The 70,579-nt window shown below is 46.5% G+C and overlaps 4 protein-coding genes across 6 annotated transcripts; all 4 read left to right on the top strand.

Annotated features, from left to right (window-relative positions):
- The first annotated feature begins 29,520 nt into the window (after positions 1 to 29,520).
- Positions 29,521 to 31,468, top strand: LOC125728987 (ribonuclease P protein subunit p25-like). Its single transcript, XM_049005539.1, has 2 exons — positions 29,521 to 29,740; positions 30,112 to 31,468. The coding sequence occupies exon 2, from the start codon at positions 30,403 to 30,405 to the stop codon at positions 31,102 to 31,104; it is 702 nt and encodes a 233-aa protein (XP_048861496.1). The 5' UTR covers positions 29,521 to 29,740; positions 30,112 to 30,402; the 3' UTR covers positions 31,105 to 31,468.
- Positions 31,469 to 39,406: 7,938 nt separating this feature from the next.
- On the top strand, positions 39,407 to 42,276 carry LOC125728990 (cytochrome c oxidase subunit 5A, mitochondrial-like). Its single transcript, XM_049005547.1, has 5 exons — positions 39,407 to 39,616; positions 40,771 to 40,887; positions 41,137 to 41,258; positions 41,789 to 41,916; positions 42,129 to 42,276. The coding sequence occupies exons 1-4, from the start codon at positions 39,544 to 39,546 to the stop codon at positions 41,900 to 41,902; spliced, it is 426 nt and encodes a 141-aa protein (XP_048861504.1). The 5' UTR covers positions 39,407 to 39,543; the 3' UTR covers positions 41,903 to 41,916; positions 42,129 to 42,276.
- Positions 42,277 to 42,947: 671 nt separating this feature from the next.
- Positions 42,948 to 49,713, top strand: fam219b (family with sequence similarity 219 member B). Its single transcript, XM_049005538.1, has 6 exons — positions 42,948 to 43,205; positions 44,992 to 45,106; positions 45,539 to 45,632; positions 47,383 to 47,460; positions 47,561 to 47,609; positions 48,102 to 49,713. The coding sequence occupies exons 1-6, from the start codon at positions 43,149 to 43,151 to the stop codon at positions 48,249 to 48,251; spliced, it is 543 nt and encodes a 180-aa protein (XP_048861495.1). The 5' UTR covers positions 42,948 to 43,148; the 3' UTR covers positions 48,252 to 49,713.
- Positions 49,714 to 51,518: 1,805 nt separating this feature from the next.
- On the top strand, positions 51,519 to 68,161 carry LOC125728984 (AT-rich interactive domain-containing protein 3B-like). Of its 3 annotated transcripts, none has more exons than XM_049005537.1 (4): positions 51,519 to 51,626; positions 53,621 to 54,226; positions 67,170 to 67,244; positions 67,638 to 68,161. In XM_049005537.1, exons 1-4 carry the CDS (start codon positions 51,591 to 51,593, stop codon positions 67,719 to 67,721), a joined length of 801 nt encoding a protein of 266 aa, XP_048861494.1. In that variant the 5' UTR covers positions 51,519 to 51,590; the 3' UTR covers positions 67,722 to 68,161. The 3 variants fall into 3 exon arrangements, with proteins under 3 accessions (XP_048861494.1, XP_048861492.1, XP_048861493.1); XM_049005535.1 differs by lacking the exon at positions 51,519 to 51,626 and adding an exon at positions 51,633 to 52,490; XM_049005536.1 differs by lacking the exon at positions 51,519 to 51,626 and adding an exon at positions 51,633 to 52,494.
- Positions 68,162 to 70,579: the final 2,418 nt, after the last annotated feature.

Below are 70,579 nucleotides of genomic sequence, written 5' to 3'. Positions count from 1 at the left end.
TAGACTTGAGAAATATTTTGCTATGCAATCGTTTTATTTCTATCCCAATCAGCAATTCAATGTTTCATTGCCAAAAACAATCATTAATTAAAATGAAGCCTACATCAGTCACTCTTAAAAAGTGTAAATTTATTCGTAATGTATACAGTACATTAAATTAACTACAATTACTAAAGATATTTTCCGTCCATATATCTCGGGATCCACTGGAAAGCTAAGTAAATATAGTAGAATTATAGGTCAGAATATCGACATACACACATATCCACGCCACCTCCACCAGTGCTTGAACACTACAGAGGCACTCGGGCCCGCGCTGAACTTTTTTTACTGTTATCGTAGATTATAATATGAGTATAAATGACTGCCAGTACAACAATGTTATACCAAATAATTCTGATTCCTTTAGATAAATGGACGTTTTTAGAAAGATGTTTCCAGAAAGAGTTCAGGAAGGTCGCGTTTAAAAATGTACTGAAAATCAACATGGCATTTAGGTTTTGGAAATAAAAATACATAAAAAAATAGAAAGAAAATAAAGTTCACCATTAATGACCTAGGTAATACTGCAAGTCATGTTCTGAGAGTGGTCCTGCCCTATTATTAACAGGTAAAACAAGGGGAAGGGATGGCATTCAGTTACCCTTCCCGCTGATTGTTAGTACTTTGTGTTTGTATGTGTGCGTGTGTGTTTTTCAGGTGTGAATGATGTAAAATGAAAAGGAATCTCGCAATACTTGCTCCTGTGGAGAGACAGAGCCCAAATGGGGCTGAGCGTGGCAGTGATCTGACACGCTGAATTCTCTTATCTTTTTCCCCCGAAAACACTCGCAGCCGTAAAGGTTGTCTCCCTCCTACGGCTTGCACCGATGCCCGCGCCTGACTTACGGTGTCAGCGCTCCGGTCCCCTTAAATGGCAACTTGCGCCTCTCCGGCGTCGTAAACAATCATTGTTAACGCTGCGAAGTGCGTAGCGAGAGCGCTGCGCTCGGAGCCTCTCAGCCGCGCCGCCTTTGTCGCCGCTCCGCGATGTTTAAACGTCGCCCTGCTTTACAGTCAGCGACACAAGTATTATCCTTCATGAGAAACATTCATAAACATTTCTTCAGACCTATTTTCATGTATGTGTTCATTCCTTGAATTATTGGATTATGTCGGGGAACTGGCAGGTTTGCTTAACAGACGCTATAGCTCTTGATCTTGACCGCAGCGAAAAGATTTTTTTTATTATAATTATTACTGAAGTGCGTGTCGCTTTTTAAGGAAACGTTATTCTTGGTAACACTTGAGTCTGCAGAGAAAGGCATGCATCTATGATAATCATAATTGCCCGGCATTACTTTTACCGGCACATCTTGTACAGTAGAAAGTGGCAATTAGGAAACGTATTTAAAAAAAAATCATTGGCTCTTTTTCAGGATGTTAGTCTTCTCAGTGGGGATACGTGCGACGCTACCCTTTCCTCAGGTGCCTGCTTACAGCTCGCGGGAATTAATGTTGACAAGACCTTAATCTGAGGATTCGTTACCTTTGAAAGTTTGAAATGCACTTTGGCTTCGATTGAATTGTCCCTAAGATATTGCTTTGAAATGTAAATCCCTTTGTGGCCAGGCACTTTGCTCTAATTGATTTCGCTCCAAACTAATGCTCGACGGTTATAAGCGGCCCCCCCTTAAGTTAAAATACAATGGTGCTCCATCGATTTTGCATATAGCTGGCGATTTATGTGGAAGGAATAAAGTTTGAGAAAGAAGCAATATCCTTTTAAGTCAAAAACATTATACTGAAATAGGGGGCCATTGCATTTTATAGCTCAGCACCTGGTTGGCTGACCTTGCCCTGGAGGTAGGCCACCATGGCCCTTGTAAAGTACAGTCACAGGGCGACTGAGTCACCATATGATAAAAATGTGAGCTACACTGAGCTTTTACAAGCACTGGGTAATGTCTGTGTAAAATACAATCTGATTTACTGTACTGTGTGGAAACGGTTAACCCGCCGCTAGTCAGACCAAGCCAAGCAGATGGGACAGTCCAGACAGGTAGTTAAATTGCATGTTTCAACCCCCCGGTTGGCAAAATCTACTATGGGGAACTTATCAGTACAGATGCCGGACACCCCATGAAATTTATGTCTGGCTACATGCCTGAAACAGTCCTGTGAGAAATGCCGTTTTTCGGGGGTGGGGGGGGAGCTTCACAGCAATGATGCATGGCAGGAGCGATCCACTGCCCCCTCAGGGACACCAAGGGCTGTCCGTGAGAAGGGGGAGGGCTTACGATCCAAAGCAGAACAGGACACCCCAACCGCAGTGATCAGGACGACTGACCTCTGCTCTGTACCCACCATCATGCTGTAACATCAAGACGACAACTAACAGCCATTTTTGAACAACAGTGTTGATGATTATAATCCCCCCCCCCACCAAGTATATTTATTAAATATTTTATACTTAAAAATACATGAATCCAGCCCTTAGTGCCCATTCCCTGTAATCCAGGGCTCTAATACGACAGTGTTGTGATTTTATTTTTACCCCATATACTTCTCATTAAAACTATTAAGTTATCTTTTTTCAGTTTATGTTTGTGAAATATTATTTGTGGCTTTTTTTTCTTAAGGAGGACTATTCATTTATTAAAGGTGAAGGATTAATATTTTGGTTTAAAAATAGTTTTAAATTAGCTAAGGATCAAAGACAGTGAAGGATAGGTGGACAGTGGATTGGGAGGAGTGTTAGCGTTAGCGTTAGCATAGCACTGCCCTCCAGGAGACCAGGGGGCCCAGACGACGAAAGGCCTGCATTTCTGAGTCACTGGGCGTCCGCAGGCTGTGCTCCCTGCACACGTCTGCCGGCTCACCCGCCACGAGGCTGCGTGGAAGTCCGGCATGTCCAGGATGATGCTGGTGGGGACCGAACAGCGGCAGGAACCTCACAACTGCTTGGAGAGCAATACCCGGGAAACGAGAGACCAGGCTTGTGTGACACCCTACTGCCCCCTAGAGTCAAAAATGTAAAAAGAAAAAAAAAAACACGAGAGATGGAGGTCGAACATGTTAAGAGTGTAGAGTGTACTCTTCAGCCATGCTGATGTTGTACTGGATGGACACTTTGGTGGTACACTGGTGTGTTTCTGAACAGCACTGGATCCAGCTGTCAAGACGGCAGTGCATGACCATGGTCCACTGGGGCGGAGATCCCCCAGATCTCAGAGAATCTGCTTATAATTAGCTCCTGACTGACAGCTGACATGCCACTTTATAAAGCACTTCTTAATTACCTTCAGTGAAGTAATTAAGAGCTAAAGGCTTGCAGACTGGAGCCTGCTCTCCCAACCCCCCAGGACCGATAGTCTAAAGGGTTGAAGGGTGACTGGCTGGGATGGTCCAGTGTCCTGTGGCGGGTGGGTCGTCACCACTGGCGACCTGGTGGTGGGCAAGGCGGGGTCAGCCTCCATCCTGACAGCGACAGAAACTTTTCCCGATGGGCCACCCCACTGAGTGTTAGCAGCTTGGGGGGGAGGAGGGCTGGCTGGCGGGGGGAGGCATTGCATGGCCTTTATTTAGATTCCGCCAGGCTGTGCCCCGCAGTCACCGTGACTCACAGAGCAGAGCGGTGACACTTTTCACTCTGACAAGCCTGCACGATTAACGCACTGCCGCTGCGCGCTCTGCAGAGCCAAAGGTGCATTCGCTCTCCCTGCATCCTTGGTTGCCCCCCGCTCCGCTCCCCCCCCCCCTTCATTCTCCTTTTCACATTATGATTACATTCCTTTTTTTAAGCCAGTTAGCTCCCTGGCGTCATCAAGGACCCTGTGGCCTCCTACGTCCCCGCACTGGAGAGGGGGGTCTGTATCTCGGCAACGCGCCTAGCAACCGCTCCTCGTAACCATGGATTATAACCTGTTGCCAAGGGAGACACAGAGATGCGGGATTGATTTTCAGAAATAAAATGTTTTCAAAACTAAATGAATAAACATAATGTGCCTTGAGCCAGAATGCGGGTCGGTATATGAATGATATATTCATTTATTCCTTCTGCATTCCTCCGTGTTGCCTGCCCACTGCGGTTTTGTTTGACATTCGCTCGCTCATGTAGACTGTTATCTGCCGTAGATTAAAAAGCGAGGGCCCGTCACCCTCCCCCCCCCCCCCCGCGGCGATCCAGCCTGTATGCTTTCACAGGGGCCGACCTCTGCTTGAGGCCCCAGTGTGATGACGCAGGAGACCCAGAGGCTCCGGGGGGTCCATCTCCATCCCCTGGGGGGGTGCCTTAATAAACGAAGGCGGCGCCAAGACGATGGGTGCTGACGTCTCTGTTCCACCTCGTTGCGTCCCTCGATAAGGCGTGACGCCCAATCACCGCCACGGCAACCAGATCCAGCAGAGCCCAGTCAAAGTCTACAGCCATGCACTTCAATAAGCATTTAGTAAATATACATTCAGTACTGCACCCTTGCTTAGCTGATGCCTTTATTACAGGCCGTGGTTTACAGGTCCTCTTGATTTACGAGCTGTAAAATAACTAATTGTAATTCTGCCATGTGTTGCACACATTACCACACATGAATCAATGGAACCTAAATTAGCTAACGGAGCTTATAGTTATTATTGTTGCTGGTTTTTATTTGTGTGCCTATTTGTGTGTGGCTCAGTGGGTTGGAACACAGTTCCTGTGACTTAGTTCAAATCCCAGCGTTTAGATGAGTGATTTCAACCAACGGCGTAAGAGAGAGTTTGACCCGAGAGGGACACATCCTACTAATTACAAAGGTCTGTTTATTAGGGGACAATAAATGAATCCAAATTAAATCAGGCCCTTGACCTCCAGTTGCTCCAGGATCTAGAATAGAATAAACCTTTATTATCCCACGAATGAGAATTTTAAGTGTTACAGTGCTCTTATACAAAAGGAATATGGAAGAAGAAGAACAGGTAGGTCTATATGCAGACACACCAAAGTTTTTAAGTACAAATGAAAAGAAAATAATCTGTCTGATCTTGCTTTCTCAAGAGTGTATGTTGCCTCGGATAGAAGTTTCAGCTAAATATACAAAAATGTTAATACCTGCTGCAGCCATCTTGTATAATTCTTGCTATCATTTCATTTCTAAATAATTCTCTGTTTGCTTTCTGGCAATATTTAAAATGATAAAAGAAATTTTAAAAATTAACGGCAGGAATGTGCCGTTTCTCTGTTGTTCAAGCTGAGACTCAAGTCCAGAAAATAAAAATGAAAAGCAAAATATAACACCGCTTCGCTTTGTTGGAAATTACCCCCAACCAAAATCCACACCCCCCCCCCCCCAACCATTTTGAGCAATACCACCTCACTCTTCAAACAACTGAGGACACGTCTAGGTGAGGGGGTGGGGGGCATTAGCTGTCTTGCATACGGGCATCTTAGCAGCTAACAGGCAGAGGCGGACATTTCAGGTCCAGAAAGTAAAAATCCAAACCAGGATTTTGTTTCAACCAGCCAGTTGAGCACTATGTGACTATGACTCATTATGCTCAACTGGTTGGTTGAAACAAAATCCTGGTTTGGATTTTTACTTTCCGGACCTGAAATGTCCACCTCCACTAACAAGCCAAGGAACATGGTGGCAGATTAATGCCAGGGGCTTCTGGGAAAAAAACCAAGCCATTAAGTGGAGCCGCTGGAGGGGAATTTTGGGGGAAATACAGCCCCCATACTGCGTGTTTTTCCTTAAGCGACTCACACTAGCATTGCAGTTCTTTCTCTTACGCTACTTTACAGAGACAGATATTTTATTACAGGCATATATTTCCACAGGTTAACTGCTTCTCTCAAGGGTACAACAACAGTAACCCTTTTGGGAGTGGAAGCCACAATCTTGCGGTCACACATCAATTCTCTTAACCACCATGTTAGCCACCGTGATAGTAGGAGACGGGCTTTGGCAGTGCCGGTGTGATGCCCCCAGGACAGGGGTGCCTACTGCCCTTCTCCCCTGGTTCCCGTGGTGCCACGTTTGCTGCCTTGTCACCTTGCTGGTGCTCACTCGGCTGCTTGCGCTTCTTTTTCTTTTACAGCTTCCTAGAGACGCCAAGCTCAGGTAAAAATGCACCCCCTGACCTTTTGTGCTGCTCCGTGTCTCGGAAGGAGAACGGGTCTTCCTTCCCTCAGTGCGCTGGGAGGAATAATCAAGGCAGTAAATAACATTCCCTTCTCTTTCAAGCTCCTAGCTTCCCCCACCTCGTACACACCTCCCTCTCTGGGCTCTGCTATAAAAGAATCTTGCCCCCCTGTGCCACACATCTGGTCTGACAAACAAACACAAACACCCTCCCTGAAAAATACATGCTGAAAAACGAGTTGCCTTACCACTAACGCAGATTCACATGTACGCCCTTAAGTCTCAAATATTACCCCAGAGCCACAAACCGTCTCACACACAAATATTGACCATCTCTCACATACAAACTCCCAGATTAAACACACTATCTTAAAGTCTTACACATTCAAAGATATTCTCACTTGCACTCTCACTGATACACTCGCACACTCACTCTCCCTCACAAATACTTACTCTAACACTCAGTAACGGTCCTAACCGATGAGGCGCCTTAGGCGATGCTCTCCGTCCCATGCACAGGGAAATTGGCTGTATTTATGTTTGTGTTTGGTTATTTTTAGGAAAATGCCTGTGTTTTTACTGATTCATTTTATGGTTTATGTGCTTTATTTTACCTAGTTCTCAGGGCATGCTCGACCGGATGGATCCGCGATGGCCTCATAGAAAAGTTACGTATCATTATTATTATTACTACTACTACTTAGTAGGCTTTGCTAAGCAGGTATAAATCCATGCAGGCTTGTTCTTTTCATATTAAGACACATTAATACCCACTAGTTTTAAGTATAGTGGAATGTTACACTTTTTTCTCCCTGCGTTTGTGGCTCCCCCTGGATGGATGGCGCCCTTAGCATTTGCCTATATTGCCTATGCCTCGGGCCGGCCCTGATAGCACTTATTCCCTCTCTCTCTGATACTCTTACTTTTAAACTCACTTTCTCTCAGATACACTCTCACACTTACTCTTTCTTAGATACACACTCTCAAACTCACTCTCTCTCAGATACACTCTCACACTCACTCTTTCTTAGATACACACTCTCAAACTCACTCTCTCTCAGATACACTCTCATACTCCCCATGTCTCACAGATAAATACTCTCCCACTAATCCCCTTCACAGATTCATACTCTCACTCTCTCTCTTACAGATACACACTCTCACACTCACTCTATCTGACAGATACATACTCGCACACTCATCCCCTTCATGGATACACACTCACACTTACTCCCTCTCTCTCTCACAGATACACACTCTGATATAAAACTCTCTCACTAACAAATGCATGGGCTCTGTCTCATTCTGTCCTTGCGTGTCTGTGTCCTTGACAAGAGTGGTTACACACTGATGATTATACGAGCTCCCAAACTTTCCATAGAGGCGCATAAATGACAGCACGCTGCCCGGCGTCCTGCACACGGCCTGCGGGACACAGAGAGCTGACACCGGTCCTGCTGAGCAGCCCTGGGCTCCAATGAAATGGCAATAATAACCCGCCCTTGGTGGCCCTCTCTCATCACCATGTTAATTACAGCCTCATAAACATGTTGGGATGGCAGGACACCAGGGGGCATAGTGGTTAATGCTTTGGAGACTTTAAACGGGAAAACATCTTTTAAAAAAACACATTAAGACTGTGAAAAACTGTATGAGTAAGATTGTAGGGTAAATCTGTGAACAAAAATGTGTTAAGCTCTCCTTTGAATACTACTTCTTTCCCTGTGGTTCTGCGCATTTTTCTGAAACGCCATTCATTGACGCGCAAAACAGTTGGCAGGCTCCTCACAGCTCGTTTTCATTTTGCAGAACTACACACTGCACCCGTGAAATGCCCTGGACACTCAAACCACGCTTCACAACCAAATAAACACATGAAACGGAGCCACTGTGTCACAGAAGGGGGGAGGGGGGGGGTCACTGTTTAAATAACGGCGCTAAGTTGCAGTGCTGATGTGAGTCACCCTGAGTGCCTGCTCTTGGTGGCCCTGATGGCGGTTCCTGATTAGAATACTGAATCTCTAATGTCCTTCCTGTCCTTCTGTGCAGGTGGCTGTGCAGCGCTCTAGGGTGGGCCGACCAGCAAAGGTGTAACAAGGTACACAGTGAAGGAGCCATTACGTGGAATCCCTGGATGTCGGGGACACAGAAGCTCATCAGATCTGGTTGTTCTCACTTAATCCAGCAATGTAACAGCAATGGAGGGTGGTGTGTGGTTCAGGTTAATCATCTGTGCCTGTGATTGAAAGTTGTCGGTTCGAGCCACAACTTTGGCAGCATAGTAACATGCCCGTCGAGCCCTTAAGCTCCTGAAATGCTCCAAGGGGACTGAAGGAATAGCCTGACCCTGCACTTGGGCCCCAAGTTACACTCTCAACAGCAGGGGGCAGCATGTGGCTCGGTGGGCTGTGCCTGTCATCATAAGGTCGAGCCCAGCCTTGGCACATCTGCGGGACCTTGAGCAAGACCCTTAACCCCCCAGCTCCCTGAATGCTGCTATGGGTGGCTGTCCTTCATGCCCAGCTTGCTCTTACCTACAGAGAGTAAGTTGGGGGAGGCGTTAAGAAAATTTCCCCACGTGGATTAATAAATATATATATATGTCTCAAAACAAAATGGAACATGCAAAAAGAAGCATTACAATGTCCTGGTACTTGTCCGAATGGCAAATGTCATTTTAATTTTCATCATTTAACAAAGACAAACCCTGCTCACATGATGCATTGATCCTATCTTCTGTCCTGATGTCCAGCCGCTACAATTTTCTGGTCCGTTGGCATGGCGTCTCTGTACCCAGCATGCATTGCATCCAGTAGCATTTGATCATACAGCTGGTGGTCATATATATCTTCCACCACCGAGTGAGGTTTAGCAGGACAGAGTGTGAGGAGTTCCATACCCACGTGCAGCAGGAGAGGAGAACCGTTCCCTGTCTCGAGCGGAGCGCTGACACTGTCCCGAAAGCAGCTCGCTATCTTCAGCAGGTACAGGACGGCTATAAAGAGCCTCCAAAATTCTAGAATATGACCGGAATTGTAAGGCCCAGTGACAGGGATGTAGACAATGACACCATCTCATGCAGATGTTACAGCCTGCTTGCCTGGCCTTGTCCACTGCAGATCTGTGTCCAATCAGGGTCCTGACTCGTTTGAGGTTTTACTGACATGTACAAAGATACAGTGATGAGTCACCGATCCGCAGCACTCGTGTTATCTTAAAGTAAAACTTAGTTAAAGTAATAAAGCAGCTCGTCCTCTACTACCACCGTCGCACTGAAAATGCTCAATGCTCCCCAAAAGAAGCTCCTAGCTTTGCAGGCATCGCTGAGTTCCCATGAAGGCTCACCCTTACATAAAGATCCCTAATTTTCCTCACTCTGTCCTTCATCCTACCCAAAGGGACTCTGTGCAGCCGTTTCTAACTCATGTCTTTAACACTCCATCACTTGCAGACGAGTAAACAGGGCTGAGATACGCGTGCATCTTGAACTACAAGCTGGAATGTCCCTGAGCCTATAACCATGTCAACAGTCAGCGCCTCCTGTTCGAAAAAAGTCCGAAAAACTCTTCCTGCGGTACCCGCTTAATTTACTATATAAATGCTGCAACCACTGACAGACAGCCCTAGTATCCCAGTAGCAAAATAGCATCTTTTGACTGGAATTGCACTGTATTTTTCAAAGGCACATTAACAAAATATGTTGACAGGTCATATATCTGTTTTCATTTCGAGTCCTCATAATTGATCATTGAGATGGACTGGGATGGCACTGCGCCCTTTTCAGACCCCCGTCTTTGTAAGGCAGTGATTTATCACAAGCCTCATGCCTGTGGCCTGTATTTCACTGAAAATACATATTCACCATCACCCTCCATCCCTCCAATTTTCCCCCCATTCAACCACATAAATGGTTCCTCTTCTAATTTCATTACTCTGATTTTCTCCCACGTTTACAATAGCGACCTAACCCACATGCACCATTATTTTATATATATGTGTAATATTGCACTATTAACCATTTCATTTCGCAGTTAACATGACTGAATGTATGAAGTAAGCTGGGATTGGTTGCGGTCTTTTGAAAAATTAATTCACATCGGTTAGCAGAACTTGAGTGACTCTTTTTTGTGCAGGTCGGAGTGTCTTGGCTTGGGGACTGTCGGTCATGCGAAGACATAAATAAACGCTGTGGTGTTTTAGAAATATCCCACTGCTGTGCGCTTTGCACTGACAGCTTTGCGCGTACGATGTTTCCAGAATTGCGTCTATGCAACCAAGAGAAACTGTAAAGCACATTACACCCATGGCTATCACCGAATTACGAACAAAAAAAAAGCACCGAAATCACCGGTAAAAATAAATGAATGAAAAACGCATAGAGTCACATGTGTAGCGTTGTCGGTCTACACCTGACGTGGTTCTTGACTATGTGCTAGTTTGCAGTTATGGGCGTTTTTTAAAAAACCGTGTTTTGCTGACAGCGGTGAAGGGACAGGCGGCTGGGCGTGGCTGCGCACCGTGATCCCCTTTCTGTGCACCGCCGGGCTCTGGCCACGTCAGTAACCCCTGCGGCCAGTGCACACATGCTTCTGAACGCTTTTTGACGGCTGAATGGGGAATTATTTATAGCTACCAAATTAGCGAAACCATTTCTTCCTGATCCATGTGAGATAAGAACGGCTTAGTTACATATAACTGATTTTTTGCATACCTCTCTGGAACCAGTCCGCCAGCTCGCCCTGAAACCCCCTTTAAACGGAGAAGGAGACCAATGACACATTAGCCATTTAAAGCCCCGTTTTGATAATGTGTTGCTGTACATAACCTTAATTAAAACCAACCGTGCAGACTCGGCGTACGTGGCTCTACTAACTGCTAGATTCTTTTGGTCAACTGCATAATTGTACAAAAATAACTCTGTTGACCTTTTCAGAGGTTGAACGAAGTAGAAACTTGAATGTCAGTCTCAGACTTAGAGATGGTAGACAATTTTAACGCAGGGGCGCCATCATGTGGTGATACGTTTACATTTAGTTTAATCGCTGATTTATACAAATTTTTGCTAATCCCACTCCCCAGTTTCAGAAAATCAATATTTAAACGCAACACTTGTATTAATTTACACTGTAAAATGTAATCGAAACAGTAGTTTTAAAAATATATCTCCCATACATTGTCGGCGTGACCTTGGAAACTATTGCAGGGTTCACAGGGAGACAACCCTGATTGTGATGCCCTAAGGCTAAAAAATATTTTCCATTTATTAAACGCAATCGTTTATTTAAATATGATCTGGTCATGCTAAAATCTGTTGAATTGATTTTCAAGTCGGTGTGAACATGAGTGAAAGGTGTGTGTGTGTCCTGCGATTGGTTGGCGCCCATCTTGGGTTATTCCATGCTAGGCTTCTTCCCCCAGCGACCCTGCATAAGGCATGGGTATGGAAAATGGATGGATGGATGGATTTTCTAGTCGAAATAATTTCTTTCGTTGTTATGGTTCTTTTACTATTTACCACAAGATGGCAGCAAACACTGCCGTCAAGGCCTCCCCTGTTTTTTGCTACTTATTTGTATGTAAGCGGTTACCAAATTTCTCGAAGGGGAGTTTCCTACAGTCTAAAAACATGCAGAAAGATGGACTGGTGAGTGTATGTTGCCTATAACTTTTGTCTGCCCTACAATGGAATAACATTTTTTCTCCTGTCCTGTTCTTCTTTGGATAGGATCCATGTTCACCATTCCCACAGGAAAAGCAGTGGGAAGATGGATGGATGGATGGATGGATGGATGGATGGATGTTAAAAAGACATCCATTCATAAGCTCACTAATTTAGATAATTAATAGCAAAGAGCTTTGTATATATATAGGAAAAATCTATTATATATATTGTATGTGTATATATATATTGTATATATTGTGCATATTACAGTGGGAAACTGATCTGATCTGACTCAAAGGCCCGAACAGCAATTTTGTTCACAAGATCAGGGCTTTGACCAGCACACTGCAGGACCATATAGTGGAATGTCACCACGATCTGACTGGTTAAACACCACCCCCCACAATCATCTCCATCTGTCGAAATCACTTGCTCCTCATCGTGTCTCTCGCCCTGGAGACTTTTCCAGAAGGAAGAGCGCAGAGTAGGGAGAGACAAATGAACTGTAACAGCCAGTCACCGCATCAGGGGGCGGCTGGGGAAGGCAGGTCCGCAAGGAATGGTGGGATAGTAAACATCACGGAGGACGCAAGGATGAGTACAATTAGGAGGGAGTCTGCAGCTGCTTGATACAGAGCGTGTGGCGGTGGGGGTCTTTATGGACCATTTCATTAATCAGTTACGTGAACAGAGACAGTCCTGCAGACTCAGAGAGACAGACTGGCAATATTACTAATAATCCCACTGTGCATGTGTGTGATGGTCCTGAAATGGCTTTCAGGACAAGGGAAGAAGGTGTCACACATGCAGGGAAATGTGGAGCTCTCTCTCTCTGTGTGTGTGTGTGTGTGTGTGTGTGTGTGTGTGATAAATGTGATAAAAACCAGTCATTGTGACATTGTGGGGACCATTTTTCAGGTCCCCATAAAGATCTGTGAATGCAGTCAAAAACCTAAAAATGCCAAAAGTCTCGTATTTTGTTTGGTTACTTATTGTTAATATTAGGGCTGGTTGAGGGTTAAGGTCGTCATGTTGGGATTAGAGTTTTCCCCATAGAAATGAATGGAGAGTCCCCACAAAGATATAATTACAAATCTGTGTGAGGGTGTGACCAGAAAATGTGTACTAAATTCTTTCTTAATAAACGAGGTGCATGCATAGAATGGTAGCATTAGCATCATGCAGTACTGAACACAAATGTGAGTACAGTATTGAACAGTATTGAAAAGCAGATTCCCAGAACCTGGAAGAAGTTATGCATATTGCTGTACTGTAGTATATTAGAGTATCGATTTACTATTTGTATGGTTGCATGGCCGCAGTACTGAATGAATCGTGTGTGTAGTGCTGCAATGTATCACATTTCCACACTAAATGGGTATGAGTGTAGAAGCAGGCTGTCAGTTGAGTAGATGTGCCTTCCATGAGGGGATGTGTCTTCCATGAGGAGATGTGTCCTCCTCATTTCCTCTCCCTTTTGTTCTCTTTGGTTTTAATAATTCATGGTTACAACCTTATTTCCCTGATCGGGAGTGTCTGCCTGTGTCACCCAGAGAGAGAGAAGAACATGAGATACGACGGTTACTGTGTGTGTGTGTGCGTGTGCGTGTGTGTGTGTGTGTGTGTGTGTGTGTGTGTGGGCTTTCCCAAGTATTCCATACCATATGATCAGCAAGGTAACTACTTCCTGTCCCCTGGTCAGTGACGCACAAGTGACCCCAAGACCCGCTTTCCACTCAGATGTGTGATCTTACACCACACTGCTGTCCTCCCCCACTCCCATACTGGAATATTCTGGATGACTGCCCCCCCCCCCCCCCCCACCCATGAATACCCCACTTGGACCAAATTGGACGTAGTCCTGCCAAAAACAAGAAAGGAGGTTTTGTGTTTGCTAATGGCTGCATGTGTTTGATGCTGGGAGCCCGCTGGCCGGAACACTGTTGTTTAACACTGAACACTGAAACACTGTTAGTTAAGCGGTGAGTGGCCCTCGTCGTGTCTCCTTAGCTTAGCGACCGAGAGGGTGGAGGGCAGCCTCATTTTATCGCGTTCACCTGTAGAAGGGCATCAGACAGTCAGGCCGGCATCCTGCGGGTCGTTGGCAGCGGTGAGATGATGCACGAGCAGGGGCCAGGCCGGTGGGGGCCCATGGGAGGGCCTAATGGTGCGCGTCCGCACCCCGTCGCCGTACATCATTCCACCAGGTCCCCGTCTGCTCGTAATGAATACATCAAAGTGCTCGTTAATTGTGTGACTTCTTTATCGTCCCTCTAAATTGATATTTATTGCATTTATTAGAAGGCCGAAGCCAGTGATCGGTAAATGTCAAAAGGAGACTGCAGGTCTTTAAAGCAGCCTGTACCTTTAATGGCCCACAGATGTGGCAGCTAATCGCTGGTACTCCGGCATCTACCTGCCGCATGGCTAAACACCTTGGGAATGGGAGTGGGATGGCATCCGTGTTCCACTACTGGTATTTTCACTTTTTTACACTTAGTTTAAGGCATTAAACATGCAAAAGAAAACTCAGAGACGTCTGACAGTGGTTACAGGTGCTGATTTTTCCCATTTGACTTTCCCACAGCTTCCTGGATTAAGACATTAGACACGTTTGGCCGCTGTTTAGTCTTCATGGGTCTTCGTGCCATTAGGGGGTGTGTGTATTTAGAGGGGGTAGCCAAGAGGTTGGGGGATGATGCAAGGAAAAAAGCCTCAGCCTATATTTTTCCTATATTACAGGACCAGAGTAAATCCATACTGAACGCAGGTTAAAATCATCAATACTGGGAACCAGCTGGCTTCATGCAAAGACCGTGCAGCTAGAACGATGTAGTAAAAAGCCCACAACAGACAATCTATGGGAAACAGCAATAATATCTGCTGTAGTATCCCGCGCAGGTCTGCCAGACTCAGGGCATGGTGGACCTTAATCTCCCATCTCCGCTGCCATTAAAGTGCTTCTCAATCATTGCGAGGAGCTGCTTCATTTTCATCCGGAGTCTCTTTTTTTTCTTCCCGAAGCCTTCGCGAGCACAATTACTGCGAGCGGGGGATTGATTTAACGGCCGTAAAATTAAAAGACAAATGTTATTCGGGGCCTGAGAACAGAGGGAGAAAAAACGAGGCGATTTAACATCGGAACATGGGGTTTCGTACCCAGAGCCTGACAAGATGTTGGTGCTCTGCCTCTGGTTCACAGCGCTACCTAAGGCTCGGTGAGAGCAAAAGCACACCCTCCCAGCCACATCTGTCTAATTAGGGGTGAGATACGTCATACGGCTCAGGAGTCACTGAAGCAAACGTTAACAATGTAAAGATGATTTCGCTAATTAAACAGATTTGTAAGAAGGTTGGGGTAAAACTAGCACAGGTCTTGGCCAGGACCTGACCCCACTGGCGGCAGTGGCTACTTCTGTTTCTTGTTTTGTTCTCTCCTCGTCTCTCTGCCTCTCGCTTTCTGCCTTCCTGTCTCTCCTTCCCTGCTAATGGCCCTCTCAAAATGGCCCAGCACCGTGTCCATCAAGCTGATATAATCAATATTTTTCTTTGTTTAACAGTGCCGGCCATTTGAGCGGACACGCTGCGGGCCGTAATAGCAGGAGCCGTGGCCGAGAACCGGCCGATGGCCCCCACGCTGGGGAGCGGCGGGCCGGAACGGAAGGAGGGCTGTTTAATAAAGCTGAAGAGTACAGAGTGGTGTATGGTGGGCAATGGGGATGAAGCTCGTTTGGGCTGTGCTTTAGCGCGACACGCTCTCTGACTCTGAATTGGTGCGAGGCAGGTCGTGGTGGGGGGGGGGGGGGTGTCTTTCTGCGGATGGCAAATCTGCTGTTAATGGAGTTTTGTGGTGCCCATTATTCCTGAGAGTATCTCACCTTGGATGATGTTCAGACCCGGCCCACCGACATGCTCCTTTATCCTGACTCTGGTCCCGGAGTAAAGCCACACCAATATTCCCAGAACCAGCCCAGCCATTCACTCCCCTCCAATCAGATGGTACCTCAGGCATTCTCTGGCACTGAGCAGGGCCACTGCAGTCTTCTCATGTCACATATGAGGAGGTAGAGGATCTCGGGTACTGTTGATTGGTTGGCTTACCGCTGTATTTTCCTTTTAGCACATTGTAGAGCCAGTCAGCTTCTTACCAGCTCTTCCAGGTTTTCTCAGTTGATTGAAGTTACTGATTGGGCAGAAAATAATGGACTGGACTGTGTGAATTCAGCTTGGTCATGCTGTTCGCAGTGATTTTATTTAATCGTTTTACTTACTGGGACACAAACTCTCAGGGCTTGTGGGTCTTGCAGAGTCCGAATAACTGGGGGGCCCGGTGGCTGTGTGTGTGCTGCACAGAAAGGGAAAGGGGGGGGGGGGGGTTGAAAAGGACACTGCCACGGTTCATCTCATGGTGTCGCTGTAACCCACGGAATCGTGCCTGGGCATGAGGTGTTCACAAGTGTGATTTGGTAACAAATCGGCCGTGCAGAGCCGAAGGTAACGAAACGCGCACATAGTGCACAAGCGCGACCAATCACATGCGAAGGTGACAGGTAAGAAGTGCATGAGGGTGACTTTGCTTCTCCTGATCTTCATTAACACTGTATCAACGACAGCAAGCCCTGCAGAATTAGCCAGATAAAAACGGTATTACCGGCCAATCAGGAGAAACCTCTGTGACACAGCTAAATGAATGGTAATGGGCTGCTGAGCACAGATTGGGGCGTGGGGGGGTGGGTGAAGAATCAAGGTTGATTTTGTTTTGGTGGCCATGCTCATTGTCACTTTGTGCTCCCTCGCTCTGCAGTCTTGGCACGTTCTCTGTCGGCCTTTTGTTGCAGCTTGTGTTTAAAGATCGCTGTCGGAGGCGTCGCGTTGACAAATGCTTTTCCAATACTGCCACCCGCCCCCCCCCCCCCCCCCAGCCCCATCATCTCCCTCCCCATGAAGAAGAGGTTTGATTCTGTCAGCACAATGGCTAGGGAGGGGAAGTGAGGATGACTTCATAAACCAGAGCCATGCAGAAAAGCGTGACTATTCCCAGAGCCAGTGTTTAAAGCAGAAGCCGAAAGCTCTGTCACGCCCCGGAGATGAGCGTCCCTCCACTCCCCGGAGATGCGCGTCCCTCCACTCCCCAGAGATGCGCGGCCCTCCACGTCCCGGAGATGCGCGGCCCTCCACATCCCGGAGATGCGCGTCCCTCCACTCCCCGGAGATGCGCGTCCCTCCACTCCCCGGAGATGCGCGTCCCTCCACTCCCCGGAGATGCACGGCCCTCCACGTCCCGGAGATGCGCGTCCCTCCACTCCCCGGAGATGCGCGTCCCTCCACGTCCCGGAGATGCGCGTCCCTCCACGCCCCGGAGATGCGCGTCCCTCCACTCCCCGGAGATGCGCGTCCCTCCACGCCCCGGAGATGCGCGTCCCTCCACTCTCCGGAGATGCGCGTCCCTCCACTCCCCGGAGATGCGCGTCCCTCCACGTCCCGGAGATGCGCGTCCCTCCACGTCCCGGAGATGCGCGTCCCTCCACGCCCCGGAGATGCGCGTCCCTCCACGTCCCGGAGATGCGCGTCCCTCCACTCCCCAGAGATGCGCGTCCCTCCACTCCCCGGAGATGCACGTCCCTCCACGCCCCGGAGATGCGCGTCCCTCCACGCCCCGGAGATGCGCGTCCCTCCACGCCCCGGAGATGCACGTCCCTCCATTCCCCGGAGATGCGCGTCCCTCCACGCCCCGGAGATGCGCGTCCCTCCACTCCCCGGAGATGCGCGTCCCTCCACGCCCCGGAGATGCGCGTCCCTCCACGTCCCGGAGATGCGCGTCCCTCCACGCCCCGGAGATGCGCGTCCCTCCACTCCCCGGAGATGCGCGTCCCTCCATTCCCCGGAGATGCGCGTCCCTCCACGCCCCGGAGATGCGCGTCCCTCCACTCCCCGGAGATGCGCGTCCCTCCATTCCCCGGAGATGCGCGTCCCTCCACGCCCCGGAGATGCGCGTCCCTCCACTCCCCGGAGATGCGCGCCCCTCCACTCCCCGGAGGTGCGCGTCCCTCCACTCCCCGGAGATGCACGTCCCTCCACGCCCCGGAGATGCACGTCCCTCCACGCCCCGGAGATGCGCGTCCCTCCACGCCCCGGAGATGCGCGTCCCTCCACTCCCCGGAGATGCGCGTCCCTCCATTCCCCGGAGATGCGTGTCCCTCCACGCCCCGGAGATGCACGTCCCTCCATTCCCCGGAGATGCGCGTCCCTCCACTCCCCGGAGATGCGCGTCCCTCCACTCCCCGGAGATGCGCGTCCCTCCACGCCCCGGAGATGCGCGTCCCTCCACGCCCCGGAGATGCGCGTCCCTCCACTCCCCGGAGATGCGCGTCCCTCCATTCCCCGGAGATGCGTGTCCCTCCACGCCCCGGAGATGCACGTCCCTCCATTCCCCGGAGATGCGCGTCCCTCCACTCCCCGGAGATGCGCGTCCCTCCACGCCCCGGAGATGCGCGTCCCTCCACTCCCCGGAGATGCGCGTCCCTCCACTCCCCGGAGATGCGCGTCCCTCCATTCCCCGGAGATGCGCGTCCCTCCACGCCCCGGAGATGCGCGTCCCTCCACTCCCCGGAGATGCGCGTCCCTCCACTCCCCGGAGATGCGCGTCCCTCCATTCCCCGGAGATGCGCGTCCCTCCACGTCCCGGAGATGCGCGTCCCTCCACGTCCCGGAGATGCGCGTCCCTCCACGCCCCGGAGATGCGCGTCCCTCCACGTCCCGGAGATGCGCGTCCCTCCACTCCCCAGAGATGCGCGTCCCTCCACTCCCCGGAGATGCACGTCCCTCCACGCCCCGGAGATGCGCGTCCCTCCACTCTCCGGAGATGCGCGTCCCTCCACTCCCCGGAGATGCGCGTCCCTCCATTCCCCGGAGATGCGCGTCCCTCCACGCCCCGGAGATGCGCGTCCCTCCACGCCCCGGAGATGCGCGTCCCTCCACGCCCCGGAGATGCGCGTCCCTCCACTCCCCGGAGATGCGCGTCCCTCCACTCCCCGGAGATGCGCGTCCCTCCACTCCCCGGAGATGCGCGTCCCTCCACGCCCCGGAGACGCGCGTCCCTCCACTCCCCGGAGACGAGTGTCCCTCCACGCCCCGAAGATTCCCTTCACTTTGTCTCCTCCTTCTGAAGTTACACTGACTGCCATCACCAGGAGCATAAACCTTGATAGCCTAAAAGGTGTCAGGAGAATGTCGACATCTGCACTTACTGCTGCTGCTGATGATGATGATAATGACGATGATGATGGTGATCAAAGACACTCGTCAATATAAATTGCAAAATTTTTGTGGCATTGTATGTTCCCTGTATGGTGATAATCATACTGAACATGAAGCCTGTGTTGCACAAGGCAGGGAGGTGGGATGTCAGTCCATCACAGACACTGCAACACATTGTTAATTTGTTAAATATCAACAGTGATTAACTCAGTGGGTAGCACTGTCACCTCTCACCTCCAGGGTTGGGGGTTTGAGCTCTATCCTCTGTAGCACCACCCTGTATAGCTCTGCCCTATGTAGAGTCGCTGTACATAGCCACGTCCTGTGTATCCCCACCTAGTGTAGCTCTGCCCTATGTAGGACTGTTGTATGTCGCCACGCCCCATGTAGCCCCACGCTGTGTCGCTCTATCCTTTGTAGAGCCACTGTACTTACCTCAACCCTGTGTAGCTCTGGCGTGCGTTCCATTTGCCCAGGGAAGTCGAATTCCGAGTCGAAATATCAACTGATATTGCTAACCATGGCTAACAATTAACCGAGCTAGAATTGGATTTCATGATTAGTCGGATTATTTGTCTGATTTAAGGTAGTTCGGACTAATTTTATGTGACCGAAGATAAAGTCCATTTAAACTGAGGTACCTTAAATCGACAAGGTCTCCGGCTAAGCAAAAAATCTTATGGGTCCATGGTATTGCTACTTCTGTGGCAAATGGAACACATCCGACTCGGTTTTCCCGAGTTATTAGTGAATGTGACGTAGTCTCGGAATCCGAAAATCGGATCCCAAGGCAAATGTAACACAAGAGAAATCCTCCCAGCTCCCTGCCAGACATCCCACATTTTTGCTCCCTCCCAGCTTCCTGCCAGACAGCCCACATTTTTGCTCCCTCCCAGCTTCCTGCCAGACATCCCACATTTTTGCTCCCTCCCAGCTCCCTGCCAGACAGCCCACATTTTTGCTCCCTCCCAGCTCCCTGCCAGACAGCCCACATTTTTGCTCCCTCCCAGCTTCCTGCCAGACATCCCACATTTTTGCTCCCTCCCAGCTTCCTGCCAGACAGCCCACATTTTTGCTCCCTCCCAGCTTCCTGCCAGACATCCCACATTTTTGCTCTCTCCCAGCTCAAGCAAAAACATGGACTATCTGTGGGTTCCCAAGGACCGGACTGGGAAACACTACATTAGATGAATGAGTTGCTCCAAGGTGCCCATAGTGTGACCATGCATGTGCCCTTTGCTGGACCAGCATCTCCAGGCCCCTGTCACCTTGACCATGCTGTGTGGTTGGAAGATACGCTGAGTGAAACACAGAACCTTCAAGGTGATGCAGAGATGACCATTATTCGGGTTTATTATTATCAGTGAAATATAAGCAGTGAATGCAGTGAGTTAATAGTCCTAATTATGAAAAATATCCATCCATACATCCATTCACCCATCCATCCATCCATCCATCCATCCTTTTCCTGGTCATGGTTGTGAGGGGAGCCTAGATCCTCTCCCAGGCAGCACTGGGCACAAGGCTGGGAAACCAGTATGACACAAACTTTCATTAATATTATTTTAATATTTATTAAGATAATTTTACATTTATGCATTATTTATGTTTCATTATCAGTATGATTTCACATTTTCTTGCAGTATTTACATGAAATTCTGTGATTATTCCCGTGATTGTGCACCATGATGTCCTTGATGCTGTCTGGCGTTTTAAATGCAGACGCTCCACTTACGGCTAAACCACTGCATGTGCGTCTCCCAGTCCTGCTGTGTGTGTGTGCGAGGTCACGCAGCGTGGCATGGCATGCGTGGAAGACGAGTCTGTGGTCATTCAGAAGCTCGACCCTCCAGCTCGAGTGTGCAGGAGGTTGATAAGCACAGCTCTGCACTGGTGCGTGTCCCCCGGGGGGGTGGGCGCACAGCGCCTCGTTCACCGTGTGATAATGGTTTACCCGCAATCTTCACCTTTCCCCCCCTCCCCCCTGCACCCCCACTCTAATTATTAAGCTCTCCAGCTCTGCCTTGCTTGGGGAGTACCTCATTCACAGGCTATTAAGCCCCTGTAATTATAGGTCCATTGTGAAGCGCTGCTTTGCGGGGGATTTTGTGCAGGGGGGGGGGGGGGTGATTGCTTTGAGTGATTGCGTGCCGATGCTATTAAAAGCAGGACCAATTTGACTGGCCTGAAATAGGATGAGGAGAAATCCGTCCCATGATGCATTGCTGCTGGGGGTGAGGAAGCGAACTCAGGGGCTACCTGTGCAAGTGATGCTCAGCACCAGCGGGTCCCGCAGACGCTCATTCTGGGGTCTGTATGTCCCTGCAGTGTCAGTTATGGTGGTGATTGACTGCTTTAGGTGGGGGGGGGGGGGGCACCACATATCACAGAACATCAACCGCTCAAAAAACTCTCATATCGGGTATGGGGGGGGCAGTAGGCTCATAAGTGTGTTGTTATCAGTTTTGGGCCTGGTTCTGATAATCAGTTCCCCTTTAAATGCTGCTGAAATGACCCCCCCCCCCATAATGAAAGTGAACAGATTTCCCCTGGGCAGATCTGCTTGTTTGGCGTTCACAGAACTCCATTAAAGTGAGTGCCGGGTGAAGATGGGGGAACTGGGGGGGGCAGCAAGCAGGGGCTCCTTTTGCAGTCACTACAAAGCCAGGAGAGCGTTAAAATGACTTGGGCAGATGTCTCCCTACCTGGCATCTCCAGGGTGGCAGAGGGCAGCAGGAGCCGCCCCCTGTTTTATTTGTGCTAGTGCCAGAATATAACATCGTATCAGAAAGTCACTCCAGAAGGGGACATTTTCTCTCATTTCTTTTGTTCTCGTAAATCTTCTTCTCCTTCCCACTCGTTTATATTTCTTACTTTCTTGTCTTCTGGCTTTTCCATGCTGGGACGGTGGTGGCCTAATGGTTAGCAAAGTGCCCTTATAGCCCAAAGATTGTTGGTTTGCATCCCTGACCAGCAGAGGTACCCTAAGCCAGGCACTTCTCCCTGCAGTGTCACAAATGGGTCATATGCAGAGGTCGTATTTTGTTGTGATGTGTCAACAATGACAACTTTCCCCTCCATTTTACTTCTCGCTCTCCATCCTCTTCTCATCAATTTTTCTCTTTTGCTTCTTTCTTTCTCACTCCACCCCATTCTCTTTCATTCTTCCTTTTGCTTATCTCTCTCTATCCCTTTCTCTTTTATTCTCTCCTTTCACTTCTTTCTTTCTTCATCCATTTGTCTTTCATTCTTCCTTTTGCTTCTCTTTTCTCTCTCAATTCCTTTCTCTTTCGTTCTCCCTTTCACTTCTCCCTCTACCCCATTCTTTTTTATTGTCCCCTTTGCTTCTTTTCTCTGGCCGTCAATGTTTCCTTCTCCCCTTTGCTTCTCTCTTTCTCCTTCCCTTTTTCTTTCATTCTCCCTTTTGCTTATCTCTTCTTCCATCCCTTTCTCTTTCACTTTCCTTTTGTTTCTCCATCCCTTTCTCTTTCATTCTCTCGTTTGCCTCTCCCTTTCTTCATCTTTGTCTTTCACTGTCCCATTCACTTCTCGCTTTCTCTCTCATCCCTCTTTTATTCAATCCCCCTTCTGCTTCTCTCTTTCTCCTTCCCTTTCTCTTTCATTCTCCCTTTTGCTTATCTCTTCCCCCATCCCTTTGTCTTTCATTTTCCCTTTCGCTTCCCTTTTTCTCTCTCCATACCTTTCACTTTCATTTCCTTTTTTACGGCTCTCTCTCTCCATCCCTCTGTCTCTCTCTCTCTCCCCTTTCACTTCTTGCACTCTCTCTCCATCCCCTCCTCTCTCTGCAGTGAGCGTGTCTGGATGGCCCTTCCTGTCTCCCTCCATGCGATGTTAATTGCATGCCGTTCCCAGAAGTCCGCCCCCTTCCCCCTGCTAAACCTGCAGCTTCCTGGGGAGGGGGGTCTGACAGTACCTCTCCTCGCACATCACCGTATTATCCTCCTCAGCCCCCACACATCCTTCAAACCACAATTGCTTCGGAGCGGATCTGTCGATCTGAAATCTCATAATGATTCTCTATTCTTATCAGTTCATTAGCTGTAGTTTGATCGAAGGTAATCTCACGCCCAGTTATTTAGTTTAGTGTTAATATTTTTATAATATTATATACAGGTTTGTTTAACTTTTTTTCTGCGTACAGAACTTTATGGATATACAGCTTATGCACATACATGTATTATATGGTGGTACAGCCCAATAATGCTGACAGACACCTATAGCAGATGCCTTTCTGAATCATCACAGTCCAACGGTTTTTAACACTGACATCAGTTTATAAACACGAATAAAACAGGCAAGACTTGTGGCCTAAATGATTCTGAATATGGTGTGATTGCTGGAGCCAGAAGGGGTGATGCCACTGTCTGAGAAACAGCCACCTTCCTCGGATTTTCTCTTGAGAAAGATCTGGCCTGGAGCAGCTCAGTTGCCGAAAACACCTTGTTAATGAGTGACGTCAGCGGAAAATGGCCAGTCGAAGCTAACAGTAAGGCCACAAGTGCAAAATTAAGAGCTCCGTACAAGAGTGGTGTGTGGAAGGACATATCTGAAGGCTCAAATTGGTGCTGGAAGTAAAAAGAATCTTCCCTCATTCTCGTTGGCTACTGGATATCTGCGTGTGCTGTCGAGTCAGACCAAGATTCATGGTAAAGTGTCCTAAGAGCAGTACATCAGTTTTGTTGTTTCTAATTAGCACAGAATGCTGACAGCTTCCCATTGTTCAAAACCGAGATATGTACCTTGTCTGCAATGCCACTGGTTGGTTATAGGGCGCCGAATGCCACAAAAAAAAAAATCTAAATTATTTCTAGGCAGTGTTTTCTACATTTACTCTAAATTGTGCAATATTGCAAATGTCACAAGTTCTTTCTATATTTATAAATATGAATACCAGTCCCCCATACTGGATAGGCAGTTGGAAGATGGATGGATGACATTTAATATGTGATTCTCTTCCTTTTATTTTTAACTGTTTGTTCTTTGAAATGCTCCCATAATCCACTGCAGTTTGATTAGCACAGAATCCACTGGACCAAACAAACAATGGTGTCACATAGCCTGTTTGCTAGACTCAGACTCATTTGCAGGTTCTATTTTAGTTCATATACAGAGCTTGCAGTCCCACACTAAACCAGAGGGCATTGGCTGCATTAAATGACTAAAAACATATCAAAATAAAAGTTCTATGGTGTTACCCTAAACCTCACAATGAATATGTTGTGCAATTAACTAATATATACCCATGCTTTTGCAATTACTAATTTTACTAATGAGTTTTAAGTGTAAATTAAAAATAATTAGAATCTGATACCCCTGAGCTACTACCCATCATTGCTGTTGTACTATTCTCTTGCAAACATGTCATTTTTTAACTTAAATTACTTTGATTTTCCGCAGTGGGTCACTGCAGCAAAACTCGCCACATTCATCACACATTTGCTTCCCACCATCAGGTCATGGTTCATGTGTGTTTGGCCAGACTAATGGAACTGAGGTCCTCTGATTCTGAACAGCTGATCCTGTATTTTACTCCATAGCAGTCTCTCTCTCTTTTTTTAATATGCATTCTTGTTTTTTTTATCTTATCTTTATGCTTCTAGTGAGCTGTGCTTGAGGCTTGTGTAGCGAGATAACTGCCTGTCCAGATACAGCTCCTGCCACAACACTAGAAGGAAAAGCATAAAACTGGCGAAGCTGAAACCGTCAAAATGTTTAAAACGAAATACATTTTATTGCAAATGAATTGCAGAAATGGCTCGACTGAGTACTGTTTGAGAATCAAATCTGAATGCCTTCTAACAGTAAAATGCTGTTTAATTTATTCAGTTTCATAATCCTTATATCCATCCATCTTCCATAACCACTTACGCAGTACATCATTTCGGGGAGACTGGATTTCAGAAATTACAGGGCGTGAGGAAAGGGGCACTCTGGACAAGATGCCAATGCATCCCAGGGACAGCAGACACTAAGGACAATTAAGAGACACCGACTACTGACACTAACCTATTAGAAGAACGCTATGAGGAAACCAACGCAGGAGAATAATCGTACTCCACACATACACTCATACACCCACACACACACACACACACACCCACACGCACACACACACACACACGCACACACACCCACACACACACACGCACACACACACACACACGCACACACACACACACACACACACGCACCCACATACACCCACACACACACACACACACACCCACACACACACACGCACACACACACACACACGCACACACCCACGCACACACACGCACCCACATACACACACACACACACACACGCACACACACACACACACACACACACACACATACACACAGCCAGGGGTGGGAACTGAGCCCCCAAAGATAAAGCTGCGAGGCTTCAGCCCCACCCCCTCCATCATGTAGCTTGTGTTTATTTTCCATCTTGCCCAGCTGGTCCTCCTCTTAACGGAACACATCTGATGTTCGACACCCTATGGAAAAGTGAAGGACCTATCTGAGCTGAAGATCTCCAGATGCTGGGTGTTTTATGTGCAGGCTAGTCTGACACTCGTCTGGGGCTAGACTGTGACATCGCAATCTATCTCTCTGTTGGTAACCATAGATAAAAAAAAACAAAAAAGGAACTGAATCTGCGATACAATAGTGGGTAGAAACAGCGGCCGTGTCCTCAAATTCAGAACCAGCTCAGCTTCTGCAAGCTTACAGCTGTGAAAACGGGGAAGAGGCTGATGATTCACATTTATATTATGTTATACACAGTAAACATTTCCATTATGTAATGAAAGTCTCTGCATGTCTTTCCTGTAAACACAACAGAAGATATAGATTGCAAGTACAAGTTAAGGTGCATGCTGTCAGCCAATAAATGCAATTACAAGTATAACAATAAATATGTAGATCTTACGGAATAAAACATGTAGTAAAATTTGAATGTACTGCAGATATTGCAAGAGTAGGTAAAAAATAGTGGTAGGTAGCTGGCCAATCCTATTTGCCAGGTTTCTAGTGCCAAAAAAAGTGGCACCTCATTGTTTGTCCATGTTTTTGCTCCCTCCCAGCTCCCTGCCAGACAGTTCAGAGTGGCACACTGTCGCCACAATGACAAAATAACAGATTATTATTACATTGTGGGGACATTTGCTCCCCACAATGTAATATAGACGAGACTCAGACACACATAGAGGGAGCTGGGAGGTAGCAAAATGTGGACTGTCTGGAAGTAACCTCCAAAAAACATGGACCAACTGTGGGTCCCAGAGGACTGGATTGGGAAACACTGGCTAAGATGACTTTGAGAAACAGATGAAATGATGACTGGTCCTGAACACCCGATTGTGACATTGATGATTAAAAATGCCGGCCTGGCGCCCATTGTGCATAACACTTCAAAAGACTCTCCTTCCAGGTGATCTAAGGTCCTGGCCTGTGGCTTCTTCCCTGTAACACTGCTGCTGAGCGTCTATCTCCCTACTGCCTCCCCAAGTGGACAACAGCTGTTTGTGAAGCTTGGAGAGAAAATTGAGTATTTATTTCCTGTCAACTCGCGGCATTTTTCCATTTCTTGATTGATTCACTTCTGCCCCCATTGAACACTGTTGCCTTGAAGGAATAATTCGTCTTGCAACGTCTCACTAGGTGCGTAGCTGTGTTTGTTAGCTTTGTCCCCGGCCCGGCGCTGTGAGGCATTGTGGGTAACGCCTACGAAAAATGTTACCAAAACAGATGTCTGTGGAAGATGGATCTTAAGGACCCTTCGGTAGACTAACATTTTACATGCTCGCCACATCTTGGTGGGCCATTTACTTTGCTTATGAGTGTGATCCTTCAGTCAGAAGCATCTTATTCGTTCCGTTACTTTCTTTCATGATCATTCTCTCTCTTTCAGTCCCATCTCCAAATCTCCCTTAGGCAAAAGTGCATCTCTTTATGACTGATGAGGGTAATTTCTCCCAAAACGCAAAGAGCAGACTTGAGTTTTCTCCTCATGGCATCTCCCACGGCAGCTTGAACGAGATTAGACACATTTGTCGCCCTGTCTTCTACGGAAGTGCTGAGAAGGAAAAGCAGGAGGCAGGTAGACTGAGGGAAAAATCTATGGAATGAACTGAGCAAGAGAGAGCAAGACAGAAGAGAGCGATGGGAAGGGTGCGGAGAGTAGAACAGGCACAGCGGGAGACTCGCTGGTCCAGTAGCTTCTATCTGTCCTTGAGTGACAGTTACCACCGGGAGTGGGAGGGAAACAAAGGAAGAAGACCCACCATGGTGAGTCCTCAGCAGGGCTCCGCTCCATTTAACTGCAAGGAAGACACCTTGGGTCTGAGTCTAGGCCAGCCCTGGATATGGAGAGCTGTGGTTCAGAAAGTTTTAAGGAACATGTTTCAATTAGCGCCAGGTGATTTTGCTTAGTATCGAAATAATTTGTTAAATAAATTAATTCGAGCCAATGTACGGTGTACTTATCTGTAGTCTGCACTGCAGCTGTGTGGTGGTGAGGCCCAACGCATTACAAGGGTCGTAACTGTAAAAATGTGCATAAGCTGGTTAAAATGTTTTGCATAACTGTTTCATTTCTAATTCCCTCCCCCACCTATCACCCTATACAATTTGTGTGCTGTGCATGACAAACACCCTCTACCCTAGCAAGGCTCATGAAACATGTATAGCTATGAAAAGGCATCAGACGGTCAGTACTTTTTGCAGAAAGCTGATAGTATTGTGCTCCACCCAGGCATTTTGGAACTCCACCACCAGCGTGGGGCTCCTTGAACTTGACCGAATTTTGCTTTGTAGAACATTCTAGAGATGCTGTGTTGGGCTGAGGTTGGGGCTGTGTACTGGCACCCATAATGTGTTCATATTTCTCTCTATAAAGCAATATATATGACAGCCTTGGTAAGGTATTCAGATGGGAAAATGAGCGTGAAGCACTTCTGTAGAACGGGTTTGATGTGTCAGGATGAGTATGGAAACTAGCCGTGTTCCCGAAACCATGTCTCTGCACTCATCATTCTGCTGGAGAGTGTAGCCTTCAACTTCCTGCAAGTGTGTGCATGTGTGTGATCCAAGTATATATTAAATTGTGGGGATCAAATGTTCCCACAATGTGATAAAACCACCTATTTTAATGTTGTGGGGACCATTTTTCATGCAATCAATGAATGCAATCAAAAAATTAAAAATGCCAAAAGACTTGTATTTTGTTTGATTGCCTATGGGTACGGTTAAAGCTGGGTAATAGTTATGGTCGTCATGTTGGAATTAAAGTTTTCCCCATAGAAATAAATGGAGAGTCCCCACAAAGACATACTTACAAACCTCTGTGTGCATGTGCGTGTGTGTCCAGCAATTCATCCATTCGGCTCCTGCAATGGAGCAATGAAACTCCTGGTTTTTTTCATTATATCATGAATCCCAACGAACCAGGAGATGCTGCTGTGCAATTGGGTCGTCATTCTGGTCCCTTTTGTTCATATTCAGATCATCCATCCTTCCATCTTCCAACCTCTAATCCGGTTCAGGGTCATGGGGTTATTCAGAACAACGCACATGAGAAGCAATTAATATGTCAGGAATTCACTGGCTGTAACAATCACCATTTGGGCAACATCAGCATTTGTCAAACCACCTTCAGCAGCAGCCGTCACACACGCTGACTAATGCAGCGTAATTATAAGCAAAGTCTGATAAATATCAATAACGGGGCTACAATCGTGTTGTTAGGAACCAAGGATCTGAAGAACCAAACCATTATGTCGTGTAGAAACTGATCCAGTGTTGCTGCTTCTCATTGGCCAGATGAGATAAAGGTGTGGAGGCCCTCAACACTGTACTGCGTAAGTGCTTAGAAAATCGATGGAAGCTCTGGAACGAAACTCCTATATTCTAATTATGTCAGCTGTCTCCAAAGAACAATTCGTCCAGGAGCACATGCATTTTCCCGGTAGATCTTAATTTCTCGAATGAAGACTTTAACGGCACTCGTTATAAATTTTAATAGTCTGAAGCATCCAATAGGTTAAGAGCTAAGCACAGTGTACATGCCCCTGACATTGAACAATTCTTTGAAGGATGTTTTCAATTATAGCGCTGCTAATTTAATCAACTGTAACACAGCCGAAAATGCATTTTTAAGCCTCACTGCTCCTTTGTTTGAGAACTCAGGATTAATCAGTCATGTACATTGAACACATGCCCCGAAATGTCCTCTAAAGAGATTGACAAAGTTGCGTGTCATCTGAGTGCTTTTTCTTAAAGCAGCAGGAAGCATTTTTTATTCAGCTCGTACGTCACACTGTTGAGACGCTGCGTCCGTTGCGAAATTGCACTGCAACTTTAAAAGGTCTGCCATGCGCAGCCCCGCCTCCTCCAACCTTTATCCAATCCACACTCTTTCTCTCTCCCTCAGCCACAGTGAAACTCCCCCTTATAAACACGGCAGACAGCTACAGTCTCTCGCACTGCTGTTTGTGGAAGTAAGGCACATGGTCCCAGGCATGACAGGAGGCTGGCCAGAAGGAGGCGGGCTTTAAGCACAGAGCTTCCATCCCCTGGGAAACACCTCCTGCTTACTGCTGAGCATCCCTGGAAGGGTAACTCATCTCCCCGGGGAACCCTCGCTGGGAGCCTCTGGGGATCCATCACACGGTGGAGCGGATTGCAGGATGGAGTCGTCGTACCATCCTGAGGTGAGCTACACAGAAACGATCACTTTCAAAAGTTGGTGAGGACAGATTCAAAGTTCAAAATAATGATGGGAAACAGTAACATCATTTCAGAAAGACAGTAACAGACAGTTTGATATTCATCGGGAGGGTTCGGGCTTCTGACGAGGAGCAAATCGTTTGGCAGAAATTTTTCCTCCGCCTCCTTTAATTTTTTTGTCCGCTGCTCCTTTGAGCGTGAGATTGAGTTCCCCGCAAGCACAGCTCTGTAGAGAAAGTGTCGACGTTGCACACATGAGGTCTGCTCAAGTCTGAGGCAGAAAGCTTTCTTCCTTTTGACTTCAAATCTAAACACTCCTCTTTCTGCTCTCATCCCCGAACACTTGTCTTGGAAGCCCTTTGTGGTGCCTGAACATCTCTGGGAGCGCTGTGATCTCTCGTTTACTCACAACAAAAAGGAAATAAAATACAAGTAGGATAACGACAGACCTGTGTAGATAGGAATGAATTCTCAGAATGGCATTGATTCATCTGTGAGCTGACTTTCATCTGAGATAGCGTGGAGAACTTGGGAGAGAGACTGGATCAGAGGAGCCAGGTGCCTGGAACCAGGTGAGAAGCTCACAGATCACTTCAACATAACCCAAAGCAGAGGCTCCCATCACAACACATTTCATTCATCCAGGATGGAGCTCAGCATGTCTCCGGACATTCTTCATGCCTTCCAGAGTCCAAACTCCGGAGTTCACAGCCATACCAGTGCACATGCACCCCCACCCCCCCTCGCCACCACCGGGCCCCCAGCCACTCCTGTCAAGCCAGCATTAGCAGGTTTCCGGAAGGTGTGCCGAACCGAGGACCCCAGTCCCGGCCCCTTCCAGGGTTTGGATGGGGCTCTGGAGATGCGTGTCAAGGAGGGCAGCAAGATCCGGAACCTGATGGGCTTCGCTGTGGCCCGCATGCAAGAGGGGGGGTCGGGCGGAGGCCCGCGGCAGGTGGTGTTCACCGGTTCTGGCCGTGCCGTCACCAAGACCATCACCTGTGCCGAGATCATGAAGCGGCGGCTGACCGGCCTGCACCAGCTGACCAAGCTGCGCTACCGCGCCGTGCGGGAAGTTTGGGAGAGCGGCGATGGCCAGACCACTGTCCAGCGCGACGTCCCCTCCATCAGCATACTCCTGTCCAAGGACCCACTGGACCCACTGGAACCAGGATACCAGCCCCCTGAGGACCAGAGCCCGCTGTGGGGGCCTGGCTGTCACAGGGAGGAGGAGACGGAGATGGAGAAACCGTCCCAGGAGGCTCGAAAGAGACCCCAAAGTCCCGACTCACTCCTTAGCACAAAGAGGCCGTGCCCCGGTGTGAGATCGCTGGAGTCCACCTCCTGACCTGCTGACCCCCAGAAGACGTAGCAGAACCAGGCTTGATCGTGACCTGTGCCAAATTGCGGTCTGCCTGCCGCTCAGCGTGTACGGGAATGAACAGAGACACTTCCTATAGACAGACAAGTCCTGTAGCACATGCTGCTGGACCACAAGGTTCGGCTGGTGTCGGCATGGTAACGGATCTATTAATCTGTTCCCTTCGTCAAAAACGTGTTTCAGGCAATGTGACCCCAGAACACTCCTTAAACACATACTGAGTGTATTTATTTCAATTTTCAAGCAAGTATCTACTCAATCTAGACAATTTGTACAATTCATTGTGAATTTCCATTACATTCCTATGCATTAAAATTCATGATTTGGTGAAGGAAGTGCATATTTTTCTGCCGATTAAATAAACATTTGTCGAGGCGATCGAATCTATTCACTTTTGACTGGGATTTTATGAATTTCATCATGCTAATCCTAAGGAAAAAAGGGGGTATTTTTCATCATAAACCAGAGCGGTAAACCGGTAATGTCAGGCGTAACAGGAAGCAGACGGGTCATTGATAAGGCTTTAACAGATGGCAGTCAAAAACAGTGCTGTGTGAATAGCAAAAAAACATAAACCAGGGTGTTAACGTGTGAGGCCAGCGGGGATTTTGTGAGATGCTGATCCGCCGGGAAGGTGACCTGCTCTGTGGGAAGACAGGGAGTCGCCTGGAACAGATGAGCTGATGGTACGGGTGGCCCCAGGTACATTTTTGTATTATTTGTTAATATTTATTTATCTTGACAGGTTGCAAAACACATAAAGCTGGGGGACCTCCTGAAGACTTCTGGGTTAGCTACCTTTATAAAAAAGGAACAAAGCGGTTTTCTTTTCTAACCTTTCTCTGATTTGTTTTGCATTTTTTTCATGTTCAGACACTCTGTTCATATATATGTGCTGTTATTCGATAGCTTAACCATTCTTTAATTCCCAGATAAGTTCTGGTGCTTATTCCATTTACCAGTCTGTGTGCATGTGGGGATAATCTATTGTTAATCTTTACTGTAACCCAAACCCCACCGCTCAATGACCTATTGATGGATATGGGGGGGGCGGGGGGGGGGCACTTAGCTTATGACCCCCAACACAGTTCCCGTACACCACAACTGAGCGCTTAAACATGTCCAACAAACTGCACCATGGTGAAATTGATTTTATCCTTCTGCATGAAGCTGATGCTTCACACAGTAAATTCGCCATCTTTTGCTGATTTTTCTGTATGTCAGACTGATTATCAGACTGATTTTGCTGAAAATGAACCACATGAAGTCACATCTCAGGTTTTTCACTGAGTATTTACATAACTATGTGTTGTTGTAAACAGAACCTCTACTAGTTAATATTTTATAGATGCATTTTTTAACGGGATACTTAATAACCAATTTCACGGCATCTCTTTGCCATTCTTTGGTGGATTTTAGCTACTTTTCCCTGATGATTTTAAACTAATTACCCCATTTAAATGACCTGGACCTTCTGATCGGTTTGTTGATTAACACAACTTCCTACTCAGAGTAATTAATGAAGGACTCGTCTAAAGAGAAAAGAGCAAATCCTAGTCAGCCATGTATGGGTGGCTACAGGGAATATAATTACTCTGCTGTCTTGAGGTTTCCAGGCTGCTGGAACGGGGCTGACGACTGCCGCTGTCCACGGGACGATAGACAGGCGATTTCGGCAGAGGCGTGGAGCGCATCCTTTGAGGTGAACCTGGGACAAGCTGCTGCCGTTCTGTTTACTGCGTGTGCCGAGGAAGGTAGCCTGGCCCAATATCGCCTGATAAAACCCGTATCGACCCGCTTCGCTTATCAGCCATTATGCATTCGGGTCCAGCCCTAAAATGTAAGAGGGGTAATTATGGATAACTCAATACTCTATTTGAGTGAAAGAACAGATAAATCACAGTGACAAAGACATTACCCCAAAGCTAAACCTTATTTAAGTTAAAAGAAATAGCCTTTTCAACTGAATGGTAATGATACAGTGCAATGGAAGCAAACAGAGAGGCTCCTGCTCAGTATTGATTTCTTTTTTCCAACTTCACGGTTGTCCATACAATTCTAGTTTTAGAGTTTTATCCAGCAGAATCCATGCACAGAAAGAAGCCATTAGTATGTAAAAAGTGAGGTTCCCTCATGATCTATGGCTACAGCAAAAAGTGTTAGGACCCCCCCCCCCCACATTTTTCTGTTAAACTGGGTCAAAATCTCATTTTTCGTACTTTTACTGGCTAAATTTAAAAAATCCATGCTTGTGTCTTTCAAACATACGCGGTATCACCCCTTTAGCAAAACATGACTGGACAGGGACGGAAACAAGTGTGTGAAAAACCATTCAGCTGAGGAGCGAGAAGGAATAAAGGACTATCTTACTTAATTACCCCTTTAGAATTTTTTTTCTATATTTTAGAAGTGTCAGCTTGGTGAGTGGTGAAGGAAGAAAAATAACAATATAGTACAAAATAGCAGAAAGACAAAGAATATTCCAGAATGAGCTGAGACATTGATTTGACACCAGCATGATGTGTAAAGAGAGCTATTAACATTAGGCTACAGGAACATAATAACAGCACTTTGCTTATCGTTTGCTGATTATTTTAAGTTTTGGCACGAATGGCCTCGCTGGTTCAAGCATAAACGCAGCCTATAAAAATAGGCACTGATAATCCTTGGGGCATTTCCCCTGCCTACCATAAGTCTCATGTTAATGACATATGTCAAACCCCGATCAGTGATCTTCTTAAGCTGGCTGATACCATCACCCTTATATTCAGTACTGAGAGAATCCGTTTCAACACGGTTAAAGGATTTCGAAATATCAAGCCCTTTCTATCATGAGGCGTGTCCAAATGAGAAGAGGTTTGGCTTTTGAGTCATGAAGCAGTGTAATTTCACTTTAATAAAAGGCAAATCACACGTTGAAATAAGGTACCTGCCATGTTTGGTTGCCTTCTTGCATGATGGCAAAGTGGGCAGCCCTGCATCTTCAGACCTGCAGGACTGGGGGCTTAAATTCCAACACCTGCTGTGTGTGCGTGTGTGTGTGTCAGTGTGCCTGTGGGTTTACATTTACCGCTTTGTGGGGACCAAATGTCCCCATAATGTGATAAAAACTTGTTATTTTGACATTGTGGGGACATTTTCTGATCTCTCAAGAATAACCTCAATTTTATAAAAAATCTGTGAATGCAATCAAGAAACAAAAAACATATAGTTTTGCATTTTGCTTGGTTACTTAAGGGTGGGGTTAAGTCTGGGTAGGGGTAAAGGTCACCGTGTTGGGATTAGGGTTTTCCCTATAGAAATGAATGGCGAGTCCCCACAGAGATATAATTATGAACTTCTGTGTGTGTGTGTGTGTGTGTGTGTGTGTGTGTGTGTGTGTGTCCCCTACGATGGACTGGATCCCCCTCCAAAGGATCTCTTGTGTTGTTCTCTGCGCTTCCTGGAAAAAGCTCTAGGCTCCAGAATATGTGGATGGATGGATGGATGGATGGTTTGCACCTTCCACTGTATAACCTGGAGTGTAAACTTACCATTGAAAGCCCCCCATTCGAGTTTTCTGCCTCTTTAGCATGAGTTCAGCCATGAAACAGCAGATCCCGTTGGGCCTCTGTGACTAACTTCCAGGTGTTTTTATCCAGCTGGTGACACAGCAACTCACTGAGCAGTTGCCTCTCACCCCCAGGAAGCCGCTCTGCTCTGCCCCTGCATGTTCATCCACCAGCCTTCAACTCTGGGAGGTGAACCTACATCTCTCCTACCTTCTGCTGTTAGACTGAACGAGCGTAACCCTGATTCGATATGTGATTATTAAAATTATTTCCCATCATCCTTATCTTATAAGCTGAGCTTACATTCACATCACAGACTGGAGGACAGCCCCTTGACCCAGTGACCTTTGACCTTAATCCTCACTGATTTTGACTAAGCGTTTAATACTAGGCAAACCCACATCTTCTGGAGCTCAATTTGTAACAAAAATGCCAATAGTGGTTTTATCGATCAGATTTCTCCTTCACAGGTGGTTTCTATGAAGACGTTGTCTGCAGAGTTTCAGACGTTGGTGATTCCCTCCTGTTTTACCAGCCCTTTTGTTTTGACAGTATTCCAGCTGAACAAAGTTGCTGCTATAAATTTGTCAACATGCCGATGATATGATCTCAATGGGATTCTTTTTCAGGAGACGGCAACCAGGTAACTAAGGTAACAAATCAATGAAGTGCTCTACAGACGTGACAGCAGCTAGGGGTACTGTGAATGGAGACAGGAAAACCCAACCATTCATCTTCTGGGGAAAACTCAATAATCTGCAACCATTTCCAACAGATGCTTTTGATAAATGTAAAGTATGTGGCCATTTTTCAGCAGTCGGTTTTATCGTGCTGTGTTGTAAAATGTCATAGAGAGCCCTTCTATAGGCACAGTCTAATTCTAGCTCCATACATGGTTAACAGTCAATATCATGCTTCACAGTTAGCGATAGTCACTGACAGCTACCATATGTTAGTGCTGCAGACACTTTTGAGAAATTGTCTTTAGATTGCTGAAAATACAGCCTGTATCGGTCTCTCTTGTCGCCATTATTACTGTCATTTCAAGTGTCACAAGGACTGTATTGTTATAATTCAGCTTTCACAAGTCGTGCCTTTCATCTTGTTGCTTTTTTCAGTGTCGGCAAAAGTAAAAACCAAAAGTATAAAATCCACAGAGGAATCCTTGGAATTATTTCTCGGATTTGATTAACTAATTTGTTCTGTTCTTGTTACATTTGCGTATAATATCAAGTGGAGCCACAAAGACTGCATGCGCTGAATGGAAAACTAATTTATTTTGAAGATGCCGCAAAGTGAACAGGCCCCATTTCTGCTTGCTCCTTGGGGGCAGCGGATGAGAGCGGCGACCCCCCTGGGACAGTTCGCGAGTTCTCTATCTACCTCCCGCCAGACGGTCTGTCTCCCCTTATCTGTGTGAGTGGGCCCTGCCTTCATTTTTCAACTCCTCTTATCAGGGAACCCTTTCAATTGAATATTTATTCCTCCAGTGTCTTCCCCTCTTCTCACTGCCCTTACCTCCCGCCCCCCTCCCCCAGCCCCCAACAATCCCCACACCCCTCTACGCCAGGCATGAACAAGGTACCTTCGTCTGCCGCACCCGCTGCGGCAACTGGCCGAGATGTGGGCGTGAGCCAATTTGGGGCACACCATTTGCGGCTTCTGGATGATGCAACCTGCTGGATGGTGCATTTAAGCATGATAAATGTGCAACCGTGTGCTTTATTAAGTTCTGTCTGCTGCTTTCTCTTCCAGAGCTTTCACACAGCAGGTCAAACCCTGGTGTTTGCACTTCCACAAACCTGTAGTACGAGCTAATAAAATGGTCGCCACGTACGAATGACGGCATTTCATTGCCACGCAAAAGTCTGCTTTTATTTATCCTGATGAAGTGCCACTTTGTGAGCCTCCTGCCTTATGCCTCGTTAAGGTGACACCGGTAAGGAGACTCGAAACCAGGCTGCGAGTCCTGCTCACAAATTAGACGTGTCTATATTACCCTTGAACAAGGTGCTTTACTGGATTCCATGCAGTGAAATGTCATTGCGTGAGTTTCTCAAATATTACGAGGCAAAGGCACGAAGCTGTATCTAATGGCTATGATACAGGCCAGTGGTGCGGAGTAAAAGTAATTGCAGTTTGCCCTTTTTTTGCAAAGCCTTAACCTTTGTCAACCGTCATACATTCACAGGCGATGTTTTTCAATGCTGTGTAAAGATAATGACAAAATATTTAAATAATACCATTAATGCCATACAAATACCCCAAATACAGATTATTAAATGAAATATCAAAAAGGAATATGGTATTAAAATGACCTTTTTAAAATTGTATACATGCCATTTAAAAAAATAATAATAAAAGGAGATAAGGGTTTAATTCTTCCCATAATCCGTATGCAAAGAATGTGCTTCATTAAGACTGAAGCACGCACATATGTTTGGCAAAGGAGGTAAGTGGAGGTAAGTGGAGGTAAGTGGGGCTTGGGGCTGGCACCAGGACTCCTGGCAGCCAGAGCATGCAGGGAGAAGTGCAGTGATTCCTGCATGTGGTGGTTGAGGCCACTTTTGCTGTGGACCATCTGATTTTTGATCCCCAACACAGATGGTTGTCATAGGTGTAGTGGCAGCTTACTTAGATCCACCCTTGCATAGTTATAGCATGTAATGTTCACTTTCTTATGAATGTCTAGTTTGTATAACGTAGGACCCACTTCTGCCTACATCAAAGGTAGAAAAGTGCTGTCATAGAGACCATGTGGCCTCCATGTTGGCTTCACTAGGTCTGGTCGACCTCTCCCGTTAGCCAAGTGTTTTCACCTGCAGAACTGCCACTGATTGGATGCCTTTTCTGTCCATCACACCATCCTCTGGTATAAACTATAGACCATGCAACAGGCAAAAATCTCAGAAGGATGGCTCTCTCTGAGACGACTGGACCACCACATACGGCACCAACAATTACACCATGATCAAAGTCGCTTACATCAGGAATGCCATCTTGGTTAAACAGTAAGTGCACCTCTTTAAACTGAGTGCATGCTGTATGTATTCAGAGGGAGCCGCATGATCTGCTGTTTGGAGCAGCACGCATTTTGCATTAGTGAGCAGGTGTACCTAATAAAGTGGCCACTATACATTAGAAAACGATAGATATTTGATTATGCAACCACACTATTATTATTTTTAAAGTTACTATGTACTAGTTTGGGAACATTGCTTCATAAAGTGTGATCCATCTCCCAAATATAGGATTGTTGTCAGTCTGCAGCCTAGCTCAGAAAGCACGGAGTGTGAGACATCCTGGATAGGATTCCAGTCCTTTGCAGGGCACACAAACACGGGCACTAAGGGCACTATAGAGAGGTCAGTCCTCCTAAACTAAAATTTCCCAGAGGAAACCCACGCGGACACTCTGTCACCCAGAAAAAGAAAATTCATCATTACAAAAATTGCGCTTGACTTCTCTGACAATGCTGACACCTGCTGGCTAAAGGGAGTATCACCACTGTACTGATCTCTAAGTAAATTATGAAAACTTACATTACTAATTTCAAAATAATACAATATGCACTGAAGCAAAACAACAAAAAGTAACACACTTAAAAATGGCCAGATATGTGATGATTACTTGCTTTTATAGACTCTATAGATTTATTTTCTATTCATCCTCTTTCATTTGAAATGCTACGACTTTTTAAGATGCATGAGAAACGCACATGGGGTATAAGATGCTACAAACAGCAGTTTTTTTTTAGTTTATCAACTAGCAGCACATATACGGTATAAATTGACTGCATTTTATTGTCACCAAGTATTTGGACATAAAATCCATTCCTCAGTTCACCATTACTGATTAGCCAATATATAGGGTGACTGAGCCTGGAGCCTAGCCCAGGACACAGGGCATGGTGCAGGGAATACCCTGGACTGGATGCCAGTGCAAGTTTAAAAATGTGAAGAAATCTGAAATGTAAAAACACACACACACATAGGGTATACCTATCCTTATGGGACCCGCTCATTCACTTCTATGGGAAAAATGCTAACACAGTCACTGATTTTTATAAAATAGAGTTTTCCCTTATGGGGACCAGGAAACCGGTCCCCATAAGGGTAAAAAATGGATATTTATCACGTTATGGGGACATTGTGTCCCCATAAGGATAGGTATACCCGCTCACACACACACACAATGTGAGCACGCCTCCATATAACGTACCAGGAAATCAGAAAACCATACCAGTGATTATACCAAAATATAATCTGCGTTTGTATTGAAATTACTTCACTTCATGGCCACCGCTTTCATCTGTTTACACTGTGGTAAAAACCAAAGGCGGGGCCAATGGGGGGGGGGGGGGGCAGGTGGTATAAGCCCCGCCCAAATTGGATTCAGGCCCTTGATGTTCACCCCATTTTCTTCAGGTGAACGACGTCGATGAGTTTTCCCAAATGCATGGGACGCAACTATTTTAGTAGTAGCCATAATTACATACATGAATTACAGCCATAATTATTGTGTAATATTGTTCTTGTGAACTTTTGTAGAAGAAAGTCGATGAGGGCGTGTACTCTTCTGGTGCCCCTTTTTTTTTTACTGATGACGCTGTAGCATTTAGTACTTTATGAAAATAATCAATAAGCTGATTTGCATTGGTTTCATGTGAGAGAAAGGAAAACACATCTATATATTTAACTCCAGCACGCAGCCCCATGCATACGGCATACACCTCGCACAGGAACTGCTCGCAGCGTCTCGCGCGGTCTCGTGCCGCGCAGGCGCAGTAGGTTCTGTGTCAGTCTGTGTAGCTCAGATCCAATTGACGGAAGGTCCCAGTACCTCTGTTAGCACTATGTTCCAGGCGGCACTTCGACTCTCTTTCACCGGACTCCGGGGTGTGCTGGTATCGCGACCTGCTTCTATCGGTGGGTGGTTAGCTGTGTGACGGTTTGGCTGGCTTTCCTAGTGCAGGAAGCGGGCGGCGGCGGACTATCGTACCTGCTAACTCGGCGGAGGTCGACCATGGCTGGTGTTTATTATACGGTGGTATGCGGGGAATAACATAAAGTGAAATGTCACCAAATTGGGTGATGCCAGCCGACCATTTATTTACATAAAACGAATTAAGAGCTTCTCAGGTGCCGTGAGCTGGTTTTACATTTCGCAATCTTGTAACATTTGCAGTAAGGCGTCGAAATAAACGCGTGTTAACAGTTGTTATTGTGTCTAAGGTTCTAAACCAGTCAGTCGCTTTACCTGCCCATTTAATTAGCCTTTTAAATGTCGAAACGTTGCGTTTCCTGCATAGATATTTTTGTTGAGACTTGGCACCTGAAACGTCAGCTTGTGTGCTAGCACGGCTTCGCCAGCTGTTGGTTACGGTTACAGTTATGCTATCTAAACCAGTACACATGCAGGTATACGCTGCTTTGCCCTGGTTATGACTGTGTATAGTATTACTTTTTGGTAGGTACGTGTCCTTGAGCACGCCTGCAGTAGCGCCATTCGCCCGGCCGCTCGGTAGTGGCGTTTGACATTGACCTCTAGGTTAATTAAATCAAGAAAAACTAGTGTTATCGAGTTAATGTAATTTTAAAACGTAACTTTAACCGAGAAAAATCTAAAAACCTTTGTTTAAATGTATTGTCTGATAAATGATTAAGTGTATTTGGGTATAATCAATGTCCTCTGTCCGGTGCGTGTATCGTACCGAAGGACTTAAATGAAATATCAGTTCTTTTATTTTTTTCTGAAAGGCAGATTACTTAACTGTATACGTTTTGCGACGATCTAACAGCTGTATTATGAATATTTTGCCTTTGTTGTAAGTTTTGCAATGTTTATGTAACTTGTGCATTGTATTTGTGTGATGTCTTGGTTGCCTTGATCTTGCAAAATCCCATTACTGAACACCTGTAAATAAAAAAAAAAAAACGGTCATTTTCCTCTATGGGCACAAATGCACATTTATGCACTGGGATCACTCAGTGTTTCTTGCTTTTCAGCTCAGAGAAAACAGTACTGTAGATGCTGGTATAATTCAGACTAACAAAACGGTAATAAAAAAACCCGTCTGCAGCTCCTTTGGGCTCTAGGTTCTACTCGCATGGCAGACAGGAGACAGAGGAGGAATTTGATGCTCGCTGGGTCACCTACTTCAACAAACCGGACATTGACCACTGGGAGCTGAGGAAAGGTGAGGAAGGTGCCCAGGTCTGTTTCATGACCCATGTTGCATCGTGACCAAAGTCTTTTAGTTGTTAATCGAGGAGGAGCAAAAACTAACTGTCACATAAAGATTAGTTTCAAAATACTGCCACTTTAATTTTGTCCTTAAGGATGCTTGCTTATTAACTAACAATTATAACAATGCTTCTATCTATTCATATAATGAAAATTAAGTGTTATTAGGTTTACCATTACCCAGTGCTTTTGCTCTTTCCAGGACTGAACACTTTGGTTGGCTATGACCTGGTACCTGAACCAAAGATTCTGGACTCTGCCCTCAGAGCCTGTCGGAGGCTGGACGACCTGGCGAGTGCCATTCGTATCCTTGAGGTTGTTAAGGTAATACGAGTTTGCTTTTGGTCATCCAGTGCAGCAACGTCCTCCTTTTTGCCTATCCGGCCTCATAGTATGACATGGTCCTGCATCTTTGGCTGAATCATTGTTTTGTGGTGACATCACTTATCAGGTCTTTCCAATACATCAGAATCTCAGGATATAACAGCTGTATTATATCTATAACATTAGATCCTTAGTTTCTCTTCAATATGTTTATATGACTTCTTTATTTGGAACTCTCCCCCAAAATTTCTGTATTTATTATATCTAGTAAGTAAGGAGTCTTGTGGAAGTATATCACACCTTCTAAAATCTGGTAATGTAAACCCTTGGTAACTGGAGAATCTGACTTGCTCCCCAGATTATTTTGCTTTGGTTGAATATCACATAGCTGAGAAATTTTGAAAATAGATTGGTTCTCTCCAAATGTTCAACTCAGAATTTGTGCCTGATGTTATAGATATAATATCTGTCTAAATATCAGATGTTATTTTTGCAGAGTAAACTATGGTCTGTTACCTTTTTTTGCTTAGGACAAATCAGGCCCTCATAAAGATATCTACCCCTACGTGATTCAAGAGCTGCAGCCTACTCTTCATGAGCTTGGAATCTCAACACCTGAGGAGCTTGGTCTGGACAAGCTGTAGACCCTCAGCATGGGGTAAGTATCAGCATACGCAGTCCAGCTGTCATGAGTGGCCCAACTGAGCTGGTTGTCCTGCACTTCCTTGCTTTTTCAGCAGAAGAATGGTCATTATTATTTAAAAGATCTCGGATTATTCTATTTTCACATGCATTTTAATTTGGAACCGAAGCCCTTGGTTTCCTTGGTGATGTGTAACTAAGTTGTCTCTTCTTTCTTGACTCATCCAGGTTTCACACGTAACTCCCAACTTGAAGCTGGGAGAAGGCTGCTGTCTGGCTTTTGCATCTTGCACTTCTTTATGTTTTATTTAATTTGGTTTTCTCATATTTTCTGTAAAAATGATGGACCTAATAAATAATAAAAATTCTTGAATGATTTGGGCTATATCCTTATTGAACTACATTGTGTATCTTTTTATTAATGAAGATTGCACATTACATGTAACTGCTCTCAAAATGCATCCATGTTTGGTAAGTTAAGAGTACTAGAAATTTCATATGAATATTATCCTTGACTCGTTCTCACTGGAGATTGAATAAAACTTAACTGCACACTGCTATTCATAGGCTAAAAACCATATGAACTTTTTTTTTTGTCAGATTTTGTGCAAATTCATGTGCAACATGGAAGTAAGCAATTGGAAATTAGTTTTAGTGGCTTTAAAGCATAAGCATTATGTTACAACATCATTGATACATTGCCACCTTTTTGAGACAAAATAATTGACATTTTGTTGTGCAACAGCTACAGATAAATTATGGACAAAGTTAGCAATAATACATTATAGTACAACTGCATTTACTGTACTGAGAATGTAAATAATAAAAAAACTCGTAACCAATTATCAACATGTAACGTGCAATGTATTTATGAAAATAACTGTATCCCGTCTCGCGCCCTGCGGTCAGCTAGCCAATGCTACCTGGATCCCACATTTTGGGAACACCTCTACTAGCCTTACACTATGACATATCTGTTTTATTCGGGTTTGACCTGTAACCCTGCACTGCCTCGTGACAGGTCAATGGCACGACGTGGGACAGGAAACGGAAACGGACTGACGTAAGAGGCGACGGATGTTCAGTCCGATTGGCTCCTCCGCTAAACTAAAGTGAAGTAAATAGTTACCACTCGATCTGTGCTGGCTAGTTAGCAGGTATTGTGGAGTGTAGTTAATAGTCCGCCTGGACAAGAGAAAATATGACCGCACCAAGATACTTTTTCTGAAGTAACCAGCTAACGCGAAGATGGAGGAACAGGAAAGGGACACGCTGGCTGCTTTGCCCGAATCCCAAGTTGTATCGGTACGTCATGCTAGCAGCTAGCTAACTGTTCGGGCAACTTTGATTTATTTTAGCCCATTTAAGTCCGAAAATCCCAACTTTACACTGCCAGAATGCTCTGCTATTACATTAAAATCAGAGTTTGAAGCCATAGTGTTCGTGTTGTGCCAGTAACTATGCGTCAGCCCCATAGCTACTGGTCATGTGATTGTAACGATAGCTCAAGCCTCGTAATATTAGCAAGCTGATACCTGTGGTGTAACTACACATACTGTCTGTCAGTTGTAAAAATGTGGCTCCTAAAAACAGTTATAAATACTGTAGTAAAAATAGTCATTGGACTATTTCTGGTCCATACGTAGAATGTGTAGCGCTGCTCACTGCTTGTTATGGGTCTTTTGGGGTATGAAGTGCAAAGCGCAGTCAAGTGGTTTTTTTGGAAAAACCATGTAGTAATTACTGCGTTGATTGTCTCTCCCCCCCCCCTTTTTTTAAGGAAAGTAGTACAACAGTGAATTCTTGTTCATTTGACTTCATACAAAAGTTATCTGTAATTACATTCAACAATTGGATTGCTGTCATACTTGAGTCATGATTTACGTCTTGGTTATTGTTTTTAATTGCAATTGTTTAACGAAATGTTTAGTGTTCTTCAGTCAGACTCAACTGCACCATTGTAGTGCATATTCGTGCTTATTTTAAAGAACCAAGTTAAAATACATAAGTAATATATTTTAATTTTATTACAGCCTTTTAATAGCATTATGACTTTGCTCTGAAAATGTTTAGAATGAATGTGTGCTCCAAAAACGTTTTAAATAACTGTTTCCTCCAGAGTGAGGTGTCTAACCGTTGTTTTGGATGTCTGTTTTTACATATCTGACCACACAGAAATCAAATAGACATAATAGTGTTTATAAATGGAGAACTATGTACATTAACTTGTGTCCGGATAAGATTCTAAACCCCCTGTTTGTTGGCGTTTTACTTACACAAAAATGTTCTGAGGGCAGAAGAAAGTGATTGGTCTGAACAAATCAAATTATAGAGGAGGTGGGTCCAAGGTAGGACCAAAACATCTGATTGGTTGGTACCACCTACACTAGTTGCTTGGACCCACCTCCTCTATAATCTGATTGGTTCATAGAGACAACCATGCATTATTCCTTCTACCCTCAGGACATTTTTGTATAAGTAAAACTCCCATGAGCAAGCCCTTAGTACAAGTGCAAAGGGTGTTTGGGTGTAGTTTTTGGTATTGGTTAACATAAAGAACATGAAACTTTTTGGTAATTAGGTAACCCTTCTCCATGTTTAAGTCAGAGAGTTTCAAGTGGAATACATGACATGTTTCAAATACGCAGAAATTATGTAAGCTTTGCGGGGGGAACGTGTTCCTTCATGTCCCTACACAAGGGTTAAGCATGGCTCTAGTGAATTGCTAAATATTGAAATGCATTAAGAGGCCAGTCCAGTTTCTTTATCACAGCTTTGTGCTGCTGAGAGTGAAACAGTGCAGCACTAACACTGGCAGGAAGTGTGGGTGCCCTAATACCGATATCGACTGAAGGAATTGGCACGGCGTCCATGTCAGCCATGTCAGTGTCCATGGTAGCCACCAACACAACATGCAGTTAGGTGTTAAAGCTTGGCCCCATTTTCCGTTCCACACTGCCCCCCTTGCTCCGCTCCATGGGTAACTGGCCGAGGTTGGCAGAATCACCTCCCATGATGGATTATCTACAACAGTACCCCCCCCCCCCAATTTCTCCCCATAAATAAATTTCAATTCAATTCTGTTCTTAAGGGTCCCAATGGCAGCGATGGTGGTGAAGCTAAAGATGCAGAGGCGGGCTTGAGGCCTGTGGAGAAGCGTGGTCCATACATCATGTCCCGAGCTCCACCCATTCACCAGAAACTGCGTGAGTGTGGGAATGTGTGCGAGTCTCCATGCGGTTTGCACACGCAGGCCGGCGCAGCTCTCCCAAGTGACAGCAGCCTGACGCATCACGCAGGAATGAATGAACATGGAGTGGCCATTGTAATCGTACCAGCCAGGTGTCTAATGACTGAAATAAATCCCTGAACTAACATCTTCAGGAGTATTGGTGTGCAAATCAGTTTTTCAATTTCTTTACATTTATTTTTAAATGGAAATGTAATTTAACACATGTATTGTAGACGGCTCACTTGCTGAAATGAACCTCCCTGTGGAAAAAGAACATCAGCCTAAGGAATAGGAACAAACTTTTTAAAAATGTTTGCTCTTTGTCCATCGATGGACCTACTCATCTGGCTGCATCTCTCTCACTGATGAGCATTGTGTTTATTTGTTTTTATTTTATTAAACCCAGAAAAGCACCGAGAGGTGGCTCGAAAGGCTTTGAAGAAGAAAGCCCTTACATTGGGGGGACCAATAATGCAACAGCCCAGGCATGGACCCAAGAGGTATTTTGGGGGGGGGGGGGGGGGTTCACGTTGCTGACTCTTAGTAACCACGGTGATAGTGTGTCACAGTAGTAGCAGAGTGGTATGTGCTGCAAGAGTAAACTAGTAGTAAAAGTTACTGAAAATGTTTGAGGGAACTGTGTGTGTGTGTTGCGTGTGTGTTGCGTGTGTGTTGCGTGTGTGTTGCGTGTGTGTTGCGTGTGTGTTGCAATGGAGAAGCCAATGTTTGTTAATGTACTTACTACTCAGCTGCTTGCTCCAGCAAGCTGGACTCGGAATGAAATGGAAAAATGAACTGGATAGGTATTTATTTTTATGGCTTTTGTTAAGAAAGCATACTGTGCTTGGCCATTAGAAAAATATTTGAACAGTGTCTTAAAAAACCTGATGGAAGCTGCTTAGGGACCATAGGTTTTCCCAAATATATATCTGTGGTGCGTGGCATGCTGGCCACGTACCGAGCTCATTTAATTTTATGGGCCGATTCAGGATGAATGCATTAACCACGGCGCCCCGAGTGCATTGACTAAAAGCGGCCAAATCCAGCTCAGAGCCCCCATCAACTTTACTTGAGTAATGCTTGTATGGCTTCTTTCTGTGGTGAAAGGAAAGGAAAATAATTACACATTTGCAAGTGACAGGAGTTAATTAAGAAAAAAATTATAGTGCAGCGTACTTTAAAATTCATTAATCTCACAATAGCTGGGATAGAGCACATTTGCAAGCCGCTGGTTTAAAAGCCCAAAGTCTGTATGAAATTCAAATTACAGGTTGTTTTATAGGCAGGCCCTGAAATGGTGTTTTTTGTATGAGTTTGTTTAATAAGGGGATTTTCTTTCCCTTGTCATTGGGATTAGTGCATATCTCTGTTGTACAGCTCAGAATTTATCTTTGACTTTGTGAAAACATTTGGGAAAGGAGAGCGAGTGAGAGACGTGGGCTTTATTCATGTGCTTAATGGAAGTGAAGGGGGGGGGGTGTTTCCTGGACTATTTAGTCCAGGCTGGGGGTGGGGGAGCACAAAAATTTGGTCGTGAAGAAGCTGAGTCCACTATTGTCTAGTCTTCCAGCTTCTATATCAGTTAGTGATGATGAAGCCCCCTGTTATACCAGCCGAGGTGATTGACATCAGAGGGTGTTTCTTGGTGGTGATGCACGTGACGCCCCCAGCCCCCCCACAAAGCACGAGGCCAAGGCTGCCCTAGGAGTGTTTCAGTGGCAGAAAGGTGGAGGTCCTCATATGGCTGTTCAGTCCATAGTCCTTTGATGATTTGCATGGCGACACTGCTGTTCATGCAGGATCTCTAAGCAGCCAGAGGGGACTGAATTGCAGGCAGTAAGTGTCCAGAGACCTGCCTGCTGGGACCCGTGGCTGCAGCTGCTGTCTGAGGTGTTGTTGACTGTGCTGGGTGTTCATATGCATCAAAGAGTCAAGTGCTGGGTCATAACCCTATGAAAGGGGGCCTCGGTGGGAGATTTAAACTGTAGAACTGAGTATATGCGATTCCAGTAATTCAGGTGGGACCCCTTGAGCACATGTAGAATGGCAGTTCCTGTCCTTGGGTTAGAACCTGCAATCACACTGCAGGTTGAACAGGACTCTCTCTGCGATCAGCTTGCAAGGTAGTGAGATGCTGCATTTTGGAAGATGGTTTTGACTATTCGGTAAGCGAGAGCTGTTCCATCGGCTGTTGTTCTCCGGTTTAGTGACACGATTATTGTCTGAGCCCGATTTCTCTGCTTCTCAAAGGAATGTGAAGTTTAATAAAGGCTACAGGGCCCTCAGCCAGAACCCCGAAGACACCCTGGTGTCGCTGGACTCGGACAGGTGAGAACGGAGGCACTGGATACAGTTGACTCGCTTGCAACCTCACCCAAGGATGCATCGTGCATTATTCTTGACTGGTGTCCCCTGTTTATGTCTGCAGTGATGGCGAGCTTGAATCGCAGTATTCCTCAGGGTACTCCTCATCCGAGGTGAGATTTCTGAAATTCTTTATGACCCATGCATGCGCATGGCCGCATACACACACACACACACACACACACGCACACGCACATGCACACGCACAAACAGCTCAAATATCCTTTAATGGTTTTCCGTCATCCAAACTGTAATACTCTGTTTTAAGCAACACGCAGTGTCCATGATCAACACTAGGGGTCCTCCTAGTGCGTTTTTGACATGATGACCCTGCAGGCCTTGCACATGTTTGTTGACCTGTCCTGCTTAGTGATCTTCCCAGGTTATTATTGACAGCTCATGATTATGTCAGACTCCTCATCACCCTTACCTTTTTTTATATATAAATATGTACTTTCTAGATAGGCTCCGGACTCCCCACGACCCAGAAGGATAAGCAGTTTGGAAGATGGATGGATGGATGGATATATATATATATATATATATATAATATTATTATTATTATTTTTTTTTTTTTTACTTGCTCTCATCTCTCATGCACACAGGTCCACCCTGAAGTGAGCAGGCAGCTGCTGAAGGACGGCTACCGGCTAGATGAGATCCCGGACGACGAGGACCTAGACCTCATCCCGCCTAAGTCCCTGACTGCCACCCGATGCTGCTGCTCGGACGCCGTGTCCTGCAGCGTGCAGTGAGCGAGGCCGGCCGCGGCCTCCCCCAGCCTTATTCCTGGAGCTGCCTTATCACCCCATCCACTAGGTGGTGCTGCAAACCTCTTTCACGAATACTCCCGTACCCTGCTGTCCATGAGAGAGGCCCTGCTGGCTGTCAGTCTGTGTGTTTACAATGGGGAGTGCCGTAAAAGGGGGCGGGGTTGAGGCTCTGAGTTTTCATTCACTGTTGTGCATCCTCAACTAAGGCACCGACTTGCCTGCAATTAATGACAAGCATGACCGACATCGCTCATCCCGTCAGAAAACCGCTTTGAGGGGCTGCTGGCCTGCATCCTTTTTTCTCTGTGGGAAACACAAAAAAAACATTGGAAGAACTGGTCTTAAACTTGTATTACTGTTTCTGATATCCCTTCAAAATACAAACCTTTGTCACCATTTAGATCTTAAGATCAGTGGCTTGTAAGTTAGTATGGAATCCAGGAATAAGGACTTGGTTTGAGTTTCCTGAATATTTAAAGGTCACAGCATAATCCAGAATGGCAGGGGAGGTCACGGAGGTCAGCTGATGGGTGTTAGCCTGTCGTTCTAGATTGTTTTGGAATATTTTTATTTTTATTTTTTTTTTTTTTTAGAGAGGCGAATTGAAAGTGAACGCAGATGGGATCTGTAGAGAACAGGCATCATGGTCTGTTACTTTGTGATTTTCCTTTTTCTCTGCAGTGTTTGAATTGCCAGCAGGGGCTGCCTCGAGTTCAGCTTTCCCTATGTGTGTGTGCACATGTACCTGGAACAGATTTGGTGTCTCCCTTAAATCAGCCATTGCCTTCAAAGCCTAAGTGAGATGCACTGAAAGAAACACTAACTTTCTTCTTGCTTACCGGGTATGGGTATGGGCCTAATATGTGTAGTATTTCCTTCGGAGGAAAGCTGCGAGTTCCGTTTCTGAATTGCTTTCTTGTCTTAATTGCTCTGACTCACGAGTGAATCTTTTTTCCTGTAAAGGCCGAGCATTACAAAGCAGAGCATTTTTCCGTTACCGCTTCGCACAGGCAGCGCTGGAGTGGATTCAGCACTGCGGGCGTGGACCTTTTCTTTAAAGTGGTTTGAGGGTCGCTGTTTTTGCAAGAAGTATTTTGGGTATGAGGCTCTGAGGTGCTGAATCACACTTTGTGGTGTCTGTGTGTGTTTTCAGTGGTTGTGTCCTAATTTTGAGTGAGTGTCTTTTATCCGTGTGTAAACGTTTTTGAGGTGTGTGTGTGTGTCTTTTTCCTGCAATGTAGCCATTCCCAGTCTGAACTTACTATACCTGTATCTATGCAACTAGCAAGACAATCTTTATATAGAATTTACTAGTAAAACGTATATACTTTCAGCAAATGTTACTGAGTGTTCTTTGCAATAACGAGTTTTTCTTATTATTTAAAGGACTATTTAAGTGATTTTTATTGACCGTCATGAATAAAATTATCTGTCTCCCTTGTTACTTGTCTGTACTTTTCCTCTTAATCATGAAAATGGATGTAATACAGGTGCACTAACTTGGGATATATTGCTTAATTAAAATGATGATGAATTTCATTGAACCCGGGGCAAATTCTTGAGGAGTAGGTGGCTATGAATTAGCAACATATTGAAATATACTGCATGGATGCGTTAATGGATTCAGAGTGGGACAGGTGCGAGGGTGATGTTTTTTAAGGTGTTTGTTTACTTCATAGATGTGTCATCTAGCTAATATTAAATTGGATGGAAATGAATCTATTTGGTTTCCTCCGGATACTCCGGTTTCCCCCCACAGTCCAAAAACATGCTGAGGCTAATTGGAGTTGCTAAATTGCCCGTAGGTGTGCGTGTGTGTGTGTGTGTGTGTGTGTGTGTGTGCCCTGCGATGGGCTGGCCCCCCATCCTGGGTTGTTCCCTGCCTCGTGCCTATTGCTTCCGGGATAGACTCCGGACCCCCCGCGACCTAGTAGGATAAACGGTTTGGAAAATGGATGGATGGATATTTGATAAATTCTGTGGCGTCGGGCACTAGAATTCCCGAGCATCATACAAATATACATTTTCTTCGCCAGAGGGCAGAATTGGGCCATCGGTAAGAAGTCACGATCCATTACAGTGAATAGCCTTTTATTAGGAGTAAACGTGATGGCTTTCTCATATGTTTCGTTGACGTCCTGTCAACTATGATTACGCTTAAATATTTTCAATCCATGACGTATCTGATTGTGACGGGCGGTCAAACAGATGACAAAACTCCTTAAAACTGTTCACGATGCGTTTATTCATCCGGATATTCAGTTTAAGACATAGAATATAACGATTCTATATATAATGTTTTTAAATGTATATATATTAAAGCAGTTGAGGTTGTGACTGCAAAGCTTTAATGTCTGCTTAGAATTTTGGCCCAGTAACATTAAGGTAGTAAGTTGTGTAGATGTTAAAGCACAATACTTTGCCCGTAAGCCATGAATTTCCTTAGCCAAAAGCCGCATTAACAAAGTGCTCTAAACAATTACAATGGTATACATTTTAAACGTATTTCCTGGTTTATCCTGTTTTATTGTTCACGAAACTACGGAATGTGTTAATTAGTACGACTCAAATGCATAATAAAGTAATATGAAAACAATAGGCTACAATCACAATACAGATATTAGTAAAGTAGTTTGATGAGGTTCGCATGGGTTTTTTTCGACCGAGCTAATATTAATCGTGTTAATAATTAGACAATAATACAAAACAAGATGTTAATGGCATCTTTATAATCTTAAGGATCACTGACGGACTCCAAGACAGTGTTCGAATACAGCCCGAAAAAAGAGGAAGAGCGCAATGAGGATTAATACAGGGTGGAAACTAATTATACAACTTGGGACATGAGCCTTATGAAAGAGAGCAGTATAAAGCGGCATGTTTCAGAGCTGTTATCTGTAATGAGAGCTCTGTCCCAGCGATCGGCGTCTGCCCGCGGTATGCGCTGTAATTATTCCGGCGGCCCGGGCGCACAAGCTCGGATCCTAGTCGCTGTCAGGGGCGGATCTTATAGATGATATGTGCATAGGCGGGGGTGTAATTCAGGGGTGTGGGAAACCCAACGCAAAACTCCTAGGGATGAGGTTGGGCGGTTTTTTTTTCTTCTTTCCTTTCTTCCTTCCCCCGTGCCCCTTTTGATTAAAATATAACAATCACAAGTTCGCTTTTTGGTAGCAGCCCTCGAAACTCCACAGTCGCGTTTTCTGTCGGAGGACAAAATCCCAAAGCTTTTTGTGTGTGCATGCATAGCCCCCCCGGTGCTTTGGGTTGGGAGAGAGAGTGTGCCAGCGAGGAGGGGAAAGGTTAGCTGAGAAAGGAGGGATGGTGGACAATTCCGGTAGCAGCAAATCGCAAATGGTGAGTTTCGTCCTAGTTTGGCCCGGTGCCCGGGACTGCAATCGGTTTCTGCTGAGACAGTAGTGGGAGTAAAGGGGAAATTGCATCTGTCGTCAGTAGTTACCATACAGCGATTCAATTAAACGGAACCCGTTTATATTTTCATGCGGCTTCCGAAAGCGGTTCTGCCAAACTTGGTTCGTAGCGATCGCGGTTAACATTACTTTAGATAACAGCCTGGTACTGCAGTTGAGCGCTTCTTCATTAAAGTTCAGGTCGTTGAATACTGAAGGACAGCCAATGAATGTAATAAAAATGTAAAAATTGTGTTTGTAAAAATACGCTTTTGGATATTCACCTTTTTAATTTGTTCTTTTTTTCATGAAACACTGTCGTTTAATCCTGTGGAAATAGTCTTTACATTGCAGTTTGTTCAAGGGATACGTGTATGGTAAATATTTTGAAACGACACAGAATGATTCATTTGTTGACTGTCAACGTGGCTCCAGAACAGCATATTGTACGTTAAATTCTCCGGGATCGTAATGTCATTTAACATGCTCGCTTTTACCATATTGGGGAGGGGGACGAGTTTCTATCCAGGTCATTAGGAATTAAATATTTTTAAAGGGAAGGCAAACATTGACGAAACTAAATTTTTATTGACTGGATATTACTATCTTTTTGATAAGCCTAATATAGCGGTCACCATGTTTCACTGTGAAACATAAACGAAAAGACGGACACCGAGTAATTTAAATGATTTAGTGTCCGATCCGGGTATCTGCGGTTAAAAACAGGTCTATCGTCCCTCTGGCCACTTCGTGGTGGAGATCAAAGGTGGGGGAAGTCTGTTTTCCCTGGAGGTCTGCCTTCCTAAAGTCAGTAGGTATTCATTCGTTTCTTATCACCCAAAGGAGCACAGACGCTTGGAAGTAGTTTCGTTTTTTTTTTTTTTGTTAAATAAACTGGCGCCATAGTAAACCACTGGGTTATAGGAAAGTGAAACCTTAAGTTATATCATTAAAACCTTTAAAGGTTCATAGATTGATTTCTGGAAGGTGCAGATGAGACAGGACAAACTGACCAGGCTATTTGGGTCTTTGTGTTACCAGTGACAAAGCTAATCACTGCAGAAAAGTGATTTCCTCTGCGCTCTTTGCCTTTTTGTCAGTCTGTAGCAGATCGGAACTTATCTCTAAACTGGTTATCGAAATGATTTCCCGGGCTCGTTCATAACAGTAATAAGTAGCCTTTTCGTTTTGCACTCCTCACTCTCTGGATAATGTTCCTGTAGATTTTGTGGAAATGGCCTACCTAAATGGTGAAAGTTGACAGTGTGCGCAAAAGAAATTTTGCAAGAAGGACAAATTGTGCAAAAACTTATATATAATGTGTCTGATGTGTTGGTTTGATATCAATTTAAAAGAAATAATTAAAGAAAAATCTGACAACATTCATTTGGAGTCTAATATGGAGTTTACATTTGCCTCATGTACTCCAGTGTCTGCAGGTGCTCTCCTATTTCATTTATTTACATTATTTATGGGGGCGACGTGTAATTTTCTATCTAAAGAGACTTGCAAGGCTCCCGGGTTAATAGATAACCCTTTCAGCCCTGGACCTTGCCCAAAAAAGACTGGCCCAATTAAATTCGAGGAAGACGCTTAACCCACAATTATCATGGAAAGTTTCCTGTCATATAACCGACTGAAACATGTAATTATAAACTTTTCACTCTGCTTTCAGATGAGAACTGCCTGCATGACATAAGCATTTCATTTAGGGAGCGAGATGTGATGCACCCTCGTTGAGATTTGACACGTTGCTCCCTTGTTAAAATAATATTATTGATAACAGGAGTTGCTCTTGTGAAACCTGTTGATTGTGTCTGATTATTTTTTTTTTCATTGTTATGTCAACAGCATCCATGAGTTTTATGAGCTCTTGCCCGAAATGCATGTTGAGTGCTGTTGACTCTGCTTTGACTGTGTCGTGCGACTCGTCCCACCCAGCCCGGCTTGTCCCAGGAGAGCGGCCTGGGAGGGGCCTTCCCACACACTGGCGTGGCTGGGCTCAAGCTGGAGGCGGTGATGGAGCAGCTGCAGAGACAGCAGCAAGCCCGCCTGGAAATGGAGCGCAAGGAGCAGCGTCTGCGCGAGGCCCATGTCATGTATGTCCAGCAGGTGGCGGCGCAGCAGGCCATCCTGGCTGCCGCCCGCACCTCAGGGGGGCTCTTCTCGGGGAAGGCCTCGGAGTGCCGGCAGGGTGGTGGGGAGTCGGGACGTTCCTGCGGAGAAGGGGCCCGTGACTCGGAGGGGGAGGACGAGGAGGATGAGGAGGCGATGGAGGACGAGGAAGGCTGCGAGGAGGATGCGGCCAGTGGGGGAACTGCACTTGAATATCTGCGCGAGCAGAGCCTAGCGCTACAGAAGGCGACCTCGCGCCTCCCTGCTCATCCCTGCCCCCCCTACTTGGCTCCCGGGCCCCAGTGTGCCACATCGCCTCCTGTCAGAGTGAAGCAGGAGCCTGAGGAGGAGAGCCGCTCGCCTGCGGGACCTCCTTCGGCCACCTCGCCCAACGGACAGGCCGACTGGAGCTACGAAGAGCAGCTTAAGCAGGTCCGTGTGGATTCCTGGGGTGGGGGGGAATTTGTGTAATGTCTGTGCCAACATCCCCCTGGTAACGGAGAAGCAGTAACAGTTCCAGCTGCTGCATTAAGACATACGTCCTCTCCCCTGGGGGGGGGGGCTCGTGTGGTTGTGGCTGTGGCAGAGGGTGGGGTGCTTATCTCCACCGTGGCATAGGGCCTGTCAGTCTGAAGCTTCAGGGAGGGCTGCCGTTTTGGCTCCTGCAGCTAAGTGTACACTGGCAGACAGCCAGCCCCCCCCCGCGCCCCTGCCCTCACGGCGGTCTTACTTTCCCTCCCCAGCTTGCTTACAGCTGGAACTCTCTGCGTCTGGGTCCTCCCCTCGTGGCGGGGATCCTGGCTTGGCCCACATCCAGGTGACGCAGTCAGCCGGATCGGAACTGTGCACGTGTGTGTGGGGCGGGGGTGTTAGTTGTACTACATTGCTGCTTCAAGGTTGTCATGTGCACAGTGGCCTGGCAGTATGACATCATCGTCTCGCCGCTTGCAGCCAGAGAGGGAAAATAAACAGCACAGCGGGAACGACTTGCAGCTAATGGTGCTGGGGTGGGAGTGACGGAGGGGGGGGGGGCACGGCTGCCTCTTATGGGGCAGGTATGCCGATGCTGCGAGAATTTATGGTGCTATTTCAGAATAGCCTGTTTTGGTACATTGCCTCAACAACTATGTTTTATCTCATTTATTTTGGTTTTGGGGAGGGTGGTGCAGAACAACAGTGGGTGGAGACCAAAGCCAGCCATCGCATTTAGGGTGGAGCTCGCTGCTATATTTACCACGTTATTGACAGTGTACCATGTGCCTACATGAGCAGCGGGTCACATTACAGGAAGGTGGCATCAAAACTGAAGGGTCGGGGGGTGGGCAGCTGTTCAAGCACCACCCCTGCCCCCCAGACATGCACACATTGTAACATAAACAGGTGTGTAGGTGTTTTTCTTTTAACAAAAAGAGTGTAATTTTAGCCTCTAGCTAGGGCCTCCACTAAGACGACCAGCACCAGTGAGTCTGCAGTGTCATTACGGCGGCTGATGTGTGGCCCAGTATATTTGCAAAGTTTGCATGTGATCAGAAGGTTGCTGGTTCAAATGCCTGAGTTGGCAAAGTGATGTCACAGCATGGCTCTTATTCCCAATCGCTCCGGGGACTGGCTGACTGCTTTCCCAGATGGATGTTGCTTTGAATAAAAGCATCTGATAAATAAATAAAATGTAAAGTAAATTTATGCTGGTTTGAGGCCTTTCAGCTTATGCCCGGCATGGGGTGTGATTGTGGGTTTGGGGGGGGTGTGCGATCTGAGGTAAGCAAAACTTTATTTTCCATTCTACACAGACGAGTACATTGGGATTCTTGTACGGTTCCCTCAGTCAGGGTTTAAGACTATGACGTACAAAAATACGTTGTGGAATACTCTCCCATTGAGAGAATGCTTTCAGCCTGGGTTTCTGCTCTGAAAGTGGGGGGCTTCCCCGACCTCAGTTAGCAATGCCCCCAGCCGGGACCGTAAACCCTGCCGCTGAAGGTCTTGCCAACAATAGATGGAAAGAAATTAGAGGCGTTACATGACTGGCTTTGGTCTGCTGTCTTAAACTGTGTTCTGGTTAATTAGGTCAGTTAAACAGGCATGGATCTCGGCTTTTCCGGCACCTAATAAAGAAAGAAGTACCTTTCAAGTCTGTCTTGACAGGAAGTCAGTGAGCAAACAATGAGAGCAGGTGTGATGTGGACGCTTTTTTTCTAGATCGGGTTACAATGCTTGATGCGGCGTTGCGGGGCTCTGAGCGAGCGATTCACGCATCCCGAGAGCTCTGCGTTGAGAAACAGTGGCTACTCACCCTTCCATTGTTCCTGAGCTGCGGATGTGCACCTTGGATCAGGAGTCAACCTGAGAGTTTAAATAAATAAATAGGCTAAATAAGTTTAACCTCAGAGTTAAAAGCTGACAAGGGAATTTGTTATCTATGTCATTATCTGTAATAGCAGCTCCCCCCCCCGCCCCCAGCATTTACAGATTTTAGAATTTTTGAATGGATGAAATTTAATTCCATTTTAGCAGATTACTTAGGAAATTATTAGCAAAAGTCCTTAGGTCATGGTTCGCTTAAGAAGTCTAGGTCTGACTAATGTAGACGTGCCATGAGTGTATAGCATGATTATTAATGTTTATGGTCATGATCTGAAGCCTATAACATAGTGTCAGAATTTACTCGTGGGATTTCAGTTGCTACATTTCCATGCAGAATGAAACAATTCCTTAAATCGGAGAAAAAAAACACTTACATGTGTGATAAGAGGGGAGTATAATTATCGTTAGATTTCCGGACCCTGAGGAGAACACTGCATGAGTTTTCAAAGCGGGTAGGGCATTAAGTGAGCATGAAGTTCAGGTAACGTCCCCAGTAGATACCTGGTTTAAAGACAGTTTGAGTAAGTTGGATATGGGGCCGAACATTATGGTTAATGCATTTAATGATGGGTCCCTGCTGAAGATGCTTCTGGTGATGTAGCTGGGATGGGATCTAGAGGACAAGTGGTTTATTTTGTTGCAAAGTTCATGTTTTTTCCCCTGGAGGAAGTGAGGGTGCAAAGATGTGTGTGAATGGTGACGTTCTCCTTTTCTGGCCTCTTGTTGTGTCAGCCCACCAGCGTTTGGTAACTCCGGCCTTGTGGCAGGTTCAGGGGGGGATGGGGGAGGTGAGGTGTGGGGGATTTGATATTGTATGAGCTAGGGGTGTAGCTCATTGAGGTTTAATCGAGGTGGATGTTTTATGACTACATACATGTAAATATTAGTTGTAGGTTAATGTTTCGTATTTCTATATAACTAAATTTTCCGTAGCAATTTTTTAATTTGTTGGTAAATTATGAAATATGGCAGCATGAGTTGCAGATGTGGACAATTTCTTCTTCTGTGTGGACCATCTGACCTCAGCCCAGCTTTAAATGGCAGAGTAAATAATTGTCAAACAAGAGAGGGGACAAAGGATCCTGGGTTGGAGGGGGGGGATGGTTGGAGGGGGGGGGCATTTGTTAAGGAGGGTCAGGTGACACCTGCGCCAACCGTGCGGATCAGGGGAAACGGATCGGGGGGGGTTTAGCTTTCAGGCGTGTTGGCCACACTTCAGCTGCAGAGTGACCTGTGTCTGCCCCTTTGGAGGGCTCAGGGGTGGGGGTCTGCTAGGCGACACTGTGCCACCTTCAGTCCTCGCTCTTATCAGGTGCACTATGTGGGGGGGGGGGTGTTTGCGATATTTGGCCCCCTCTCCCAACAATTGGGCAGGAAGTCCAGGTTTGCGCAACTGTGGGGAACTGCAGTGGGGGTGGGGGGGTTATGAAAGGCCCAGGAAGGGGAGGAACGCCCAGCACTCCGGAGTCCTACGATTTATTTATGTCTCTGGTGTGTATCCGCGCATTTGCTGCGACAATGGGACGCGTAATGAGTGGAGTGAGGTGTGTCCGCCCCTGAAAGGAGTCGGGCCTGTTAACGAGGCGGCAGGGAAACGTGAGAAATGTCTTTACCGTCGAGTATCCTGATACCAGCCGCCGGGCCCTTCGACTCTTTGTCTGACGCAGTTGAAGTGTCCCGCCCTGCTCCTGGTGCAGCCCCTTATTCCCAGTTCATGCTCGGTCTTCCGGAACGTTCTTATTATTCCGTGACGAGATGGGATGAGTGAGTTCGGATGCTGCTGTAATTGCACTACCCGGGATTAATGTCGGCTGTGATCCAAGACTTCTGGTGGGAAATTGTGAAAAACCCAAGTGTGGAAAATTTATTCATATATATATATTTTTAGATATATCATATTTGTGATTTAATAATGGCGCAAACAAGACAGCTATACATTTTTCACCCTTCAAAATTAATCTTTCGAGATCGGCAGTGAATCCATCACGCATGCTGTTAAAAGGAAATCAGCAGAGATTTAGAGTATTTCACGGTTTATCAGAAATTATAGACGGCTTTGTCTGAAAAGTAGTGCATTAAATCATCCTCAGACAGTCATGCGTTACCTGTCATTCAGAAGAGTCGCACGGGTAAATGAAGAAGAGAAAGCATCTTTGAAAGCATCTCTCTCTATGTATAACCCAGGATTCCAATGTTCACATACAGCTGGATAATTAGGAGCACAAACTGATTTAACACTTAAGTGAATAAAAAATTTCTTTAATTCTTCAAAACATGTCTGAGCTGTTCTGTTCAGCTTATCAGTGTGTATTTTTCCTTGACTTAAAAGGCCTTTTCGAACCTCTAGAATGGGTAATGGCCGTTACGATCAGTAAAGGCTGACTCCTGTAATCCCTAGCTGGAAGCCCAAATGTTCACTGCACTTTAGTACCTGTGCTATGGCTGTCGCACCCACAGTGTTGCATCTCAGTCCTCGAGTTTGGTCTGACATTCGCATTTGCATAGCTATAGTATATAGGAAGAGGAAGTGTGCTTTTAATTAGATTAGGAATCAGGAATGGGGACGACCTATGTCAGGCAGCTGTAGTGTGACTCCTCCATGCAGAGGTGTCCTCTCTAGATACAGGCAGGTCTCTGCCTTGGTTAGACGCACATCATTCATATGTATATTATTGTCTTAAGACGTTATGTGTTCTGTACATTTATATTCTATTGATTTAATTTCTGTTGTATTCTTACATTTATACATATATGTTCAGTTAAAGTGTTTCTCTGTATGTCTTGTAATTTCATCCTGTAATTCATGTTTGGCAATAGATAATTCCAGTATGTTCGTATACACTGGCAATAAAGCGTTCTAAGTATATATGTTTTTATATGGCTGTTCAGATGGATCCGTTTTGGCAGTGTGGTACAGGGTGGGCGGTTAATGCGGCATTTCCAGTTTTAAACATACCCCCCCCCCATATTTATACATGGCTTTCACATGTGGCTGGCTTTTTGGGCATGGGGGTGGTGTTGGGAGGGGGGGGGGTCACTCTGTGTGTGGCAGAACACTTTATATGCCTTTGTTTTGGCCCCTTTGCAGCAAGCCCCTGCTCGTCTGCTGGGGGGTGGCGGCTTTGTGGGTGGGGGTGGTGCTGCTGATGAGCCTGTGTGTTTGGTAGCGGGGGCCTTTACATATCCTGCCCCCTCCTGTCCACCTGGAGCTAATGTCCCCACAACTTTTTAAATTTGATTTGATATATTTAATTTGAATTAATATGAACTTGAAGAAGCTGTTTGGCTCCTTGCAAAGGAGACGGCCTTCATATGCACTAGTGCAACTCTGCTGAGCCGTTTCTTTATACACGTTTATAGCAGAGAGCCCCCACTGTGCTGGGTGCTGGATTTCTGTAGTTGGGTTTAGACGCCCCCTGTGTGGTGTGGAGATGGGGAGGTGTTTGGGTGTTTGGTGCGAGCTGGTGGGGGCTGTGGTCTGCCTGTAGATTGCTCTGCCCCACCCAGAGGAAACATTCCAGACAGAATTAGAGTCAACTCCCCCAGCAGCAAGACTTCCCTCTTGGGAGTGGGGGGGGGTCCCTACACTTAACCCATACTGTGATTTGTGATCTCTCTTCATTCACGGCTAAACGGAAAAGGGGGTGGGGGCAGAGGGCAAACAGTATTGGTAGTGTGAGGCTGAGGGGGTGGGGGGCAGGTCTTTTTCTTTTATTGGCTGTTTCCCTCCACCCTGACCAACCATGAATGCCCTAAATGTTGCTGATCCTGCCCTTTATTCATCCATCTGCGCCACTTCCAGTCTAGGCTTGTGGTCACACCTTGTGTGTCTTTAGTGTCTGTTTCACTCAGTGTTAGTTAATAAGCACCTACCGTAGTCTAGAAGTATAGTGTTTATCAAGCAGTATATGCAGCCTTGGATAGGGCAGCCTCACGCCAAGGCAATGTGGGCTCTGAAGGCGAGTTGCTAAAAAAATAGCTAGTGTACAAGGACAGAAGGGTGGGGGAGTTTGTTACCTGGCTAACGGCTGGCTAACACTAACGTTATGGAGAAATTAGAAAATGAACCCGGATCCCATTTTACAGGGACAAAAAAAAAGCAAGAAGTAATTGCGACTAAGAAAACGGGGCTAATGCCTGTGAATGGAAGGTCGTCGGTTCAAATCCCGTCCGTGGCTAAATATTCACATCTCTACTGGGCGCTTGAGCAAGGCCCTTAACCGGTTGGCGCTGGATCAATGGCCTGAGCCTGTGTTATAACCTGTGTGTGTGTCTCTAAGCATGATGGGATATGTGAAAAGAACCTGCCTGTACCTGTAGTTCTGCAAATGGCCTAAAAAGGGTTTATTTTGCGTTTCCTCGCACGGTGACGTTATGTGAGTGAGGTGTGGGGCATTTGCAGTGTCATGTGACCTGTACAGCTGCATGTGACTGGCTCAGAACCGGCATGAATGAGCACTCCAGGCACCTCATGCTGTCTGAAGCCCGCTGTGTCTCCAAGCCTGTTTGGCACAGGGCCAAGACCGCAACGGGCACAGAGGTGTCGGGAGCATCATGTAAACACTGAGAGCCCCCCCCCAGCACCCCCTCCCAACCCGGTGGTCTGGCTCCTTGCCACCTGCTATGGAGTCTGCTTTGTTGCTTGGGGGGAGGGGGACCAGAGAGAGACGTGTGTTTGACTTTATCACCTCACCGATGTGCATATGTGCACATGCATTTATGCCCCCCCCAATTCACTTTGTGGGGAGGATCCAAAGGGTGCCTAGTTTTTGTTACAGGCCCCCCCATCCTGTGTGACCTCCTGCCACCCCCATGCACGCCCTTCACCGTCGACCTCCGTTCTCTAACAGCATTGTGTTTGGGGGGGGGGGGGTTATGACATATTCTCCTTCCCCATCCTCTCTGTGTTCTTGTTCGTCCCCCAGGCGTTGCCTTCAGCCTGTTCCACTCTAGCGATCAGGCCCCTTTTTACACCCAGAGGTTCCAGCACGACCAGGGTTCACAGTCCGTAGAGGTCCTGCTCGATCCCGTCGTGCCTCCATTCAAAGTGTATTGGAATAATCCAGTTTGACTTGCCTGTTTCTGCTGCAGGTTGGAAGCTCAACTTGGGAAAATTGGGCACTGTGTCATTGTCATGTGCCGCTTTTTGCATTTAACGTGAGGTGTGGTTTTGTCATATTTATGATTCGGTAGTCGTGCCAGTTTCACAATCGCTGCAAAGCTGTTTTTGGAAATGATGGAAAATTACAGCAGTGCATCTGCCTCCTGCTAGCTTGTTTTTCCACTCTGTGACTTGATTTACATCCTTAATTTGGGGAAATGCTGCTGTGATCTTGGCCTGAAATATTCGCGAAATGTTTTGAATTCACCATTATGCCCTTAAATGCTACTACAGTGTTGATAAATAATAAGTTCTCACGGTGAGTGTTGATGGGTGTTCACTCTGAATGCCTGTTTGGCTTGATCGAGTTAAAAACACTCATGATCTCATGCTGTAGCAATGATCAGGAGGAAGCCATTTGTGAGGAACTTGTGACTGTGTGTCCTTAACAGTGAATTCAAACCTGAGTGTTTTTAATATGCCCTTAAAATGCAAATGACAAATCAAAAATAACTTTCAGGCATCTTCATAGACAATTGATTTAATACCCCTTTGTAGTTTAGCTGGTATCTGCTCCACTCCGAGTCCCTTTATCACTCTCCAGAGTCTGATTGTCGGCTCTTGGGTCAGTTTATGGTTTTAGTTTGTACTATGGTTCTGTTAACTTCTTGGCATTGCATCTCTACCTGCTCCAATGAATGTCCTGCACATTTACATCGTGTCCACGCACTCTCCCAACAGCCATTGGCTACTTCTGATGGGAAGTAACCCATGGTTGATGTTCGGGAGCTGGGTGAGGTTAGTAATACCGCAGGTTTGCAAACTGCTGGAATGACGCAGAGCATTCGTGGTTCAGACGTCTGTTATTACTCTTTATCGCTGAGTCTGTACATTCAAAAGCGCGTATTTAAGCCCATATATATATATATGTATATATATGTGTATATATGTATATATATGTGTATATATATATGTAAATAAATATACAAAAAAAATTTCATTCGTAATAGTCAGCTGGTACTAAAATAGATTTTGTTGATCAGACAGGGGTTCCTGAGTAGTGGACATGTACCCTGTCATTCCGTCTTGCAGCATTTTGTCTGTTTGTGTACCTCTGTTCCCTGGATAAGGTTTCAGGTGGCTGTAAATCCAAATGGGTGACTGGCTCCATAAAACAAATGGCTGGACTAGGGCAGTGAATCATTCACCACTGGACCTGCTGGACAGGTGTGGCTTGAGTGGCCCGTCTGGGGATGGGCTGGGATGGTTTGGGGGAGGGTTGGTGGTGTTTTGGTTGACTTGGGACCATTAAGGGGGTCAGGGAACCATCCTGTGTGTGGTCAGCTAACCACAGATGTGCACGTTTGGTTCATGCTTGTTTAATATGAGCTTGTCTCTCCGTACTTTGGTTTTTTTTTTCCGTGTAGCTGGATACAGATTTCGCAGGAATTCGGTGATGTCTGCTGCAGAGTGGCGTGACTTGTGGTTGCCCCTCGATCTCCATAATGTCTGTTGCCCAGTTTTCTCGGTGTATACGCCCACAAGCACTCGGGTGCGTAGCAACTGCGTGCCCAGGGATGCGGCAGCACCATTCGACACATTGAAGAAGTGGTTACTGGTTTCCCATAACCCAAGCAGCATGTGATATATATATTTTTTTTATCTGAGGTGTAGAACGACTCTTCTGACCAAAACCAAACAGGACCCTGGGAGCTCTGTGAACAACTGACCATACTTCCTCTAAACTGACGAAGAGGAACCTTCATTTTTCTCCCATCTGATTTTTGGCTTCTCTTATGTTCATACATGAATTATTCGGGTATATTATACAGTTTGTTAAATCCCTTTAAATTGAAATGAAATGCATTCCTTAATGCTTCAGCAGCTGATGTTCTGAGTGTGGGGCTGCACTGTGCGACTCTGGCATCACTAACTAGACGGCAGAATGCAGATTTTCATCATTAGAATTATAACGAGCTTTATGCGCATTTCTAGAGCGACACGCCAATGAAAATTCTCTATGCTGTTTTCCACTTGCGTGAGCCCTGTGTTGTGGGTGGAAGTTTATCGTTCCTCTCTGAGGAATGTGCCGTCCTGGTGAAAGGGGTGCAGTCATAGGAGCACGGCCGTGTGTTTGGCTAAGCGGAGCTGCCGCTGACCAGCCACCGGATCTGTTTACTTGGACTCCTCGTGCTGACATGTGAAGTCCTTTTCTTCATTGTCTTTGGGGCCTTCAGACCCACCACCCCCCGCCTCGCTATTTTCTCCCCTCCCCTCTCCTCTCCAAGAATGAGAGTTAGAGGAATGTAAACAGAACGGGGTGGAAAAGCCATTTGGCCTCAGTGCCCCCTCCCCTTGTGTAGGCCCCCACCCTGAAAGATTGATCCTCTGGCCGCAGCTGCCCGCCAGTGACGGTGGCTTTCAGATCGTCGGTGGTATTTGATGTGACACGGCAGACGCACGTCACCTCGTCTGCCTGAAGCTCAGCAAGCCCCCGGTGGTGGAAAATGCTTCTTTGGAGAGGAGGGGTGTAATTCAGGCGATTAATGGCTGGGGGGGGTCGGGATGTAGCTGGAGGCCTGATTCTGTGGAGGTGTCTCAGCATGCTTGCCAAGTGTGGGCTAGTAGTCCCACTGTCTCCATCTTTCTGGCTGGAGCCCAGGCAGAGACCTCACTGCAATGCTCACTGTGGGGCTCATCGTGATCCTCACTGTAATCGTCACTGCAGCCTTCACGGCGAAGCTCCATATGGGCCTCACTGCAGCGCTCACTGTGAGCCTTGTTGCGGGCCTCCCTGCAACCCTCTTTGCCATCCTCACTGCACTGCAGGCCTTCTTGCAATCTTCCCTGCAGTAATTAGTTTAGAGCGTAGCGACAGATAAAGGGGATTAATACCTATAAAGGTTGCGGATTCGCTCCGTGATCCATCCAGAAGTCGGTTTTGCTTCCAGTTCTATTGCCACGAACTGTATAATTCCAATCAGTGGTGCATTTCGGCCAGGGAGTGAGTGGCTTTTAATGAAATGAACCCTCCCGGCATCTGCGGGAGTCATTTCCTTTGCCCTCCCCCTGCTGATGGTGCGAGAGTGTGTAGGGGAAGGTTATCGGGGGGGGGCAGTGCAGGGCGACTCGGTTCACTCCCTGGAATGCAGACTAGACGCCCCCTTCACCGATGCCCAGCTTCCAGCACTGGTGCAGTCCGGCCTGCTGAGAAAACCCTGCGACGTGTGTGGTTATATAACAGCCTTTTACATACACAGAGAGCAGACCTCCTGTCTCCATAGACATTGTAGGGGGAGGGGGAGGGGAGGGGAGGGGCGTGTTTGCCCTGTTCACGCTGACCTTTTGGCGGGCACTGAACCGTGCACAGGCTTGTGTTGATCCCTTGTTACATTTACAGAGATATTCAATGATCTCAATATGAACTCTGTGACTTCATCATGAAAATTGAGTTTCTTTTCCAATATTTAAAACGGAGTATTTATTATTATTTTTTTTTTATTGTTGCGTTACATTACTCTGTTTATTTTAGGGGGAGGTTTGCATGTTTGTAAATCCTGGGCTATTGATTAACCCGCAGTGGGATGAATCACCTACCTATAAGAAGAGAGATGTAGGGTGAAGTTCTTGGTGAGATGCTGGAGGGCATGTTTCCGCGTTAAGGGCACACACTCCTAGCCCATTTGACGATTCGGTAACTGGCTGTAGAAGCCTGCAATCCCTGCTTCTGCTTTTGCTCCGTCTTCCGGCACTTTCCATGACACCTTTTAGGCATTTGGTCGTGCCGGGCATTTAGAACTAGGAGTGAAGCGTGGTAAGACTGCACAGCGGCTCAGTCAGCCGCCGTCTGTTGGAGGCGTACAGGTGGCCTGTCTCATCCCCGTGGCCCTGTTATAGGCAAGAAGGCATATAAACCAGCTTGCCAGGGTGGGAAGTGGCCTGTAGGCTCCGGATTCTTCCTCGTTTGTGGTTGGCTGCGTTCGTCTTTATTGCTGCTCCGCATCAGTGCAGGAGGAAAAACGGCCTGGTCTCAGTTTCCCCTCTTACTGCGGGCGCCCTTTTTATATACATCTGAGTTGGCAGTAACGTGATTACTCATCCTGCAGTGAGACCAATGAACGAGATAACGGGATTACCCGGGGGGGTGACGTAGAGGGTAGGAAGAGCAGTTTCTGGTGTGTGTGTGTGTGTGTGTGTGTGTGTGTGTGTGTGTGTGTGTGTGTGTGTGTGTGTGTGTGTGTGTGTGTGTGTGTGTGTGTGTGTGTGTGTGTGTGTGTGTGTACGCGCTTAATGGAGTAGAATGGTTAGTATACTCTCCCATCAAGTCATGGGAGAAAGAGCAAATACAACTTAAGGCGCCAAAACGGAATTCTTAACATTCCTCTCCGGGTTTGTGTGTTGCAGCGCGGTCCGGGGTGTTTGTCTGTGGCGGCCAGCGTGTCTGAGTCCACACCCGTGTACGCGTGTCTGAAAACACACGAGTCTGTGTGCATGCCAGCCCAGAGCTCATTGTCAGAGGATCCTCACTGTGAACTCAAGCGCCGGTCGTAAAGGAGAGCTTCCACTTATTTTAAGAAGTGCGGATTGAAGTTGGATGTCTGTGTTAGCTGATATGCCTAAAACTGGCAGCGGAGTGAAGCTGCAGTGGTTTAATTTGCAGCCGGTTTCTCTAGCACGTACCGATCAATACGGCTGGCCCGTCCTCATCAATACGGCTGGCCCGTCCTCCACACGTGCGGTGAGGAACCTGCACACTGAACTGGTACCCTCCGTTCTAGAGCCGCAGAATCTATTGACCACATCGGGCAGGATTTATTATTGAGCTGCTGGTTCGGTCACACAGTAGTCGCGCATAATGCAGTGGCAGGCGTGCTCTCGTGTCTCAGCCCTCCTACTTGGCGTATTGCTGCTTGGTGTTTGCAGCGCCCAGTGGGGGTGGGTGAGGCCCAAGAGAACTTCAATAAAAACCCATTTTATGACCGCAGACCCTCCTCCCACTTCTTTCAGCACATCCTGTGGGACTCTTAACAATTCACATCTATACATATAGCTTTAGATCGGTCCAGTGGAGGTATAGAATCAGTCATGTATGGAATGTACTCTACTGGTGACAGTAGGCCTACGCTGCATCTTTGGGTCTTCTTCATATATGGTCTGACTCCAGGTTTGCCGTTTAGTAAAATGGAAGAATGGCACTGACAGTTTTTCTACATACAAGGGCTAAACATGGCATGTCAGAGCTGGGGGGGGGGCATTAGCAAAGCAGGAATGTCTGTAGTGTCATGCATCTCGATTAGGGTGTCATTTGTGATGGTATGTCAAAAGCATTCCGTGAAGTACTTCAGATCCGTCGCCCATGCAAATGGATGCTCTAATGGATTCTATAGAAGCGCCTTATTGAAATTTCTTTAATGTTTTTTTAAAGGCTTTTTGCCACAAATCAATGAATTCCGGGTCTTGCTGGTCTGCTTTCTTTGCCTGTAACATAAGGGAATGATCCAGCTGTGATGGATTTGTACCTCGAAGTCGTTGGGGTCAGTTGGGTAGAGACGGTCAAATCGAGCCGTCGCTGCTGCTGTGAGGGTTTGGCTCGTTTTCCGCTCGGTTTTGGACGGACATCGCCCTTGCAGAAATGCCTGCCCCTGCGCATTTCCGCGTGCTGGTGCTCGTATGTCGGCATAAAACATGTGGCGTGTCGACCGGCCCCCCCATAATCCCTTAAACATCGCAAGGATGGGAAGGGGAAACAAAAGGCAAGGCAAGGGTGGATGGGGCCAGTCAACAGTGGTCGACATGGTGTGGGGGGAGGGGCTGTAGGAATGTAATCCGCAAAGCTTCTGGAATGTTCTGTCTGCGCACAACGCACGCATCTGCCTCCCAGCCCTGACTGTCTGCACTGTCTCCATGCAGAATGGCAGCGCTGCCTGGGCCGATGAAGCCGACGGTGGGAGAGGAAGAGGAGAAGCATCCAGAGACTTTGCCAAAGTGAGGAAGTATAACGTACCTTCATGCAAAGCTGAGGAAGCAAAGGAAGCCTTGAGAAATTGGGTGAAAGCACTGTGCTGACCCTGGGATTTGAACCCACAAACCTTCCGATCACTAGCACTACATCCTAAGCTTCTGAAGCACATGTTATGGATAGTGGGTGGATTTGGTGTAACTACCGTTGAAGTTCAGATGCTCGATGAATTTAAATATAAAAATCACTCTTTATAGCCAGTCGCTTTGGTTTACTTCTGCATCCTTGTCAAAGTTGTCTACCAAAAGATCTCCTCCCACGTCTTGTATACGAATGGATGAGATTAATGTATAATTCTGTCTTCCAAATGAACGTCTGCCAGTAGCGGAACTTGTGCCGACCTTTGTTTTTCTCCACAGCTTTACGAGTTGGATAACGACCCCAATCGCAAAGAGTTCCTGGACGACCTGTTTGCCTACATGCAAAAGAGAGGTGAGGCTTAGCCGCCCATCCTGCACGGCAGCCATGGGTCAGTAGGGTTTCTCAGTCTTTTGTAACGCTGATGCACACTCTACTTCCACTCTGGGTGTGTCGTGTGTTTGCCAAATGGATTCCTGATTATAAGGACGGTGCAGCTGGTTTAAGTCAATAGTTGCCCTGGTGACGCATCCTAATTGGCAAACTGCCAAATAATGATGTTATTGAAGGCAGTAAGAAGCAGGTGACATAAACCGCAGCCAGAATTGACTGCTAATTTAATCGATTAGCGGTAAGACCCTCCAAAACCCCGCAGAGCCCCCAGCCCCCCACTTTCTGACGCTATCATTTTTTGTTTAGGATGCCGTTATCCATCTCATATCTCGGCAGGAATCGCGTTTCCTCGCACAGCACTCTGTGAACCTGTGTTTACCTAGCACCCTCTGTGTGTTGCCTGTCCCCCTGTCGGTATGATGTCAGAGGAACCCAAAGGGGCGGGGCTCTAATGGGGGAGGGGCTTAGGGGCAGGAATGCCTCAGGTCTCAGTAAGCAGGTTCAAACCAGCAGTTGCGATTTGGGCTTGTAGCAACAGACTGCAGGATCGAGGGTGTCTCAAACACCAGGGCACAGTTGCTGGAGCTGGTTCTGCTAAACCATAACCGACTACTTGTTAACTTGCTGTCAGATCGGACCATTCGCTCTGGTCGCATGGCAGATTCCTCTCATTGTGCCTTAAGTCTCCTGTTTTTGCTTTATCCCTCATGCTCTTCGGCTTTATTATGGCACCCTGTTGAGTGGCGACATGTCAGCATTGAAGACTGTTGGCAAGCAGCATAGCTTGCGATCTGTTATGGCAGGATGTGTCGCAGAAGCCGGGTTGGATGATTTATTGATCTGTATTGTCAGCTAGCGGCACCACCCTCCCCAAAAAGCAGGGCAGGTCGTGTGAATCTCAGCTGCCGCCAGTGATCATTTTGCTTTGTTTTGGGGCGGCCTGGGTTTCCTCTTATTTGACACGGTGGCAGTTGTCGGGTGTTTTTCGCGAGAGGTCTTTTCTCCGCTCTCCAAGGTCTGCGGCTCACTGTTTACAGTCACTGCAGTTCTTGGGTCAAAAGGGCAGGTCACGTGACTGTAGAGTGGAGCCGCGACTAAAACCGAAAGCTGGGGAGAGAACCTGATAAATGATCTGGCTGCTGGGGGCCCCACAGAGGCTGGTATTCAAAGCTCAGCTTCAAGGATCAGGTTCTGCAGCGCCAGACGCTCCACCACAGTCCCATTGCCATTGAATTTAAACAACAGTCATCCATTGACTTACTAACCCGGTCGCACTGCCACTATAGAGGAGTAGCTAAACGTGTGTGACATTGTGCCTTATGTTACACAGTGTATTTGACCCCCCCCCCCCCCCCCCCCCCCCCCGTAACGATCGAGAGGCGTCCAGATTGACTCATGGCCTCACTTCCGGGACGATACCCGGACGCAAGTCGACAGATATACATATGTTAAAATTCGTTGGATTGTTTTGATAAGCATCACAATACATTTACATTTACCCAGTACAGACCTACACTGTTACTCATTTTTATTTTATTCTCTATTTTTGGCCTGTCCAGTATGTCTTAAACTGCCCTAAAAGAGAAGAGAAATTTCTAGACAAGTTGTGTCTGCAACAGAAAAATGGAGAGCTGGAGTGTGGGTTTGGGGGCTGTAAAATCAGTTAAATATGGCTGTTAAGCTGTGTACTGCCTCGGCCCCCTCCCCCATGTTTTCTCCTCCTAATGCCTTTTGGCTGACCTCTGGGTCTCTCTCTACAGCTTTAATCACAGGAGCGTCTTTTCGCTGTTTTTCCATCCTGGCTGTGAGGGGCGCCGCGCGTTACTCTCTGCTTATTATCATAGTAATTATCATCATTGGCCACCGTCGTCGTGGTTACCCGGTATAGCTATGTAAAACATGTCGGTTTGCCTCGTGGGCTGCTTCTCTAAAACACTGTAATGTCCCCTGTTCCGTTTTCTTTCTTTCTTTCATTAGATGAGTTGGTCATGGTCTGTTGGAAGGCGGAGCTGAAACTGTAGAAGTTCAGTGTTGTGTCCAGTCTTGGTGCATGTTTGTTGTACTGCAAAATAAAAAAACATTCCAGTTCTACCTACTATTCTCAGGTACTGAGGCTGATAGTTAGACAACTTATAGAAAAGCTAGAAGGATTTGATTGGCAGGGCTTTATGAACCATTAACCTCCCCATGAAAGGTTTGAATTAAGCAGATGGGTGTGTGTTTGTGTTGGCCGGCTCCCCCCTCTTCAGGCAGCTGGGGGGTGGGGGGGGCCGCCGTTGGTGGGGGTGGTAAAGCGAGACTGCCAGCATTTTATTCCCGGGGATGGGGAAACCCCTGCGTAACGTCTGATTGGCTGTCACTGCTGCTCAGCAGCCATGATTAATGACCTCGCCTTTGATGGATGTTGAGCTTCCTGGTGGATCGGGACTCGCGGGCAGTGGGAAATGTCCGGCTGGTGGTGTCCCTCACAGTCACAGTGATCTGCTCTGTCCACATGCTTCAGAGATGCCATCTTAAATACTTGCTTTATTTTGTATAGCGTACGCTTTCTGCCGTAGCAGTTAGCTAACTTCCCCTCTCACACATGCAACGAGACCGTAAAACGTAAAACTATGTTTTGCTGGCTAGTTGCGCTAATAGATCTAGGTTTGTGGTGGGGAAGTCGTGGGACCAGCAGGCATGTTGGAGACCTGCACCACCACATGGCGACATGCATGGGGAATAGTCATTTTTATTGCCATAGTGAGAGGAAAAACCCCTGATGTATCAAATTCACATCATATACAGACACTCTTCTACTCATGAACGTTCAACGTACGAACTTTGATAC

This window comes from Brienomyrus brachyistius, unplaced genomic scaffold, assembly GCF_023856365.1.
Source record: "Brienomyrus brachyistius isolate T26 unplaced genomic scaffold, BBRACH_0.4 scaffold384, whole genome shotgun sequence".
Classification (NCBI taxonomy): Eukaryota; Metazoa; Chordata; class Actinopteri; order Osteoglossiformes; family Mormyridae; genus Brienomyrus; species Brienomyrus brachyistius.
The sequence above is the reverse complement of the archived record's forward strand: the minus strand, read 5'-3'. Positions and strand labels throughout refer to the sequence as shown.

What these genes read in the sequence shown, in the direction of transcription:
- LOC125728987 (XM_049005539.1), top strand. Translation starts at nt 30,403, where the DNA reads ATGGAGCTCAGCATGTCTCCGGACATTCTTCATGCCTTCCAGAGTCCA.
- LOC125728990 (XM_049005547.1), top strand. Translation starts at nt 39,544, where the DNA reads ATGTTCCAGGCGGCACTTCGACTCTCTTTCACCGGACTCCGGGGTGTG. An exon ending in ATCGCGACCTGCTTCTATCG is followed by an intron (nt 39,617 to 40,770) that starts GTGGGTGGTTAG and finishes ACCCGTCTGCAG; the next exon opens with CTCCTTTGGGCTCTAGGTTC. An exon ending in GTATCCTTGAGGTTGTTAAG is followed by an intron (nt 41,259 to 41,788) that starts GTAATACGAGTT and finishes TTTTTTGCTTAG; the next exon opens with GACAAATCAGGCCCTCATAA.
- fam219b (XM_049005538.1), top strand. Translation starts at nt 43,149, where the DNA reads ATGGAGGAACAGGAAAGGGACACGCTGGCTGCTTTGCCCGAATCCCAA. An exon ending in CCCAGGCATGGACCCAAGAG is followed by an intron (nt 45,633 to 47,382) that starts GTATTTTGGGGG and finishes TGCTTCTCAAAG; the next exon opens with GAATGTGAAGTTTAATAAAG. An exon ending in CAGGGTACTCCTCATCCGAG is followed by an intron (nt 47,610 to 48,101) that starts GTGAGATTTCTG and finishes TCATGCACACAG; the next exon opens with GTCCACCCTGAAGTGAGCAG.
- LOC125728984 (XM_049005537.1), top strand. Translation starts at nt 51,591, where the DNA reads ATGGTGGACAATTCCGGTAGCAGCAAATCGCAAATG. An exon ending in GTAGCAGCAAATCGCAAATG is followed by an intron (nt 51,627 to 53,620) that starts GTGAGTTTCGTC and finishes CGTCCCACCCAG; the next exon opens with CCCGGCTTGTCCCAGGAGAG. An exon ending in ACGAAGAGCAGCTTAAGCAG is followed by an intron (nt 54,227 to 67,169) that starts GTCCGTGTGGAT and finishes GTCTCCATGCAG; the next exon opens with AATGGCAGCGCTGCCTGGGC.